This window comes from Apium graveolens, chromosome 6, assembly GCF_009905375.1.
Source record: "Apium graveolens cultivar Ventura chromosome 6, ASM990537v1, whole genome shotgun sequence".
Lineage (NCBI taxonomy): Eukaryota > Viridiplantae > Streptophyta > Magnoliopsida > Apiales > Apiaceae > Apium > Apium graveolens.
The window spans coordinates 286,604,585-286,676,673 of record NC_133652.1 but is presented as its reverse complement, the minus strand read 5'-3'; the positions used below and the strand labels follow the sequence as shown (position 1 = coordinate 286,676,673).

At 35.5% G+C, this 72,089-nt stretch overlaps 3 protein-coding genes, 5 non-coding genes and 2 pseudogenes across 10 annotated transcripts; 3 read left to right on the top strand and 7 right to left on the bottom strand.

The window, feature by feature from the left end:
• Positions 1 to 20,622: 20,622 nt before the first annotated feature.
• Positions 20,623 to 31,740, top strand: LOC141668069 (uncharacterized). 3 transcript variants are annotated; one of them, XM_074474758.1, is made up of 5 exons: positions 20,628 to 20,784; positions 21,838 to 21,932; positions 28,321 to 28,491; positions 28,717 to 28,884; positions 30,817 to 31,740. In XM_074474758.1, the coding sequence occupies exons 3-5, from the start codon at positions 28,435 to 28,437 to the stop codon at positions 31,462 to 31,464; spliced, it is 873 nt and encodes a 290-aa protein (XP_074330859.1). In that variant the 5' UTR covers positions 20,628 to 20,784; positions 21,838 to 21,932; positions 28,321 to 28,434; the 3' UTR covers positions 31,465 to 31,740. The 3 variants fall into 3 exon arrangements, with proteins under 3 accessions (XP_074330857.1, XP_074330859.1, XP_074330858.1); XM_074474757.1 differs by having other exon boundaries at positions 21,838 to 21,971; XM_074474756.1 differs by having other exon boundaries at positions 20,623 to 20,784; positions 21,838 to 28,491.
• A 3,705-nt stretch (positions 31,741 to 35,445) lies between these two features.
• On the bottom strand, positions 35,446 to 35,517 carry TRNAP-UGG (transfer RNA proline (anticodon UGG)). The gene has a single exon. It is a non-coding gene; the product is annotated as a tRNA-Pro (tRNA).
• Positions 35,518 to 36,002: 485 nt separating this feature from the next.
• TRNAP-UGG (transfer RNA proline (anticodon UGG)) lies at positions 36,003 to 36,074 on the bottom strand. The gene has a single exon. It is a non-coding gene; the product is annotated as a tRNA-Pro (tRNA).
• Positions 36,075 to 36,858: 784 nt separating this feature from the next.
• LOC141666162 (rust resistance kinase Lr10-like) lies at positions 36,859 to 44,738 on the bottom strand (annotated as a pseudogene).
• Positions 44,739 to 45,384: 646 nt separating this feature from the next.
• Positions 45,385 to 48,472, top strand: LOC141664201 (rust resistance kinase Lr10-like; annotated as a pseudogene).
• A 3,231-nt stretch (positions 48,473 to 51,703) lies between these two features.
• On the top strand, positions 51,704 to 53,018 carry LOC141666161 (rust resistance kinase Lr10-like). Its single transcript, XM_074472157.1, has 2 exons — positions 51,704 to 51,813; positions 51,998 to 53,018. Exons 1-2 carry the CDS (start codon positions 51,704 to 51,706, stop codon positions 53,016 to 53,018), a joined length of 1,131 nt encoding a protein of 376 aa, XP_074328258.1.
• Positions 53,019 to 54,430: 1,412 nt separating this feature from the next.
• TRNAP-UGG (transfer RNA proline (anticodon UGG)) lies at positions 54,431 to 54,502 on the bottom strand. The gene has a single exon. It is a non-coding gene; the product is annotated as a tRNA-Pro (tRNA).
• A 1,717-nt stretch (positions 54,503 to 56,219) lies between these two features.
• TRNAP-UGG (transfer RNA proline (anticodon UGG)) lies at positions 56,220 to 56,291 on the bottom strand. Its single transcript has one exon. It is a non-coding gene; the product is annotated as a tRNA-Pro (tRNA).
• A 92-nt stretch (positions 56,292 to 56,383) lies between these two features.
• Positions 56,384 to 56,455, bottom strand: TRNAP-CGG (transfer RNA proline (anticodon CGG)). Its single transcript has one exon. It is a non-coding gene; the product is annotated as a tRNA-Pro (tRNA).
• Positions 56,456 to 57,366: 911 nt separating this feature from the next.
• LOC141668063 (uncharacterized) lies at positions 57,367 to 59,637 on the bottom strand. The gene is made up of 3 exons (XM_074474751.1): positions 59,426 to 59,637; positions 58,881 to 59,109; positions 57,367 to 57,646 (listed from the first exon to the last, which is right to left on the bottom strand). The coding sequence occupies exons 1-3, from the start codon at positions 59,460 to 59,462 to the stop codon at positions 57,601 to 57,603; spliced, it is 312 nt and encodes a 103-aa protein (XP_074330852.1). The 5' UTR covers positions 59,463 to 59,637; the 3' UTR covers positions 57,367 to 57,600.
• Positions 59,638 to 72,089: the final 12,452 nt, after the last annotated feature.

Below are 72,089 nucleotides of genomic sequence, written 5' to 3'. Positions count from 1 at the left end.
AAGCTTGCAAAAAGGGCTTTTAATGATTTGTTAAATGCTGACAATAAGAAACAAGTGCTGAGACCCTTACAGATTCCTCAGTCAGTAAAACAGATCTTGGTAAATGCTGATCCACACACTTATAAAACTATCTATCCTGACGTTCAACCCACCAACTCATCACAACCAACATAACAACCATCAGAACATACCATCTCTCAACAACCTCAAACTCAACCTCAACCAACTCAACCCTCCATCAGGACATATTACAAATCAACACAGTCATCTCAACCTCAACCTTCAGCACATCCAATGAAAACTTCATCTTCAAAACCCAAGAGGACTAAGATAGTACCTCAGTCTCAACAGAAGAGAATGAGAATTATTCTGAGAGATGAGTCAGATGATGAGGAATAGGTTCCAATATCAGAACCTGTTATTGTAGAAGCTGAGAAGATCTCTTCTCAGAAAGATACTGAAACTGGGAGTTCTAGGCCCCTGAAAAGGCTTAGAAAGCTAAATTTTGATGATGAAGCTCCCAAAGTCTCTACTTCAGCAAAGAGACTTAAAAAGCAAAGAGTCAGGAGGGCTGTAAGTGAATCATCTCACTCTGAGGAAATCCTGGAAGCAGCAGCTAAATAAGGGGGTCAGGAATCTCTGATCCCAACACAACCTATAGTAATTGAATTACTTCCCACTACTGAATCAGACTTTACTCAAATTCAAAAATCTCCTATTCAAGAGCAAGAGGATATTCCAGAGCAAGTGCCTACACCTCCTGTGTCTCCAATTAATACTTCAGTACATGCTGATGACCCAGGTACGAGTGTTGAAATAGACATTCATAACTTGGTTGTGCCTGAGGTTCTCTACTTGGAAGCTCCGCCAACTCAACTCACTCCACCAACAACACCAATTTTGGATGCTGATTTCAATACATATATTCCATCAACACCAGTTCTGAATCTAGATAATGAAGATCAGATTTTAGGTGGGCATCAAAATTTGGATGTTGATCAAAACTTAGTTGCAGTTCAGAATTTAGAGGATGATGTTGAAACCTCTATAGCCTCACATACTGTTACTCTATCAGAGGATGCTGATACTGCAGGCTCTGTAAGTTCTGATGCTGACAATGCTGAAATTACTGGTGAAGCTGCTACAAATATAGATGCTGATGCAGCTGGTCCATCTGGACATGCACCTCAACAAGCTCCATGCAAAGCTGATCTAATCAAGAAGTTTGTTAGAGAGGATGCACCAGTACCTTGGAGTGAAACTCCTAGAGGAAAGGAGTGGACTAAGGAGTGGAACACAGTTACTTTTGTTCCTACTGAAAAAATTCTTGCTGAGCACCTGGCCAAAGCTGATGAAATGCTGATAAATGATGATTTCAAGGCACATCTGAGAGTTACTGTATTGAGTAATAGGCACCTTCAAGGTCAACACTCAATAACTCATGACAAGGTGAACAAAATTCAAGAATCACTGATCCAGCAAGATATGAATGTAAAATTGGAAAAGAATATATTTTTCAAGCCAGCAATTGACAGAATTGGGTATATTAAAAAGACTCAGGAGAAGCAACAAGCTCAGATTTCTGAAATTTTAAAGAATCAAGCTTCTCAGCAAACTCAACTCAATGAGATCCAATCCTCAGTGGAATTGCTTGTCTCTCTTCTTCTACCTGTTGATGCCAAAAAGAGGGAGAAAGTGATTAAGTCCAAATGCAAATCTATTCAATTACTGAAGGGTAAGGATGATGAAAATGATGACCAGGAAAACTCTGAAAAGGGTAGAGGTCATGGTCAAGGTAAAGGTTCTTCATCAAGGACAGCTGGAACTTCTATACAGAGATCAAGCTCTGATGCTGATAGAAGAATAAGCTCTGGTAAACAAGTTCTGACAAAGCCTGATGTTCCTGCACAGGGTGAAAGTCAAGAGTTTATGCAGAAACTGAAGCTTAAGGGGAAGGAAACAACTGTTTATTATCAAGACCCCAAGCTCCAGAAGCTGGATGAAGAAATTTCAAAGAGATTATTTCTTAAAGAAAATCCAGGAATGAACTTTGAAAGTCTAAAGGAAGAAGAAGCCAGACTTAGAGTAGAAAATGTCAAATTCAAGTCTGAAGCTTCTATTGTTGAAAAGAAACTTCCAAAGCCTAAGGGTATTGTGATTAAGGAAAAGACAAATTCTGAGGCAACAAAAGCCAAATTACAAGTGGAAGTAGATCCAAGATCTAAGGGCAAAGCAAAAATTGATGAACCTGTAAAGGTATACATGCCAATCATGGATGAAGAAATAATTGATGAAGAAGATACTAGTCTTACTCTGAAGAAGAAGAAGATTTCTCAATCAACCTCTGACATGGCTCAAGTTGTTCAGAGTCAAGATGTAGTAAGTTCTGATATAACAGTGAAGCAAGCAACCTCTAAAATAGCTCAAGTTGGCTTGATATCAGAAGATAAAGAAAAGGTAACCTCTGACATTGCTCATGTTAAACCTTCAAGGATGCTACTACCAGGATTCACCAAAGCTCAACAGACTCAACCTTTGATGACTACATCAAGTGGTTTTGAAGCAAGAGTTGTTCAAGGAAAGGAAGCAAGAGACAAATCAGGATTGGGTAGTTCTAAAGAGAAGAGAATACACAACACTACCAATGATCCAACTTCCTTAAGTGAACCAGGAGTATGTGCAACTCTTGAGAGATTGAATCAACTTGAATCTGTACAAATGGTTTACCATTCTGTTTTGAAAGAAGATGTCATATTATACTTTATGACAGATGGGAGGGTATTCCATATCAGGAAGAATGATATTCCATTGAAGTATTTTGAAAAACTGGAACATGTTCTATTTCTACTTCAAGTGAAAAACAGATCAACAGATGGTGCAGCAGGCTATTTAAAATCAAATATTCAAAGACAGAAGAGGTTTTACTCTGTAAAGTCTGACAGCCCATACTGTCCTAAGTACAGATCTCACAGTGGAGATATTATTGAAATGAAGCCTAATACCGTAAAAATCATCACTACATTTTCTGGTATTAAGGGACTTGAATTCAATCTAGAGTCTGATGAAGCCTATATAATCAGACTGGATCAGGATATAAGAAAAGCTAAAATAAATGATCTCAGGGCTGCTATCTTTCAAACTGGTGAAGATACAGTTGAACTGAAAAATGCTAAAAGGAGGATGGTTAATGAACTTGAATATGCTGAGAGAAAACTTTTGAAGAACTATCTCAGAACTGTTAGTGTAGGTGCCCTAGAGGCAATACATTATTCTTTTATAATCTTTATGTCAGTTGATCATTCAATAAATGTATTTATTATGACCTTAATTATTGCGATATTTTGTTAGCATAATAAATGTTCTTAGAATGATGATACAAATTGTATAGTTTAAGTACATGACTTGAACTTGAGATTATATAATATATCATATTCTTAAAGGTCCCTAGTCGAGTATTATTATATAGGACAATAATAATACATAGATAGACTAGTATGTTGTTTGACAAGATAGCCACATCTCATTGGTTATAAGTATGGGGATACTAAAGTCAATACATAGGTACATGTGAGAGTACATGGTACTGGACAGACCCACAGTGAGATTCTTCATGTTTAATAAAGTCATAAGAAAGACTCACAGTGATAAAGGTGTAACGATCCTTTGACTTGAAATCATTATATTTCTATACGAGGATTAATATACTTTGACTACATTAAAAGTTACTTTTGATCGGGTGATGATAAAAGTGGACATCGGGTATATCATGAGTCGTATGAGAAATATGAATAATAGATAAAGGATTTAACCCTCCTATAATTAGGAGAGATATTATTGACCTCTTGACTGAGTGAGATTATAAAAGCATGGCCATGCTCAAATAATGATTTGTCTCGATAATCTACTCATGGATCAAGTAAGCCCGGATTAAATGTTGAAGAGTATGACTAAATACATGCCTCGAGTTTAATCTATAATATGTATGGTTAAAGGGATTATATTACATGAAAAACATTAATCACGAAAGGTTTTATCTAATCACGATTTAATTATTGTTTAATTGGGTAACAATGATGTATTACTAGATACCGCTCATTATTTATAATTTTATTAGAGAATAAAATTATTGCCAATTAAATAATAGCCTATAGGGTCGCACAAATAGAGCACTTAATGGAATAGTTAATTTAAATTATGGATTTAAATTAATTGATGATTATTTGAATTTTATTATAATTAAGTAAGACTTAATTGAGATAATATAAATTCGAATTAAAAGGAATGTTTTTTGCCCATAATAATTAAGTATGACTTAGTTATTAATTAAATAATAGAAATTCATTTTTATTATTTAATCCAATACCTACTAGGGTTGGGCTTTGCTGTTATGGGCTTTTTAATCAGCTATTATAAATACATAATGATAGGTTAAAGAGGCTTGTACGTTTTTGAGAAAACCCTAGCAGCAAAGAGAGGCAGAGGCAATTCAGATCGTCAAGAAGGAGGCTAGTACATCCATTCCGTAGTCAAGTTCGTGAGACGTTCTTGAAGGTGCTCGTGTGGATACCATAGAGGTGTTTCTCCGAGAGGTAGACACAAAGCGTGATAGCTAGGATCTCCGTTGAGTTAGTGAAAGTTAAGCTCTTGAAAGGTATGATTCGTTATCTCCATAATCTGCCCATAATTATACATGGATCCTGTTTTTGGGTTTCGAATTTTTATTTTATTTACGTTTATCCGCTGCGTTTTATGCCTTCGAAACCTAACAAGAACAACTCCTGACATCAAAGAGATCAGAAATTGAAGCCAAGTCAAAGATCTACAACTGCTTAAATTCTGAAGGATATACAGACTGAAGCTGATATCAAACTTTAAGGATGGTAAAGCTACAAGAACTGTAAGTTGTAGTTATCTAGTCAAATTCTCATGCATTTGTACTTAATATTTTTGACATCATCAAATATCTGTTGAACTTGTATATTATGCCAATTTACAAGTTGGGGGAGATTGTTAGATATATTTGTGATGTCATGTCTAATGATGATTTGTGTTTAGTTTTTCAGATCTTAACTAACAGGACAAATCAGGACTTAACTGAAAATCAGTGCTTATACTGAAGTCAGGACTTAAGATATCAGAACTTAAGTTATCAGAACTTAAGTTATCAGATGATATTTATCAGGAGATAATATCAGGACTTAAGGAGACTTTCAGATAAGGAAGGCGACTGATTGAAAGGAAAGAAGATCAAGACAAACATAAGAAGAGATATGCATGGAGAAGAATTCTATGAAGAATAGAATACTTGGAAGAAAAGATAACTGATTGATATATATTAGAAAGCATAATCATATTCGATATCAGTTGGAACTTATCTTGTAAATGTGTGTCTATATAAACACAGCATAGGGTTTACACTATATGTGTTATCTTAATCGAAAATATTAATCTTTGTAACCCTAGCAGCTCTCGTGATAATTTGTTCATCACTGAGAGAGAACAGTTCTTTGTAACAGAGTTTATTGTGTTGAATAAAATATGTGTTCTGTTACTTGAGTTCTTATATTCGATTTGATTGTAGTAAAACACTGTATTCAACCCCCTTCTACAGTGTGTGTGACCTAACATAATAAGTATAAGAATATTACCTTGGTTCAAGTGGTTTGCAGGCTATTACCTGAGCCCGTGGGGTTTACTCAGTACGCACCCAAAGGATAGCGGCTGCGGGTTCCCTACGATAAAAAAAGAATATGTATCGAAAGTGTTTATTTTGTATATCGTATCGTATAGATTATCGTATTTTGTTACATGTGTATATGTTATTTGACCTTCTAGTTGGATTGATTGGTTTCTTGCTGGAATATATAGCTCATTACTTACAATTTCAGGTTTCGCCTAAAATTCCAGTTGGATAACATTGGAGTTTCGAGGACTTAGGATTGGATTGGATTGACTTTTGGACTTCCGTTAGCTGCGCTTTTGTAATAATCATCGTTGTGATTGACTTTTTGGATTAGTATTGTATTTTTGTATTAGTTTTGATTTAGAACTAATAGTTCGGAAGTGCGGGTTGTTACAATTATTTGTAAAATTTTGTTTTTTTAAAATAAAAGTAGACAGCCTATATTTTAATTTACAAAAAGAAAATTTATAAAATTATATATTTAACTAACCGATCAAAGGACATTGGAATGTGTGCAATAGTCAAAGTGACAAATAAAAAAATGTACCAGAATGATTAAAAATATTAGGGCATAAAATTCATTCCCAAAATATTTAAAAAATATAAAGTGTTAGATTTGTATTTATTAAATGAAATAAATCTTTACATTCACATCAAAAACTACAATTAAATTCTTTCATATTATCACATCAGTCATGTCACATCATTTAATAACAATTTTTTTATAACTTTTTGTGTGCCTTTATCATTCCTCTGAAACCACATTAATAACACCGTGAGAAAGGTGTTTGATAATTCTAAAAGCTGCTGTTCGGAAAAACGCTTTTGGTCTTAGCAAAAATATGTCCTCCCATGATTTTGGAAAAAACTGTTTTCAGCTTTTGCAAGAAGTATGTATCAGTTTCACCATCAAACCTTCTCAAAAATATTTTTTTATATATTGTATCTCAAAATATGCATAAATTAAAAAAAATTACCAAACAGTCATCTAATTTTCATGACATCATTTTTTTCACCGGCACTTTTTCTCACAGTACAACAGTTTTCAACGCCCCTCCCAAACGGAGCCTAAAGATGGATATTTTGGAACGGTACTAAAACCATATTAGTAACTAACTCCAAAAACTAATGTCAAAGTTTCTTTTATTTATTTATCAAATGTTTCACGATATTAAATTTAGCATTTAAATTTTCCAATATTATTTTTTTCATATGTGAAAACTTATTTTGCATTAATTTAAGAATTATAATTTTTTTTAAATAATTATATTTCATGTTTGTTTTGTTTAAACAAAATTATAATTCTCTGTAATATTCAGTTGAAAAGATATTATTTAAATCTTGCCTGTTTTTCTTTAAATTTCTAAATTTACTCATGAGGTCAAAACATTTGTTAGATATATTTGATAATGTCATGGCTAATATGTTTTATGTCTAGATTTCAGATCTTATTTGAACAGAACAAATCAGTACTTAACTGATCAGTACTTATACTGGACGACAGAACTTAAGGGATATCAGTACTTATGTTATCAGGAGATAAGCATCAGGAGATAGATATCAGAACTTAAGTGTTGAAGGACGATCAGATAAGGACAGTAGCTGATTAAAGTTAAGAAGATCAAGATAAACATAAGAAGAGATATGCATGAAGAAGGAATTCCGTGAAGAATGGAATACTTGGAATAGAAGATATCTGATTGATATATTTTAGGAAGCAGAATTATATTCCATATCAATTAGCGATTATCTTGTAACTGTGTAGTATATAAACACAGACATAGGGTTTACACTATAAGTGTTATCATTATCGAGAATATTATTTATTGTAACTCTAGCAGCTCTCGTGATATTTTGTTCATCACTGAGAGATAACAGTTCCAGATTGTAACAGAGTTTATTGTTTCAATAAAGTTTGTTTTCTGTTACATAAGTTCTTGAAGTTTGATTTGATTGTAATAAACACTGTATTCACCCCCTCTACAGTGAAAGTGTGACCTAACAAGTGGTATCAGAGCCTTCTGTTAACACACATACAGTTAAAGATCCAAACACAATCATGTCTGACACAGAAACTCCAACTAAGCCTACCAAAACTGAGGAATCATCAAAGACATCAACTCAGAGTCAATATGAGACTATCAGAGTTCCCATATTGAGACCATCTGAATATCCCATATGGAAGGTAAGGATGACCATGTTTCTGGAAGCAACAGATCCAGAATACCTTGACAGAATCAAGGAAGGGCCTCACAAACCTACCAAGCTCGCTGTTGTAGTTGCAGGTGAAGCAGCAAAGACCGTACCAAAGGAAAAGAGTGATTACACTGCTGAAGATATAGCATCTATTGCTAAGGATGCCAAGGTACAACACTTATTGCATAGTGCCATTGATAATGTAATGTCAAACAGGGTAATCAACTGCAAGACTGCTAAGGAGATATGGGATGCACTGGAGACAAGGTGTCAAGGAACTGAAACAGTTAAGAAGAACAGGAAGACAATACTCACTCAAGAGTATGAACACTTTGACTCTAGGACTAATGAGTCATTGACTGATGTATATGATAGATTTGTCAAACTCTTGAATGACTTGTCATTAGTAAATAAGGAGTATGATCTTGAAGATACAAACCTTAAATTCCTGTTAGCTCTTCCTGAATGTTGGGATTTGAAGGCAACAACAATAAGAGACAACTACAATCTTGATGAAACAACTCTTGATGAAATCTATGGAATGCTCAAGACTCATGAACTTGAGATGGAACAAAGAAGCAAGAGGAAAGGAGGAAAGTCAAGGACAGTTGCTCTCAAGGATGAAGAGGAATCCCTCAAACCACCTTCCTCAAAGAAAGACAAGGGTAAAGCTCTTATCATAAAGTCTGATACTGAGTCATCAAGTTCTGAGAGTGATGATGACTCAGATTCTGAAAGCTTGCCTGAAACTGATGCTGATGAGGAGATGATGAAGCTGTGTGCTCTTATGGTGAAAGGAATCACAAAGATTGCATACAGGAAGTTCAGGAAGGGAAAGAAGTTTTCCAGGAAAGGCATAAGTTCTGATAAGAAGAATTTCAGAAGATCTGAAGGAAGAGGAGGAAAGTCTGACAGAGGAGATTACGCTAATGTTAAATGTTATAATTATGGTGAGAAAGGCCACATATCTCCTGATTGCAAGAAGACCAAGAGTGACAAAGGCAAAGCTCTTGTCACAAAGCAGAAAAGCTGGACAGACACCTCAGACTCTGAAAGTGAGGAGAACTATGCATTGATGGCAAATGCTGATAAATCAAGTTCTGAGAGCAGTTCTGAAGCTGCTGAAACAAAGGTACCTCAGACTACTTATGCTTTTCATACTGATGATATTAATGAGTTGAGAAGATATCTTAAAACCGTGTTTGTTAGTTATAGAGATCAAACTTTAACATATGAAAGATTAACTTCTGAAAATCTTGCTTTTAGGAAAAGAAATGATTTCTTAGAAAAAGAGTTAGTCATGTTCCATCAAACTCAGCAAGATAGAGATGATGCTTTTTATGTTAGGGATGAAGTGCTAAAAATGAATGAATCTCTAAAAACTGAGTTAGAAAAGGAGAGAGAGATTATCAGAACTTGGACTAACTCTGGCAAAACAACTCAAAATTTGCTAAGTAGTGGAAACTGGAAAGAGGGCTTAGGTTATGGAGAAAATAAAAATGAAAAAGGAACTGTAGAAATTAAGCCTGTTGATAAGCAAAAGCCGAAGTTAAAACCTGTTAAGTTTGTAACTGAAAAATCTGAAAATGAGAAATCAAAAGTTAAAAAGGAATTAGCTTCTGACAAACTAAAACAGGAAAAGACAGCTGAAGTTAACATAGGCTTAATGACAAAGAAGCAGCTTAAGCATAAGCTGAAAGATGTTAAGAATGCAAACAAGGTAAAATCACCTAGGAAAAACAGGAATGGAAAGGAAGGTGTGAATAAAAGCAATAACTATAAATCTGTTCCTGATGCTCCTAGGAAAGCATGTCATAACTGTGGAAGTTCTAACCATCTGGCTTCTTTTTGCAGGAAAAATAAGAATATTAACTCCTTATCTTCAAAATCAGGAGTTAAGAGTCAGTCTGTTAGATACAATCCACAAAATCCTTGTTTTCATTGTGGTAGTTTATGGCATTCCATTTATACTTGTAAGGAATATCATAGTTTGTACTATGATTATTATCAAATAAAACCTTCTTTAAAGAAAGTTTCTGTTGTTCCTTCTAGTGTAAGTTCTGATTCAAAGTCTGGTAGTATAAGTTCTGATAAGAAAACTGTTAACATAAAATCTGATGCTAAATCCGCTGCAAATGTTAACAAACCTAAAAAGGCCAAAGGATCCAAGCAAGTCTGGGTCCTTAAAACTAATAATTAGTGGTCTTTTCGATTGCAGGGCAACAGGAAAAATATTTTAGTTCTGGACAGTGGATGTTCAGGACATATGACTGGAAATAAGGCCCTGCTATCAGACTTTGTGGAGAAAGCTGGCCCAAGTGTTTCTTATGGAGATGGCAACATTGGAAAAACTTTGGGATATGGCAATATCAATCTTGGGAATGTCATCATTAAAGATGTAGCTCTGGTCTCAGGACTTAAACACAACTTACTGAGTATAAGTCAAATCTGTGACAGAGGTTATCATGTTGATTTCTTTGCAGAACATTGTGAAATAGTTAGTAAATCTAAAGAAAAAATTGTTCTGAAGGGATTCAGGCGTGGTAACATTTATGAAGCTAAGCTTTCAACAAGTTCTGATGGTTCTGCAATCTGTTTAGTAAGTAGAGCCTCAACTGAAGAAAGCTGGAATTGGCACAAGAAACTCTCTCATTTAAACTTCAACAAGATAAATGAACTGATCAAGAAAGATCTTGTGAGAGGACTGCCAAAATCAGTGTTTGTTCCTGATGGTCTTTGTGACTCATGTCAGAAGGCTAAACAAAGAAAATCTTCGTTCAAGAGCAAGACTGAATCATCAATTCTTGAGCCTTATTATCTGCTTCATGTTGATCTATTTGGTCCAGTGAATGTCATGTCTATTGCAAAGAAGAAATATGCGTTGGTCATAGTAGATGAGTTCACCAGATACACATGGGTGTATTTCTTGCACACAAAAAGTGAAACTGCATCTATCCTGATTGATCATGTCAAACATCTGGATAAATTGATCAAAGATTCTGTGAAAATTTTGAGGAGTGATAATGGCACTGAATTCAAGAATCTGATAATGGAAGAGTTCTGCAAAAATCATGGACTAAAGCAGGAATTTTCTGCTCCTGGAACTCCACAGCAAAATGGAGTTGTTGAAAGGAAGAATAGAACTCTCATTGAAGCTACACGAATAATGCTTGAAGAAGCAAAGCTTCCAACCTATTTCTGGGCTGAAGCTGTGCAGACTGCTTGTTTTACTCAAAATGCAACACTCATTAACAAGCATGGAAAAACACCATATGAGATGGTGAAGAACAAGAAGCCAAATCTCAAATACTTTCATGTATTTGGATGTAAGTGTTTTGTTCTCAAGACTCATCCTGAACAGCTATCCAAGTTTGATCTAAAAGCTGATGAGGGAATCTTTGTTGGATATCCACTTTCTACAAAAGCCTTCAGAGTCTATAATTTGAGAACAAAAGTGGTCATGGAATCTATCAATGTCTCTTTTGATGACAAGAAGATCACTGGACTTGAAGATTGCATTGATCATGATCAGCTGAGATTTGAAAATGAAGATTCATATTCTGATACCTCAAGTCCTGACAGTCTAAGTCCTGATACTGTAAATTCTGATGGATTAAACTCTGATGTTATTGAAACTGTGGTGACTACGTCAAAGGAAGATGCACCAATGCAGGGGGAGCATACTCAAGATATTATCACATCTCAAGAAGCATCAGAACATACATCTGGCTCTTCAAATTCTGATTCGTCAAGTTCTGATAAGCCAAGTACTGACAGTACTGAAAATCTAAATACTGAAGGATCCAACTCAGAGAGCATAGTTTCAGGGGGAGCATCAGAAAATGAAACCGAAGACAGCATGAATCATGGGGGAGCATCCAGTTCTAGAGAAAATCTTCCATCTGCAAGCAATACAGGAAGAGTTGAATGAATTTGAAAGAAACAAAGTCTGGACCTTAGTGCCAAGACCTAAGAATAGATCGGTTGTTGGTACAAAGTGGGTATTCAGAAACAAAACTGACAGTGATGGCATAATTGTAAGGAACAAGGCAAGGCTGGTTGCAAAAGGATATTCTCAACAGGAGGGAATTGACTATGATGAAACATTTGCGCCAGTTGCTAGGTTAGAAGCCATAAGGATATTCATGGCTTATGCTGCTCACAAAAAGTTTACTGTCTTTCAAATGGATGTGAAAAGTGCTTTTCTCAATGGAGAATTGGAAGAGGAAGTATATGTTGAACAACCTCCAGGCTTTGTAGATTCCAAACATCCAGATTATGTCTACAGGCTTGATAAAGCACTTTATGGACTTAAGCAAGCTCCTAGAGCATGGTATGAGACTTTAGCTCAGTTTCTTCTGGAAAGTGGATTCAACAGAGAAACTATTGACAAAACACTGTTCTATCTCAACCATGGCAAGAACTTACTTTTGATCCAGATTTATGTTGATGATATTATTTTTGGGTCTCCAAATGACAAACTTTGCAAAAAGTTTGCCAAACTAATGCAGTCAAGATATCAGATGAGTATGATGGGAGAACTCAGTTATTTTCTGGGCCTTCAAGTCAAGCAGAGTGAAGAAGGAACTTTTATTTGTCAATCTAAGTACACCAGAAACTTGCTGAAGAAATTTGGAATGCAAGACTGTTCAAGTGCATCCACTCCCATGGCCACTGCAACAAAACTGGATAAGGATACTGGTAATTCAGTAGATATTACTGATTACAGAGGTATGATTGGCTCACTTCTCTATCTAACTGCTAGTAGACCAGATATCATGTTTGCTACCTGTCTTTGTGCAAGATTTCAAGCAGATCCAAGAGAACCTCACTTAACAGCTGTAAAAAGAATCTTTAAGTATCTTAAAGGAACAGCTGATCTAGGATTATGGTATCCTAGAGAATCAGATTTTAAATTAATAGGTTACTCAGATGCAGATTTTGCAGGTTGCAAAATTGACAGGAAAAGCACAAGTGGTAGCTGCCAATTTCTTGGAGGCAGGTTGGTTTCTTGGTATAGCAAGAAATAAAAGTCAATTTCCACATCAACTGCAGAAGCAGAGTATATTGCTGCAGGAAGCTGCTGTGCACAGATTCTCTGGATGAAGAATCAGTTACTGGATTATGGGTTAACATATTTCAAAATCCCTATTTACTGTGATAATCAAAGTGCTATTGCTATGACAGGTAATCCAGTTCAACACTCTATGACAAAGCAAATCAGCATCAGGTACCATTTCATCAGGGAACATGTGGATGAAGGTACAGTGAAATTGCATTTTGTTCCCACAGATCAACAAGTAGCAGATATCTTCACAAAACCACTGTGTGAAGCTACCTTTTCAAAATTGGTAAATGAACTTGGAATGATTTCAGGTTCTTTCTCTAAATCTGCTTAAACTTGTTCTATGTTATCAGACTTTATGATCAGTATTTACAGAATTAATCTATTTGTATATTCTGTGCATTAATTGATAAATGTCTTTAAGTACTGACTGTTGTCTGATATATGTTTCTAAACTCTGATAAGTGATATGTCTGTTTCAGTAACTATTCAATCCTATGAGGATAATTGTGCTAGATACTGACCTACTAGTCTTCAATAAACAAATGATCCCATGAAAGAAGTAATTATTTCTGTGGAAATCTTATGACACAAGCAAATTCTGATACTTGAGCTTAGTTTAGTTTACTTTATTCATCTTACTACTAAGTCCCAAATTAGAATAATGCTACTCATCTGTTTAAGTTCTGATTCTAGTAAAACTGCTGAATGTACTAAGTGCTGATAAACCTCACTTATCAAAAGAAGAAGAACAAGAATCAAAGAATAATATCAGGTACTCCTTTGAGATCTAGAGTAAAAATGTAAATGGGACGACCCAAGTGCATTGCTGGTATTAATAAATATGCATTAGAAAAGCAAAATATTTTTTCTTGGTGACTGTTCACACTCTATGATTACTGGAGAAATACTCTGATAATAGCATAAATTCTGATAAACAGTCGTGACTCACTTACACTGAGAAGCCACTGTAAAATAGAATTTCAAAAGATGCATAAAATTAGCACAAAAACAGTTGAGGTGGACTCATGCATGAACTCATTTATCAGTAGGTTTCAGGATAATGACAGCTCTTTAGCAAAATTTTAATTATGACTTATTTCTAAGATGTACTGAAGTAGATCAGACTTTACTCTTTATTATTTATTTAGCTTAATACACACACACATCACTCCATATGAATGATGAAATTTCTGTGGTGGTCTATGTTATTTTAGATAAACAGTCATTGTGTCATTTTTGCACAAATTCTGAGGACAAGTTCTAGTTACACGTTCTGATGATTAAGTTCTGACGTTCATAACTAAGAACTTGTATGAGTATTTACTAAGATAGATATTCCTTGTTCGAGTTAAGACATTATGTTCTGATGACTGTTAAGTTCTGGTATAGGTCTAAGTTCTGATTTTTCAGTCTAACCCTTTACTTGACTTATCTGTGAGTAAAATTTGGTAACAGTCTCAGATTAATTTCGAAATGTTGAAGTGGAAGATTAATAGTCTATGGTTAAAACATAATGGCACTCGTCCTTGAACAGTTCACTCTTGTTACATGTGCACATTCCTTTTCCAATGACTGTTATTCTTTTTCAAAGTCTAGGGAGACGAGGTAGAATTAATTCTACCTGTCAGCATTAAATATCTTTGCGTCTCTTGGCATTCTCTTGCCTATATACACAGCCACTTCACATTAGTCTTCTCATCACACTTGTATCACAAATTCAGTCTTGTTTTTCATTTACTATCACAAATGGCTGAATTTGGCTGGTTCTACAATTACGGTGATGAGACTGTGCATGTCTTTTTGAATGGAATTCCAACTCCCTACCCTATCACCAACATCCCTCACAATCTCTGGATTCAATTTCCAGAGGTTATCAAACGTGATCTGGTGGCCGTTCGAAGAGACCTTCACCTTCGTCGTATCCGTCAGCAAGAGCGAATCATTCGACTCGCTATCTTGTTTGTCGAAGATAGGAAGAGGAAGATGACTTAATCTCATCTTCTTCCTGTTCTTCTTCATCCTCAGCTTTGTCAGGCTTCTTAGCTAGGACTAAAGCTGTTGACGTTAGGATTAGAAGCTTAGGGAAAATCTTGTATTGATGTAATTTCTATTTCATATAAGTATTGACTTGATATATTAATGAAAACTATTTTTACTTCAAGATTTTGTCTCTGAGTTATTTTATCTTGTGTTGTTAAATCCTGCTTGATATTCTGATGACCATTTAAATTTTGTCTTTATTTAAGTTCTGATTCTTTGTCAGCACTTATTCATCGAAATTATCTCGGTCATTTTTAACATGATTCATTTTCAGAATATTAATGTTGCAGTGAAAAATAATTCAATCAGTGCTAACGGTTTCAATTTTGAATTAAAATTGTGTCTCTTGATAACTGAAATGGTTTTTCCTTGAAACAAGGCAACTGGGTAAGTAATCATTCCTGTTTTCTCGAGCCCAGTAACTATCCGTTATTACTGCATGTCTGACAGGTGTTCAACGGTAACATTTTTTTTCAGAGTATAAGAACAACAGAGAGAAGATTTCTTTAATCTTTTATTTTCTTTCTACTTTATCCCTCTTCAGAACCTGTGGTAAATGAAGCTGAGAAGGCAACTTCTCAGAAGGATTCTGCAATTGGGGGTTCTAGGCTTCTCAAGAGGCTTAGACGTATGACGGTTCCTGAAACTCCCAAGGAATCCAAATCAACAAGGAAGTACAAGAAACAGAGGGCACAAAGGCCAGTTTCAGATGATGAGGAGGAAGCAGCTAAGGAAGGGGATCAGGAATCTCTGATCTCACAAGACAAGGAATTTGCTCCAGTCACTTCTTCTCCATCAACTCCAACTCAGGAACCTGTATCTGACAAGGCTAATTCACCTTCTATGTCTCTTGTTGATCCAGGCACAAGTGCTGAAATTGATATTCAGAACCTGGTTGTGCCTGAAATATTTTTCTTAGAAGCTCCAACAGCAAATAATCCTTCCACAACACCTGTTACTGATGCTGTTCAAACTCCTGAGTTATCACTAACACCTTCTCTGCATCAAGATGCTGATGATCAGATTTTAGGTGAGCATCAGGATATGGCTGTTGATCAGAACTTAGTATCAGATCAGCAATTAGAGGATGTTGAAGCCTCCATTGCTACTCACACAGTTGTCTTATCAGAAGATACTGATTCTCTAAGTTCTGATGCTGCAAATGTTGGAGATACTGGTGAGGCTGCTACAACTGTAGATGCTGATGCAGCAGGTCCTTCAGGACATACTCCTCCACTGACTCTTCCTAAGTCTGAACTGGTAAAGGAGTTTGTTATCAGGGATGCACCAGTACCTTGGAGTGAAACTCCTGCAGGTCAGGAGTGGACTAAGGAATGGAACTCAGTTTCATGTGTTCCAAATGCTTTACATCTTGCTGAGCACTTGACTAAAGCTGATGAAATGTTACATTCTGATGATTTTAAAACCCAGCTTAGAGTCACTGCATTGAGTACTAAACATCTACAAGGTCTTCATTCCAACACTCATGCAGAGCTACACAAGATTCAGGAGAACTTTATCAAACAGGAACAAGTTTGGAAAATTGATAAGAAAAAGTTCTTTCAACCTACCATTGAGGGTTGCTTATATTGAGAAAACTCAAGAGAAGCAACAAGCTCAGATTGATCAAATTCTGACAAATCAAGCTTCTCAACAATCGCAACTTACTGAAATCCAGACCTCAGTGGAACTACTTATCTCTCTTTTATTACCTGCTGATGCCAAAAAGGGGGAGAAGGTAATTAAGTCCAAATGCAAAACCAACAAGTCACTGCAAGGAAATGATGATGGAAAAGATGACCAAGGAAACTCTGGAATGGGTAGTGGTCATAGTCAAGGTAGAAGGTTTACATCAAGACAAGCTAGTCACAGAACAAGTTCTGATACTGGGAAAAGAGTAAGTTCTGCTGCTGGTAAAAGGATAAGTTCTGATGAACTTCTAGATCTTGATGAGGAAATGTCAAGACAATTATTTCTTCAAGAAAATCCAGGGATGGACTTGGAAAGTTTAAAGGAAGAAGAAGCCAGACTTAAATCAGAGAAAGTCACATCTAAATCTGAAGCTTCTGGTAAAAAGTTACTTCCAAAACCTAAAGGCATTGTGATCAAAGAAAGGATACATACTGAAGAAACTTTGGCTAGATCACAACCACAGATAGATCCAAGATCCAAGGGTAAAGAAAAGGTTGGTGAACCTATCAAGCCTTATGTACCTCCTGAGGAAGAAGAAATTACTGATGGAAAAGATGATCTTGCTCTGACTTCAAGAAAAGTTCTTAAAACAACCTCTGACATGGCTCAAGTTGTTCAGAGTCAAGAAATTGTAAGTTCTGATATTCAGAAGAAGCAAGTAACCTCTGACAGTGCTCAAGTTAACTTGATATCAGAAAATAAATCTAAAACACTCCTACCAGGATTCACTAAAGCAAAACAGACTCAATCTTTGAAGACTACTCCAAGTGGTTTTGAAGCAAGAGTAGTTACTGGAAAGGAAGCTAGAGATAAAACTGGATTGGGAAGTGCTGATGAAAGAAGAGTACACAACACTACCGATGATCCAACTTCCTTGAGTGAACCAGGTATTGGAGCAACTCCTGAGAGATTGAATCAACTAGAATCTGTACAGATGGTTTACCATACCTACTTGAAAGAATACATCATGTTGTATTTCATGACAGATGGTAGGGTTTATCATATAAGACAAAATGCCATTCCTTTGAAGTATTTTGAAGAATTGGAGCATGTACTTTTCTTACTTCAAGTGGATGACAGAATAACAGAGACTGCTGCAAACTACTTAAAAGAACAGATTCAGAGACAGAAAAGGCTTTATTCTGTTAAGTCTGACAGCAGATATGTTCCAAAGTACAGAAATCACAATGGTGATATTGTTGATATGAAGCCTAATACTGCACAGATCAGAACATATCTTGGTATTAAGGGGCTTGAATTCAATCTAGAGTCTAACAAAGCTTATGTCATAAGACTAGATCGGGAGTTGAGAAAAGCAAAGATTAATGATCTCAGAGCTGCAATATTTCAAACTGGTGAAGATACTGCAGAGCTTAAAGATGTCAAACGGAGAATGATTGATGAACTCAGATATGCTGAGAAATGTTTGTTGAAGAATTATCTCAGAACAACTTCTGACATCAGAGAGATCAGAAAATGATGAAACCAAGTCAAAGATCTACAACTACTTAAATTCTGATGTGTATACAGACCAAAGTTGTTATCAGAAGTTGAATTGGTAAAAGCTTTAAGGACTGTAAGTTGTAGTTATCTTGTCTATTTCTCATGCATTTGTACTTAATGTTTTTGACATCATCAAATATCTGTTAAACTTGTATATTTTGCTAATTTACAAGTTGGGGGAGATTGTTAGATATATTTGATAATGTCATGGCTAATATGTTTTATGTTTAGATTTCAGATCTTATTTGAACAGAACAAATCAGTACTTAACTGATCAGTACTTATACTGGACGACAGAACTTAAGGGATATCAGTACTTATGTTATCAGGAGATAAGCATCAGGAGATAGATATCAGAACTTAAGTGTTGAAGGACGATCAGATAAGGACAGTAGCTGATTAAAGTTAAGAAGATCAAGATAAACATAAGAAGAGATATGCATGAAGAAGGAATTCCGTGAAGAATGGAATACTTGGAATAGAAGATATCTGATTGATATATTTTAGGAAGCAGAATTATATTCCATATCAATTAGCGATTATCTTGTAACTGTGTAGTATATAAACACAGACATAGGGTTTACACTATAAGTGTTATCATTATCGAGAATATTATTTATTGTAACTCTAGCAGCTCTCGTGATATTTTGTTCATCACTGAGAGATAACAGTTCCAGATTGTAACAGAGTTTATTGTTTCAATAAAGTTTGTTTTCTGTTACATAAGTTCTTGAAGTTTGATTTGATTGTAATAAACACTGTATTCACCCCCTCTACAGTGAAAGTGTGACCTAACAACATTAATATTTAATTATTTAAGAAACTAAGTGCTCGTTTGGTTGACAATAAAATACCCAAAAACTTAAAATATCCGGGAAATGTATTTTGATAGAGTTGTTTGGTTAACAAAAGTAAAGGAAATTAAATTTTCTTAGAAGATTAAATACCCATCAAACAGGGGAAGTTGCTCACCCATCTCCCCCTTGATAATTTACACTTCCCCTTGTGAGTAAGAGCAAATCTAACAATGTCCTATTAATTGCCTTATAAATATAATGAAATATACTGTCCTAGTGATTTTGAACAATGTTTTTGTAAATTAATTCCAACAAAGTGCCTTATTATTAAAATAATAATATATTTGAATTTTATTTAGAGGAAAAATAAATGATGAGAGGAGAGAAGTGTAAAAAAGGAGGGAAGTTTATTTTTTTATTAAAATAAATGATATAGGGCATGCACATTAGTGTGTGAAAAATATGGCATGTAATGGATGTCCTAGTGTTTTAAGACACCACTAGGATATTGTTGAATTGCTCAAATATGCCTCAAATTTTAGTTTAAGATAACATTATAGGACACTCTTGGACTTTGCTCTCAGTCTTTGCGGAGTAGTTGTTTAGTTTGACCTGTGCAAACTCGTATCAAGTCTAATGGGCATATTTTTGAACTAAAGGATGATCATGTTACAACATTTAATGTACCAAACAAACAACATTTCCTGCTTCCTAACTATTGTAATTTTCTAAGGAAATATAACTTTCATGGTAAATAATTTTTATTACAATCCAAAAAAGCACTAAGAGCAAGTCCAACAGCTCCCTTAAAAAGGCTCTTAACTCCAAATATAAGAAATATGATAAAAAATGTACTCCAACAGTGTCTTAGTGGTTCCTTATATCACTAAGATACATCACTCATGCCTTATCTTTAAGTTAACACAAGTCATCCCTTATTTCATTTTTATCAATAAAAAATTAATTTCTCTCTCTTTTTTTTAGTTCTTTTTCTTTCTTTTTTTTCATACCTCATTCATATTTATTATTATTTTAATTATAAGGAATGAAGATAAGGATCATTGTTGGAGTTCAAATTCAAAATCATGTCTTAAATCACTAAGAGTTAATATTTTATAATATTTATAAGGAACATGTTAAGAGACTGTTGGACTTGCTCTAAGGGGCTTACTCTCAAGTTTTTTAATGGCAAGAAAGTAAGTAATTAAAAGATAAAGTACTTTCATCTCATTTTTAAAAAGTAAAAGTTTTGAAATGAAAATTATCAAATTTACATTTATTAACACTTACTTTCGCTACTTTTAAAAATTCGGGAGCACAATTATGGAGGGAAGTAAAACTACTTTATTTATGCTTTACATGTTTTATTTCATTTTTAAAACTCAGGAGTAAATGATTTTACCGGCTCCCACCACATGCCTTCATCTATTTAATACATGAATCTCACAATTTACCCGCTTTTTATATATTATTTCCCATTTCTTAATCTTTGTTTTCAATCGTAAAAAAATAAAAAACATAAAAAGCGTAAAAATTTATAAATTTAAATTATTTTAGTTAATTCTTTTTTTAATAGTGGTAAACCTTACATACACAAACTATGCCAATCAAAATTACAAAATATTATAAATTTTTGAAATTATTGTGTACACATGGACAATCCGTCGACGGAAAAATTGAAAATAAATTAGAGTTTTAACCACTTCTACTTCCTCCCTAGTTTCCCCATGTCAGACGTACCGACGGAACCAGCCGCTGAAAAATATTTCCGGCAGTCCCCCCTGATTTCATATCCTACTATATAGGTACTGTGTATTTGCTCTGTTTTATCCTCTTAATTAGTTGCTTTATGTGTATGTTCCATGCTGTGTGTATAATAATAAACATATTTGTGCATATGATATTATCATGTCATGGAATCAATCAATATGTAATAACAATTTCCTAGATTTTATCTCCAAATTTAGAATTCAACTTGTACAACTCTTTGAATTCATTTTCTCGAAATTTTCGTGCTAAATTCTCTGTTGATCAGTTGTAATGATATAAATTTTCCTGCTAAATTATTATGAAGAATACAATGTTTTCTAAGAAGCTAAGACACATATGCGAGTTTGTAGTGTGACAAATATATATCATACTCCCTCCGTCCCAAAATACAAGTCCCTTGCGTACTTTAAGGTATATAAAAGTCATAGCTCCGCATACTTTTTTCTAAATTTTTTTTCTTCAATTAAAATTTGATATGTATAGTTTTTATACAGAAAAAAATTGAAAAATAATTTGTGGAGCTATCCTTTTTATTCACCTTAAAATACGTGTAAAAAGTCAAAAGGACTTGTATTTTGAGATGGAGGGAGTAATTTCTATTACCGGAACCTAGGAAGCAGGGATTCTAGGGTAATCTAACGAATCTCCGTATCTCCATGGACTTGTGTATCAGATACTTCCGTTACGGGGGTACATGGACACTCTCCAAATCTGAACTAATTGTTTTTTTTTATCATTTGTACAACAAAAGTAGACGATTTGATGTAAATTTGTGTATTAGATGTAATGAAGTTGATTATAGTTTATCATGATAAAGATCACAGGGGTGTAGACAGTTGTCCTCAGAATGTGTTGTATGCAGTTTTTAGTTTTGGGGAGTTGCTCACGTTGTCTCTTTATATTATTTCTCATTGTTATCTTTATGCTTTAGTTTGAATTTTTGCCAGCTTATATTATGTATTTTGCTTCAATTCGCGCATTAAGTCATTAGTTCTGTTATTGTTTTCTTTTTGATTCTTTAGGCTCCAGAAATTTTATAGTGTTATTATGCATTTTTTGTCATGATTTAAATTTAATTTTGACTGCAGGCTCCTGGTGTTTATCTAACATATCACTGTTCCGCTGTTGGATCCAGCGGCTGAGCAAGATTTTGACAACATATGTACCATGGTCATTAAGGGCGGTATGTTAGAATCCTTACTACCCTTGCTGGACAAAAGTGGTAAGTGTATAGTCTACTAATACTAGGTTAGTGATAATCTCATCTAACATATCACTTTTCTGAGCAAGATTATGATAACACATTACTAGCTACCGTGGTTATTAAGAGCCGTATCTTTGAATCCTTACTACCCTTGCTTAACAATGGTACGTGTATAATATACTATACTAGCTTAGTGATATGCGTTTACACGTGTATACTTTATTACTTTCAAATTTAACTTATAATGTATTATATAACTTCTAAAAGAACTTACAAAATTTACTTTACATTATAATTTCTATCATGTCATATATTATCGTATATTACTTACCCACATAATATCACAGAAATATGTGATACAAGTATACTACTATTTATGTCATATTATGTTTATAATACTGTTATGTATTATCTGATAAGATATGATGTGAATTTGTATCGTAGTTTTACTGTTAAGGGAGTGAAAGTTTTTATCATTGTTTTTAAAACTTTTATATCATTCAATTGTCTACGTACTATTTTATTTTTTTATAATTTTATAATGTTAAAACTTGCGGTTCCTTGACTTGTTAATACCTTTTCATGTCTATAGTGTACCTGAAAGAAAATATCGATAGTGTTGGACATATTTATATTGTTACATGTCCTCCCAAACTGAAATACTTTGTTATAATCTTAACCGTTCAGTGTCGGACTTCATCCAATAGGGGGTAAGTGGTCTGTTACATAAATTTTCCATGGCCAGGAACCGGACGCTTGATTAAATGTCTCAGGTGAAATGATATATGATTATCTTACCTTCCGCTGGTTGATTGAATAAATTTATGAATTTTAAAAGTGATTTCCAAAGTGTGCCCATATGCACATTTTGATACTTATACTTTTATATTTTTAATGCCTTTTCTTTTGAATTTATAATATTTTAATATTGTGTTATATTTAGTGTTATTTGAGAGTTTCACTTGAACCATACATCTTCATTCATATTTGTTTTTTGTGTGCTACCATATTATTATTCTATATCTGTTATCTTAGTGATATTATTAAAAAATAGGCCAAATCAAATTTATTAATTACTTCAAATTATTATCTTTGTCTTTTATATGAGCCGGACTTTAACCGTCGATAGAATGTGTTTTCGATTAATCATTTATCTTTCGTTTTAAATATTTTTCCTACTATGGCTGTCGAGAGTGACCACTCCTCTGAACAATTTCTTTCTTATAATTTTGTCAATTTCTACTTCTAATTTATTGGACTAAGGTGGGTTGGTCGTAGGGTATACCATTAAATTCTTTAATTAGGCTGGAACCTTTTGGAATGTATTTTAAGGAGAAGTTGTTAATGTTTGGTTGAGTTATGTGATTTAACTCTATTCATTGATTAGGTTCCTGAATTAGTATGCCTTTTTGTAATGTGACTCATATCTTTATCTTTATGATATTTCAAGTTTTGATCTTGTTGGTAAGTTGACTAGAATTTATTGCTCGAGACATTCAGTTAGGTGGGTTTTGAGAATCTTAAACCTTGTAGTATTTTATGTTGTGAAATGTGGGTCGATATTTGCGTCGCGTTGTCCCCAGTAGTTTGATCATTGATAGTTCCAACTCTATGTCCCTTTTTAGAATGTGTCCAGATGTTTCTTTTCCTGCTTAAAAAAGATGTTCGGGAATTTCATTATTGTGACTTATTTTTTTCTTTAATTACTAGAAAAGCTTAGCATAAACCGGTTCTTGAGCTGGATTTGAGTGACTCGGTGGTAATAATTCGAACCACCATTGTTGGTGCTATCCCTGTGTGATACATTATCTCGCTCGGATACTAATGATCTTATATCCTGATTGAATCGTTAAAAATGGCATTGTGGGCATTTAGTAAAAACTATTTTGGATTCTCTCCGGAGTGCTAAGAAACTCTTATGTTAAGTCTCGATGTTATATTCGAAGTTTCCATAGCTGAGAGTTCACTCTTGCTATGTGCATTTCTTGATCATTATCTCCTCCTTTCTATTATTGTATTGAGATTCACAAAAGCATTGTTTCCTTCGTCGGGCTTGTCTATCCAAAGATTGACTTTAGTGTGAATAGATTCTAAGAGCAAACGTAATTGCTTGGGTCCTAAGCCTTATTAAAAAAATAGTGCTGGAGCATCCGACGTTGTTTGTTTTTGGGAAATAGCTTGGATCCTAAAGCTTCCATGAGACCTTTGAGAGGTATTTAAAAACAGATTTGGGCGGGTATGCTCAAAACGGACATCACTCAGTTGTGCACATAAGGTTTCTTTTTCACTCGTTATAGTTTGGCAGTTATTTTTGACAGTGTTTCTAAAATGATTTTGAGCTTGTCTTTCTTGAAGTGAGGTTACACAAGGAAGTTGCTTCTTTTTGTTGATAAGTGGAAAGAAGATCTGTGGTTCGAAAACTTGCGGATTGTCCACCAAAACACAAAAAGGAGGCGTTTCTTTTAGTACCAATTGAGGGTTATGAACATCCACGAGTATTGAAAGGAATTTAGAAGAACCATTCTACTTTCGAGCATATCAATATTCAGATTATTACATTAAACCATAAAGGTTTTGTCAGGTTGAGGGTCAAACCCAACTAACCCGTACAGATAACAGTTCAAAACTCCAAATTCAAACTACAAGTCCTTGAAGTCTTGTATTTATAAAACACGTATATTAATTTATGACCTAATCTTTAGCAGAGAGCTGCTCATTTGTTAGTTCATGTATCTTTTAGGTTTTATGTTCCCAAAGTTATCTTATATGCCAAATCGTGGCTTTTGTTGCTAACTCATTCCATTAGCTGTCTCCAATCAGTGTGTCACATTGACTTGCCAACAACTCCACTACTCACCTCGTTCCTCTTTCTCCGCTTTAACACCTTGATTGTACAAATTTATTGTTTCTTTTATTTTAACTATTCTTTATTTCCAGAAGGTAATTTTTTCTTTCCAATTCTATTTCCCTGACTAATGAAAAATTCATCAAATTTCCTTTCTCATCTATTCAAATTGAAACTTTAAGTTTAAGGGAATAGGCAGATTGAAAAGAAAATTTATGAAAAAATCTAAACTACTCTAACAAATTTTATGCAATGCAAGATCTCAAAATAATTGCACATTCAGCAGACCTTGAATGTAATAGACCTTCTATCCAATCCTGCCTTCTTTATTGTTGTTTTTCAAGCTTATATGTAGTACTCCTTCTACGAAGCTTGGGTTAGTTTTTAATATCTTGTATTGCTGGTAGTTGCTTCTCGTGAGCGTGCTTTGCTTTTATTCTCAATCTTTTGTAGATTGACTATAGATAGTTCCTTGTGCTTCCTTATGAGGTCCTTTTGTATTCTCCAGTTTCTTTACATATTAGGCCATTTAGCAAAAAATAAAATAAAGGTAAGTAATTTAATATTGTGTTGCAAATTGTGAAGAATGTAACATATTGTAATTTGTTAGGCCATTATTGATAAAGTAATTGTATATTATTGTAAAAAAATTTGTTTGTAATTTATCATATTTATACCATAGAGGTGAATTTTAATTGCTGTAGTGCATACTACGAATCTTGTTAGATCTATTATAGTGAGAATAATGCAGTTAGGAACTTATAGACAAAAACATTATTCAAAACTATGATCATGAACCTGATAAGAGTTACGTCGTTTAAATATGTGATCATAGCAAACATATAACATAATAAGTACCACAACCAATCATTTGCTATAATATGAACATATATATTAGGAGACAAGAGCTGTGTGTAAGCTCAAAAAAAAATTAAGAACGAGGTTTATTAACTATCAAAAAAAAGAATGAGGTTTATTTTAAATTTAGGGGAAGTGAATAAATAAATAAATTCATATATTAATAAAAAAAATTAACATGTATACAAAATTTAGTAGATATTACTTTATATATTCATTGTGCCCAAGCATTTTTTTAAATTATTATCTTATGAATTTTGAAAAAAAAATACTTTAGCGGTTAGTATTTCAATCGAGGTATATTCTTCTTTATTATTCTTATGATAAATACAAATGTGCAGATAAAAAGAAAGTTAGTTTGCTTGCATTACGGATATTTTCAGTGACCACTAAAACTCTGTTTAGAAAGAAATTATACCCGAAATTGCTCCCATCTATCTAAAAAAACCCCAAAACCCATGAATGATTGGATTAGTTTTTAACGTATATGTTTTAATAAGAGTTTTTAACATCTTGCATTGTTGGTAATTGCTTCTTATGCACGCTTTGATTTTATTTTCAATATTTTCTAGATTGACCGTAGATAGCTTCTTCTGCTTCACAATGAGGTCCTTTGATATTCTCTAATTTCTTTATATATTATGCCTGCTTCACAATGAGGTCCTTTGATATTCTCTAATTTCTTTATATATTATGCTAGCAAGCAAAATTAAAATAAAAAAAGATGATGGAAAGTAATTTTAAATCGTGTTGTAAAATTTTAAGAATGTCATGTATTGTGACGTAATTTATGAATATTTTATTTAAAAAATTCATATATGTCTAATTTATCTTATTTGTTTAAGGTGGTAGAGATTTTTGATGTAAATAACAAAATATTACTTTATCGATAAAGTAAATAATATATTATTTTCCTGATAAAAAACAAAAAAACAATTTTAGAAATTCTTATATGTAAAAGTTATCATATCTATAACATAGAAGTTAATTTTAATTTGTTAAGTGCTAACTAGGAATATGTGTTAAATCTATTATAGTGAGAATAATGTAGTTATGAACTTGCTTAGAGAAGAAAAAAGTATTCAAAAATAATAATTATGAACAAGATGCGAGTTACGTGGTCTAAATGTGTCATCGAAGCAAACATATAACAAAATAAAAACCGCAACCAATCATTTCATTTAATAGGAACAAAATATATTAGGAGACAAGAGAGGTACATACTCTACAAAAAAAATTATATATGAGGTGTGTTTTGAATTTGGCGAGAACTGAAAAGAAAGAATATAGTTTCACATATTGTTAAGAAATTAATATTTTGTAATATTTATGTATACAAAGTTTAGTTGGTATTAATTTATATTTTCATTTGGCATAAGATTAGTATCAATAAGAATTATTATGTTATGAATTTCGTAAAAATATTACTTTATCTTATTGGTCTAAGTTGGGACGGAAAAATATATTCCTTAATCGAGGACTCGAGGTTGTTACTTTATCAGGGTAATTTCTTGTGCATTTGTTTTATGATAAGCAGAAAGTTCGTTTGCTTGAATTAAGGTTATTTTCGGAGCCACTAAAACTCTCTTCACAAAAAATTTATACCCAAAATTGCCCCCATCAATCGAGAAAACCCTAAAACCTTATATAATTGTGAATGAGCACAATTCCGCCGCTAGCCTGTAATTTGAGTATATTGTTGGGGAAAAAATGAACAATTTGAGGATTGGAAGTCAAGTTGAAGGAGAAGACCGGCTCAGCAGTTTGTCCGACGATGTAATTCATCGAATTCTTTCATTTTTAGGGACTCGCCTCGCTGTTCAAACAAGCATTTTATCAAAAAGATGGAAACATATCTGGACTACTCTACCTTTTCTTACTTTCGATGGGTACGACCAACTTTTCCCCCTTACTCATTATGGTATAATCAAATTTATTAACCATGTTTTGTCACACCGGAACCATGAACTAAATATATACTCTTTCAAGTTCTTTTCTTTATATTCGGTTCCTCAAAGTTTAATGAAAAATGTTATTGAGTACCCAATTTCGCACAATGTTCAAGATCTAGACTTTGACTTGACATTTCATCGCCATCGTACGTTCAAGCTGTCCTCCTTCAGCTCTAATTACATACAAAAACTCAGATTGGGTGTGTGTCTTGATTTCAGTAAATTAGGGGAGTCAGATGGTTGTTGGGATCTACCTGTTTTAGAAACTCTACACTTGGTATGCCCCACTTTCATGCCAAGTTACAATGTACCTCAAATTTGTTTGATCTGCTTGCCTGCTTTAACAACTCTGCACCTTGAGCGGTGCGATTTTCCCGAATCGGTACCAATGATTTTGCCTGGTTTAACGACTCTCAGTATGGCACGATGCAAATTGCCGGTACAAGTTTGGGATTTTCCATCTCTATTAAGTCTAGAACTGGATGATGTGATCTTTCCTCACAATATGACCGAATTGTTCTCTGCACTCGTCAGTTTACGGAATCTTACAATAATATTTCGAAAGAACTTCGTACAGAAGTACATTATATTTTGTACGCAATTAGTGAACCTCAAAATTAGTTTTAGTAAAAGTAATTTTATTACTTCTACCTGTAAAATTGAGGTTTGGGCACCGAAGCTCCGCGAAATATGCTGTGTTGGTATCTTTCAGGTAACATTGTTAATTGATGAGTTGGAGAAGGCAAATGTAAAGGTATTGGATACAACTGAATTCCACAATTTGACACTGTCAAGAAAGGAAGTGTTCTATCATCGCTTAAGAAGTATGTTTTGGGAACTTGGTAGTGCTAAGATTCTTACTATTGACTCGGCTACTTTGGAGGTAACTGTATATTTAAGTTTTGTGATGCTACAATCAGTATTTGTCTCCAACACTTACTATGTGGTTTCTGTTTGTGTGTTTAATATTACTTCTCTTTGGCTTTTCAAGTGATATGCTTCCAGAAAAATCATGTATAGCTCAAAGGGAACTGATGCAGAACTGATCTGTAATTGGTATTCACTTATGTATATGCTATATCGTAATTAATGTAAAATTATGTCCTAGGTACTTTCTGCACTGACCAGCATTTTCGAAGATGTAGCTTCTCCATTCTACAACTTGAAGTATGTGAAGCTGCCAAAAGAATACAAAGAATCTAGTATGTCTACTCACATGAGAAAGTTCTTACTTGGTGGTACTCCAGGAGCCACCATTGTCACAGGATTGCCTCAGGTGCGCATGAAATTTGTTCTCTTTGTACATAAAATGAAGCATTCTTTGTCTATTTCTAATAGGCTGATACAACACGTGCAGCATCTGGTAGTAAAACCAGAATATATCACATTCAAATCATAATTTTCATTGTAATTAGGGAATTCGAATATAAATCAATGCATTTGCGGGTACGGGCTGATGAGTTTCTGTTGTATTGCAAATTATTATTATTTATCTGGTATAATTCTCTTAAAAAAGATGTTCATAAAGTCAAATCAGCTGGTAAGTTTTATAGATTATAGGAGCTTTAAATTCCACATGATTGTGACATAGTCTGCTGTGCACTAGATTTCCTTATCTTTGCAGATTTAAGCTTTTGAATAATCAACCGTGATCTAGGAAGCACCGACACTGATACGGCGACATGGGATACGGGACACGGGGATTCGTCAATTATCAAAGTGTCCTGGATACGGGACACGGCAATAAAAAAGTAATAAAAATATAAAAAATATAATATTTGTATATGTCAAATATTGAACAACTTCTTTCATAATAATAATAGAGTTTCTTTCAAAATAAGTGATAAACTACTGTAAGATTTATTCTGCATTTTCATTCAAATGATCATCTTGTATTTTACCGGATAGAAAAATGAAGAGGGATGTTATAAAAGACAGAGAGACGTGAAATTAGGGTTAATATAAGATGGTTTGGGCTTTTTTTTATATGGGCCGAGTCGGTGGGCCGTGTCGGTCGCATGTCGAACCCGTGTCGGTCGCGTGTCGGTCGCTTTTTTCTGTCGACACGCCACATTGCGTGTCGAACACGTACTCAACCGTGTCGGTGCCGAGTCGCCGTGTCGGCCGTGTCCGGCACGCATATGGCAACCTTTTTGGAGTATCGGTGCTTCCTAGACCGTGATAGATGTTTGAGACCTAGACAGCCTAAGATCCCCTGATACTTCAAATTACATGTAAACATCAAAAAATTTAAATCTCATGAAGTGCCTAATTCACTTACCCATGAGTCTGGGTCCTCTGGGATATCATCACCCATCGAGTATGTTATTCTAATGACAAGATCAATAGCAAGGAGCGTAGTGAAATGGAGTCGCTTCCATTAGAGTGCATACGTAGTGACATAGTCTAAATCATGAAAATTGTGCATAGATGGCTATTCCTTAAGTTCTCCATAAAACTTCAAGGGTAGGGATATAAACCAAAGAACTTGGAAGACATCAAGACAATAAATGGAATTGATGGCTCTGGTGAGACAAAACCTGGTCGGTGAACTTGATAAAACCAAAGTGAGTTTAGAAGAAAAGTTGGTTGTAAACTCGTACCCAACAAAAGCTATAGAAGGGTATGTAGTTCAGATTTTCAGGAACTTCAACATATAAAAGGAATGCCTTCAATTGTCATGTTATTTGTAGTATATAAGACATGAATTGCTGAAATAACGACAATAGGAAGGACCATAAGCTTTGAGGTTGTTGGAATAAGTTTGGAGCATGGTTTGTCCACCATCCTGGCATATATAACATTCTTCTAATTATATTTGAAGCACTCTGTTAAATTCACCTGTTTATTTCGTTTTCGGCGTCAAATTTTGTTAGTGTCCAGTCCAGTCTCCAGTACAGTTTGAGAGGATATTAGCAGAAAATTGACATCATGCTGTATGATTTTTTTTTTCTGTTTCCTATATTTTGTAGTTGTTAATAGTTGCATGTATGAAAGATGCCCTCATGTTGTGTGTGATTTGGAATTTCGTCATGGCTTGAAATAAATAGGTTTAGGAAAATATCTGATGATTTTGTTGAGACATATCATATGATGACTGTATTAATTTTGTCTCCTGATTTTCGTTAGAAACTAGTACGATATAGATGAGAGATGTTTTTTTCATTCTGGCAGTGTATATATGACCTGGAATCTTTCTTTCTTGTAGAACAAAGAAAATTATCAAGAGGTGCATGTCTCTTCAACATCCCAAAAGGTGCCTGACGAACCCTTGACAACTCCAACTAAGGAGCTGGTTGATTCTCAAGGTATACATAGAAAGGTTTGTGTTGATAGGGTGCAAGTAGAGCATTTGGGGGAGAATTCTGTTGTAGACGCTGATAGAGTGAGACAAGCTGGTGCTCCAGTTGCAAGGAAAGGCTTCGATCAGGCGAGCTCTTTAAGAGGAAATAGTAACTTTTGGTCATGGCAGGGCCTTAAGATTAACACAGAGTTTGTAGGCCTACTTGATCTCATCGTGAAGAAGTATCCAGAGACCTTTGAGCACTTCAAAGCCAAAAGTGAGACGTTCCATACAATGAAGCTGAATGTGCTGTGCACCTCAGTGAATGAGTTTCTTAAAACCACAATGACTGAGTTCTGCACTGATACTATCACCGAGTACAAAGATGTATTTGCTGATTTGCAGAGGTGGGGATTCAACGTATATTGGCTGGTGAGCCATCTAAACTACATTGAACAGATCCGACTTTTACCGAATGAGGTCCATACAACTGAATTTCGTACTGAGGATGTCGATGTCGAGAGTAAATTACAAGAGCTGCAGAGTTATTGTTTGGAGAATATAAAGATTTAGAAAGCTTTTTGGGCTGACCCTAATTCCTTGCTATCAGGGCTCTTGGCTCCTGCTTCATGACTTGGTACTCAAGCAGGACTGGTGTTCTGTCTCCTGCAGTGTACTGGTGTTTGGTTGAGTTAAAACTTGTTAAAGTTCTTAAAGTTGACATAAGAATGTGCTACCATATCTTATTCCGAATTGTGTTTTTACTGTTAAAGAATTAGAACTTTGTCGTACATCTGGTGTTTTTGTTATAAATCCCCCTAATAAGTAGAACTTAATTTTTTTTTCTTATATACAGTTGGTGGTTTTAACCTTTATGGTTGAACAACTCAAAATGTATATTTTGAGTTTTTACTATTATAAATGTGACTGTAACTGTTAGAAACTACATATGATTCCTACAAATTGATGTTCCTAGTAGAGTCACCGGGAGGTGACAGATATGTTAGGAGGTAGAATTTAATATTTATCCAGTTACAATTTCCGTTACTCAGGACGGATAATTTATCCATACTGGACTGATCATTTATAAAATTATACATCTGTTTTTTTAGTTTAACACTCTTGCAGGATGTAATTGTGTTTTTGCAAGGCGTGATCTATTCTATTAGATTCTATTAGATGAAAAGGTTTGATCCAGGATATTGTGATATAGCATTTTCACACAGATTTGAGAAATTCTTGATGATCTTGAATTTATGAAGCGATTTTTGAAAGCCCCAACTCCTGTTTGATTTGCTTTCTTCAATAATCTTCCTCTTAGGAAGTATTTCTATCCTTTTGTTAGTTTTTATTTGTTTTTCTAAATCTACATTATCAGGATTTTCGGTTGGCTTTTTTTCTTGATTCAAACGAGATTTATTGGATTCGAAAGTAACTGTCTATCCTGTGGTTCCGACTATCAGATTTAAGTTTTTTTTTATTTCATTTGTTTCAGTTTGTTTTTTTTTCCGATTTTCAGCTTGTATTTTCAAGTTGCATTCTATTTTCGGTGAGAGGTTTGTTTTTCGATTATTGATTGTAAGCGGGGGTCTTGATTTATTGATGAAATTTTCTAAGAAATCACAGTTCTAGTCGATAACTCAGACGATAGCTCCATCGGGACATGATGAAGAGTAATTCAACGAAAATGCATGAAGTGCATACTTGTATTTGTATATGCATTATCTTTAAAATATCGTTTAACCGACTTTTTACGAGAACAACCGATTACAATTTACTGTTTGTCTGAATCGATCGTTAATATAGATGTCGTTTGATTTTTTATTATTAAATTAACACCTTTATTCTTAAAAAAGAATGAAAAAAATAATAATATTTTACATAAAGGGATATGAGAGCCCAAAAAATGAAATAAAAAACAAAGCATAATTATAATTAAATACTCCCTCCATCCGAATTTATCTGTCTTATTTGACATTTTGCGGTCAAATTGACCGAATTTTTACCAAAAATTTCACATAGTACGCTATCGAAAATATTTATAAAAATTATATCATTAGGAAGTATGTTTGATCTACTTTAATATGTATTTTCCAGTTTTTCAAAATAATAAAAAAATAAAGTTTTATTTACGGTTAAAGTTGAGTTAATTTGACCATTAAAAATCAAACAAGACAGATAAATTGAAAAAATGACCCTTAATGTCACAAATTAGGAATAAATTGCCCAAAATATTACAACAAAAAATAAAAGTCCTTTATATCACCTAGAAACGAAATATAAAAATACGTTTTTAACTTTAGTTACAAAGCAAAGCAGGTGCTGTACAACTGGAGCGAGGATGCACATGGGTTGGGTCCCACATGTAAAAGTTGTTACCGGGTTTGAAAGAAAACACAATATATACATGCGTTACCCGAAAACGCATCAAAAACATGCGTTCCTCTCTTTATCTTTTTAATAGAAAATAAATTTAATAATTGCGTTAATAGTAAAAACGTAAAATAAAATTGCGTTTCTGTAAACTCGCAACTAAATAATACGTTTTTCTGTGATAAAAGGGGTCATTTTTCGGGATTGTGAAATTTGAGACCATTTTATCTCAAATTATGATAAAAAAAGGTCAATACCCGATAAATTGGGACGGAAGGAGTATGTGATAAAGATAAAATAGCGTGATTCAACGGTCTTGACTCTTGAGGACGAGTATTCAATATCTCCCATCTTAATACTCAAAAGCTACTGTTAAGTTTTTTAGTTTGGCAATGATCATTCGATCCATACGCACGATCTAACCAGGGTGATGGCCAAAAATACTTTTTTTTAGAAAATGTAACAAGAATACCGGTTTTTTAAAGATATGGCCAAAAATACATTTCTAATACGTATTTTAAAAATGGGTAAGGTTATTACGCATTTGACAAATGAGTATTATTTAAAAAAAAACAAAAAAAAAATTAAAAAAAAGAGTAAAATATGATACGCATTACTGACATGCGTATCATGCATTGCAAAGTCATGATACGCATCTCACGAATGCGTATCCAAAATTAATTTTTTTAAATTTTTTTTGTAATTTTATTTTACACAAGTTACTCATTTCTAAAATGCGTATTAGTAATATCCAATTTTAAAATGCGTATTAGCTAGGTATTTTTGGCCAAACATTTCAAAAAATGGTATTCTTATCAAAAAATTTAAAAAAAAAGGTATTTTTGTCATTTTTTCATCAGACCATCATATATCCAATCACGCAGACTTAAACATGATCATGCATAGTATTTTCTCCTCAGAACAACTATAATAAAACTCGATTTTGACATGATCATGCAGTAGTACCTAACATGGACATAATTTTGACATGATCACGCAGTAGTCCCTAACATGAACATGCTCTTTTTTCATTACCTTCTTGTGATCCAAAATAACCTCGATATGCTACAAGAACTCTCCTGCATCATAGTGTAATTGTTCTTATTCTAAATGCAGATGTTAATACAGTTTTGAGATCTCAAAATCTTGGTACCACAAAAAATCATTCGATTTAAAGTGCCCCCGCTTATTATCCTTAATATTATATTCCAACTTCGATATGATGAAATCAAATCATATTGGGTATGAAAGATTTTGGTCAAACTATGACTTAATGAGTCCGGTTAACAAGAATCAGAATCTCAATCCGATGCATTAGTGTTTAGATCAATCCCATTCATTAGTGTTTGAATTAGTCATTATAGTGTATTCCTTCCATGGGATAAATACACTTTCTACTTTCTACCTCTTAGGTTTCCATATCATTCCGATTGCCATTAACCCCCATTCCCGTATCTTCATTGTTGCCAGAAGTTTTGTAGCTTTAGCTCGTCTACGTTGTACCTGAATTCAGACTCTGTCTATTAGATATCTCTTGAAGTAAAAGTTTTAAATGCCGCACAGAATTCTAAGTACTGCACAGCAGAACCCCCTTTAAGAAGTAAATCAACCTATCCATTTGGTTCCACCTCATTAAGAGTTTATGATAAATGGCTTCTAGAACCTGTTAAACTATAAAGTTTTATGTAATCAAAATGTGTTTCTTTAATCAATTTTGTTAATTTCACTTTTATTGACCAACACAATATTTGAGTTCTAGTGGTACATGTAATGGTCCGAGTTTGTTGAGTAAGCACTCGCTCTAATTCTTAAGTTGTTAGAGGATGGAACCGATTGGAACATATATATATATATATATTATATTTTAATACTCTCCCTCACTCAAAAAACTCATTGTTAGATCGAGGAAAGGATCATGTGCGCCCATCTTTGGGTATAAATTGCGTTATTGTCTCAGAAATTTTACCAGTGAGTGAGCTGTACTTGGCATTATTGTCTCTGATATCAGTAAGTCCTAATTCTCATTGTGAAGTTCTCACTATTCTAGTTTTGTCTTCTACAAAACTGCAAACTACTGGTAGTGAGTATTTTATCAGCATATAGTATTAAACAAATTGATTTCTGTCTCTCAAGCTTGTTCAGTTACTAACTACTTATTACAAAAAGGAGTACTAACAAAAGGGGGCATTCCGAGAATCGAACTCGGGACCTCTCGCACCCAAAGCGAGAATCATACCACTAGACCAAATGCCCTAGAATGGTAATGGAAAGCCAATCTAAGCATTATCTCACTTCATCTCTTAGCCAAGGACTAGTACAAAATTTTAGGAAATAATAAAATTAGTACATTTGAATTTATCCCTCATTTTATCATATACAAATAGCACTTCAAGGAGAGTAGCTTTCTCCAACAAGCATTCTGATATCAGAAACTTGCTACATTTTGTAATTAATGCTATCAGTGCTGCAGACTGTGTGGTTTCTGGTTTTTTCTCCAAAACCCGGACTCGAGGAGGGCCGAGTAAAGTGTCATATAATTCTAGATTTCGGACGCAATCTCCTTTCTATTTTATCACCAAAATTTGTTAACCAACTCCTTGAAAATGCCAATGGAAATTACTAGAATTGTTGCGTAAGTAGACTATTTTATCAGCATATAGTATTAAACAAATTGATTTCTGTCTCTCAAGCTTGTTCAGTTACTAACTACTTATTACAAAAAGGAGTACTAACAAAAGGGGGCATTCCGAGAATCGAACTCGGGACCTCTCGCACCCAAAGCGAGAATCATACCACTAGACCAAATGCCCTAGAATGGTAATGGAAAGCCAATCTAAGCATTATCTCACTTCATCTCTTAGCCAAGGACTAGTACAAAATTTTAGGAAATAATAAAATTAGTACATTTGAATTTATCCCTCATTTTATCATATACAAATAGCACTTCAAGGAGAGTAGCTTTCTCCAACAAGCATTCTGATATCAGAAACTTGCTACATTTTGTAATTAATGCTATCAGTGCTGCAGACTGTGTGGTTTCTGGTTTTTTCTCCAAAACCCGGACTCGAGGAGGGCCGAGTAAAGTGTCATATAATTCTAGATTTCGGACGCAATCTCCTTTCTATTTTATCACCAAAATTTGTTAACCAACTCCTTGAAAATGCCAATGGAAATTACTAGAATTGTTGCGTAAGTAGACTATTTTGTAAGCCTCGGAGTTGATTCATTTTTGTCTATTCTCCCTCAACTGCAGTTGCAGTAAATTTGCAGTAGACGAAATAAGAACACACCATATTTGTTTGATGGGAAACAAAAGGTTATGTGTTCAAATTTCACCTTTCTATATTTGCTTAACATATCCAGTAACAGGAGTTTTATAAGCTTGTAGTATTTCATTTTCGTACATTTAGATGCAAATAAAACTCTGTTCTCTCAGATAGCTAAAGGAAACTTTGTTCATCAAATTCACTAAAGACTTGATGACATTTTCATAATTCTCGATACATATTACATAGGTAATTTATAAGCTACTACAAATTTATTGTACTTGAAGATATAAATTATAACAATCTATGTATAGGTACATAATTTTACTCACTCGGATTCAGAAATTACTTCTAGATCATTAGCAAATGGCCTTACATTTGATAATCTGAAAGGATTAGGCGGCATAGTTGGGCATTCTTGTCTTTCTAGCATATTAATTACTTGTTTCATTGATGGTCTATCCACCGGAAGCCACCCTATGCACCATAGTCCCACAATTGTTAGTTTCTTTGCGATGTTTGAATCTTCTTCTTTCTCTATTTGGATTGCTACTTCTCCACCTTCCTCCAAACGATGAAATATCCATTCAGGAAAGTACGTTTCACTGGTGTTTTCCGCTGCATTATTGTCCCTTGCTCCCACCATTTCAAGCAATAACATTCCAAAACTATAAACATCTGATTTGGACGACACCTTACCAAAATTCCTAGAATATACTTCTGGTGCAATATAGCCGATAGTTCCTCTAGCCATAGTCATAGACACAATGCTCTGGTCCTTGGAACATAGCTTGGCCAGACCAAAGTCAGATATTTTGGGATTGAAATTTTGGTCTAACAAGATATTATGAGGCTTGATGTCAAAATGGAGGATCTGATGGGCGCACCCTTGGTGAAGATATTCGATTCCTTTAGCTATGCCTAGAGTGACTCTTGCAATTTCTCCCAACCAAGGAAATTGTTTTGGTTATTTTTGGATGAGTATGTGAACTTTTCTAGAGAACTATTTGGTTGGAACTCGTAAACAAGAGCTCGATAGCAGCCATCCGTGCAGTACCCCACCAAACGAACCACATTAACATGGTAGATTCGCCCTATAGTACCCACTTCATTGATGAACTCTTCCCCTTTAGCTTTCGGATCACTGTTGAGGACGTTAACTGCCACAAAAAAGTCATTGGTGATTTGGCCCTTGTAGACTGATCCATAACCTCCTTGTCCTAATTTTTCACTAAACTGACTAGTGATCTTCTTAATATCAGCATAGGAGTATCTTGTTGGTTTCATCGCTTTGTAATCCGTCAGAAACATTTCAATTCTCAGTTTGTCATATTTCTTTTGCCTATATGTTCTGATTACATAATACAGTAATATAACTAGAAACAGCACAAGAAGAGTGGCGCCTGGAATTATATCTGCAATAGGCTTAATTGAACCATGACGCTGACCTGTACTACATCAGAGTAGCGTAAATTAGTTTCTCTGGTATGATAGAGGGTAGGAATATCACGATATGAAATTTCGTAGCATGCATCATTAGATATAGAGTTAAGAGTCCAATAAGAGTTGCGATGAAAGTACCTTTAGATAAACAAATAGTATTATTCTTCATCAGCTTACAGTATTCCCCCTTAGCCTCACATTTGCTACAATTTGGAGTTGACCAACTTATGGCAGTGGACCAACCAGCAAGAAGAGAAAATGGGAGAGAAGAATTAAAAATCTTTGTACATGAAGCTATGGATGGTCGACCAGTACTTGTGTCGTCCTGGAAATATTGAACTGGGAAAGTTTGTCCGCCAAGAGAAGTGACAAATGTAGACTCACCAATGACACCTGAGGGACAGCTGACAAATGTAGTATTTGATTCATAATAACTTCTTCCCTCGTAACGATAAGGAACTACTGCATATGGTGACAACTATTGGAAAAATATGGGTATATAGGTAAGTCATATTTTTGAGCATTATGACTAAAAGATGTGTGAGATATGATGATATTCTCTTAATAATGGAAATTATTATTTTCCATTAAAATTTGGCTCAAATATTATGGCATAAATTAATTTGATTTTGTTTCAGATTAATTGATATGGTGTATGTCTTGATATATTTAATCTGATTCTGTTTCTGATTATTTATGGAATAGATTAGCTTGCAAGTATTACACTGATTCCATAATTAATGATATTTAATTATGGAAAAGAGTAGCGCACAAGTCTATCTACACCTATATAAACACTTCTAAGGCGTTAGGGTTAGACACACCAAAAACATATTCGCCTTTAAACACAAAACTCTCTCTCTCTCTCGGTGATAGTTTCGTACCCGTTCAAGCTCGCTGAAGGTGCTCGTTATCCGTAACGCCGCCGCTACCTCGTTTTATCCTGGGAGGCTATCGACTCACACATACGGTGAGAGGCGAAATAGCTTTAAGGAGACAGTTTCAACTGGACTCGAGGATCTCTCTTCTGTTTATATCTTTTCTTCCTCCGTTTGATTTCGTTTACTCACGCACGCATTTGTTTGATTATATGTATTAATCGCAGATTGTATTCACAATCTTAAAGCTATTTATTTTATATACATCTGTGACTGATACATCTGTATCTACTTGTTTTGTTGAGTAACAGATCGATGGAGAACCAAACTGTGAACGATTCGATGAACATGACGGCTGATCCCAACGCACAGATCACTGGATCTGATGGGGTTCACCAGCAGCCGATTAACCCTAACGCACGGATCGTACGATCTGATGGGGGTCAAACGCCTGTTGAACATGTGCCTTCGGGACATGTGCCTGTGGGACACACTGTCATTGGACAGTTTAGTGTTCCTCTTGGACAGATATCAGCAGGATTCACTCCTTCGATCATACCTGCGGTGCCTACTGGTGTGCATACACCTGTAGTACAGACGCACGTACCATCTGTTCCACCTGTGGTGCCTGCTTCACCTGTTATGCCAACTATGCCTGCTGCACATGCTGAAAAACCTGAGAAGTTCAACGGAACGAACTTCAAACGTTGGCAACAAAAGATGCACTTTTATCTGACCACGTTGCATATGGATCGCTTCCTTAAGGAAGAACCACCGTTGCTCACTGCTGAGAGTAACATGCAGACTGTGTATGTTGCTGATGCTTGGAAGCACTTCGACTACATCTGTCAGAACTATGTGTTAAATTGTTTGTCTGACTCGTTGTATAACGTATACAGCGCGAAGCCAACAACTAAGGTCTTATGGGAGTCACTTGACCATAAGTATAAAACCGAGGACGCTGGGGCAAAGAAGTGGATTGTTGGCCGCTTTCTTGATTATAAGATGGCAGACTCTAAGACTGTGGTCAGTCAGGTGCAGGAACTGCAGGTGATCATTCATGACATTCATGCTGAGGGAATGGTCATAAGTGAGTCTTTCCAAGTTGCTGCTGTTATTGAAAAGCTTCCACCTGGATGTAAAGATTTCAAGAACTACCTTAAGCACAAGCGAAAGGAGATGTCTATGGAGGATCTTATTGTTAGACTTCGTATTGAAGAAGACAACAGAGGGTCCGAGAAGAAAGTTAATGTTGCCACTGAGAAGGCAAACATGGTGGAGCATGCTCAAAGCTCCAAGCCCAAGAAGACTAATTCTAGTAAAGGGGCAAAGCTGGCACCCAAAGGAGGGATTTCGAAGTCGAAATTTCAGGGAAAGTGCTACAACTGTGATAAAGTTGGTCATAGGTCTTCTGACTACAAGAAGCCCAAGAAGCCCAACAAGAAGAAAGAAGCAAACATGGTAGAGAATATCTCCAAGGATATGGGTGATATAGACCTCTGTGCTACGGTCTCTGTAGTGAACCTGGTCGGTTCTAATCCACGTGAATGGTGGATTGATACTGGTGCTACTAGGCATGTTTGCTCAGGCAAGGCGATTTTCTCTAGCCTCAAAGCTTCTGATGCTGGTGAGAAGCTCTACATGGGGAATTCAGCAACTTCTACCATTGAGGGTGAAGGCACGGTGATCCTGAAGATGACCTCTGGAAAGAATCTGACTTTGAAGAATGTACTTTATGTGTCTGATATTCGCAAGAACCTTGTGTCTGGTTCTCTGTTGAGTAAGCATGGCTTTCGCATTGTAATAGAGTCAGATAAAGTAATTTTGTCTAAGAGTGGTATGTTTGTAGGCAAGGGTTATTTAACCGATGGGCTTTTTAAGCTCAATGTAATGTCCGTTAAGGACGATAATGAAATGAAGAATTCTTCTGCTTACTTGCTTGAGTCTCCTAATTTATGGCATGCTAGATTAGGACATGTAAATTATGATACTTTACGACGTTTAAGTGCAAAAGAATACATACCTAAACTTACTATCAATTCAAAACATAAGTGTGAGACTTGTGTTGAGGCAAAATTAACGAGATCATCATTTAAACGTGTGGAAAGGAACACCAAAGTGCTAGACCTAATACATAGCGACATATGTGATTTAAAATTCGCTCCAACAAGAGGAGGAAACAAGTATTTTATTACATTCATTGATGATTGTACAAAATACTGCTATGTATATTTGTTGAAAAGCAAAGACGAAGCTATAGATAAATTTAAAATCTATAAGGAAGAAGTTGAGACATAACAGACTGAGAAAATCAAAGCGATACGAAGTGATCGTGGAGGTGAATATGTTGAACCATTTGGAGAATTCTGTTCACAACATGGTATAATCCATGAGGTCACTGCACCATACTCCCCTCAGTCAAATGGTGTGGCTGAAAGGAAGAATCGCACTCTGAAAGAAATGATGAATGCGATGTTGTTAAGCTCTGGGCTTCCACAATCGATGTGGGGAGAAGCCATCCTAAGCGCAAATAATATTTTAAATATTACGATGCGCAAGAATAAGGATGTAAGTCCTTATGAAATGTGGAAGAAAAAGAAACCAAGTTACCAACACCTGAAAGTGTGGGGGTGCCTTGCAAAAGTACTGATCCCTACACCGAAGAAGGTGAAGATAGATCCTAAGACTGTGGATTGTATCTTCATCGGATATCCTCCACACAACACTGCATATCGGTTTCTTGTTCATTAATCCAAGATTCCTGATATTCAAAAGAATACCATTATGGAATCAAGGAATGCCTCATTCTTTGAGACGATGTTTCCCTGTAATTCAGGAAACCAACAACCTACGACGTCTAAACGATCTCATGAGTCTGTAGATGACGATAATGAGAGTGACGAAAGTGAAGACGAAAATGTGGGGGTAGTGAGAAGGAGCAAAAGACAACGAACGGAGAAATCCTATGGGTCTGATTTTATGACCTATTTGCTCGAAGAAGGTGACCCAAAAACTTATAAGGAGGCGGTTACCTCACCTGATGGGCCTATGTGGAAAGAGGCCATCAAGAATGAAGTTGATTCAATTATGCAAAATCATACTTGGGAATTAGTGGACTTGCCAACTGGTTGCAAACCATTAGGTAGCAAGTGGGTTTTCAAGAAGAAGTTGAAAACTGATGGCACTATTGATAAGTATAAGGCCAGACTTGTGATTAAAGGATACAAGCAACAAAAAGGCCTTGATTATTTTGATACATATTCTCCTGTAATGAGAATAACGTCCATAAGGATGATGTTTGCTATTGCTGCAATGCGTAATCTAACTGTACATCAAATGGATGTGAAAATAGCCTTCCTAAATGGGGACATAGATGAGGAAATCTATATGGAACAACCCGAAGGGTTTGTTGTCCCAGGACAAGAAAGGAAAGTTTGTAGATTGGTGAAATCATTGTATGATTTGAAACAAGCGCCTATGAAATGGCATGAAAAATTTGATGAGGTCGTGCTGGCCAATGTCTTCAAAATCAATGAATGTGATAGCTGTGCCTATTACAAGGATAACGAGAATAACTATGTCAAGGAGAATGACAATGGCTATGTCATGATGACGCTATATGTAGATGATCTACTTATTGCCGGAAGCAATGATAAAGTGATCAAATCTACCAAGGACATGTTGAAATCAAGATTCGACATGAAAGACATGGGACTAGCAAATGTAATTCTGGGAATTCAAATTTCTAGAACATCAGAGGGTCTCGCATTAAGTCAACCACATTATGTTGACAAGATCCTTGAGAAGTTTCTTAAGGATGACTTTGAGAAAGCTAGGACACCTGTGGTTTGCACCTATCCAAGAACAAAGGTGTAGCTGTTTCCCAATTGGAATACTCGAGAATAATTGGTAGTCTGATGTACCTCATGAGTTGTACAAGACCAGACATTGCATACTCAATTAGCAAGTTGAGTAGGTTTACGAGTAATCCGGGAGCTGATCACTGGAAAGCGATCATAAGGGTACTAAGGTACTTGAGGGGAACTCGAGATTATGGACTGCACTATGGCAGATACCCAGCAGTATTAGAAGGATATACTGACGCAAATTGGATATCTAGCTAAAAAGCACTTAAGTCTACGAGCGGCTATGTGTTTACATTAGCTGGAGCGACAATATCATGGAAATCCTCAAAACAAACGGTGATAACTCATTCCACGATGGAAGCTGAGTTTGTGGCACTAGATAAATGCGCCGAAGAGGCTGAATATCTACGTCAGTTTCTGGAGGATATTCCAAGATGGCCAAAGCCTGTAACTGCAATAGGGATTCATTGTGATAGTCAATCCGCTATTGGCAGAGCGCAGAGCACGATGTATAATGGAAAGTCTCGTCATATACGACGATGACACAGTTCCATTAGACAATTGATCTCAACCGGAATTATCACTATTGACTATATACCGTCAAAAGATAATATCGCGGATCCACTAACCAAAGGGTTATCAAGAGAAGTGGTTGAGAAATCATCGAGAGGGATGGGCCTTAAGCCTATTGCTTAACGGCATCATGGTGGACACCCAACCATTGCTGACTGGAGATCCCAAGAACTTGGTTCAATGGGACAACTAAATCATGATGACCAAATCACTGTGGGGGTAACCCCTGACCTGTTCCTATGATGAGGAAACAGTGAGACCCGTAAGTTACGAGGTTAAGCTTTGAGCTTTTAATGATCTTTGATGAATACATGGAGCTCAGGAGTGAACGCATGGAATTCAGTTGAGTAAACGCGGGTTACTCTATAAGATAAAGATCACCTATGTGGGAGAGAAGTGAGGCCGCTTCAAAGGAGAATTGCGAGGCACAATTCTTTAGAAACTTCTGCAGAACCAGGACGATGTTCCATGGCCAAAATGGACATACTCATGAGAGCTGAACGAGTCGGAAAAGATATAGTGATAAGTATATCATCGTTTACACAAACGGTTGAACAGTTCAAGGACAAGCACGTCTACTGTCTACCAGTAAAGTCGGTATGCTTACTCGAGCGAAGGTTCAATGAGCATTCTCTACCTATCGTATGCTATATCTGATCGAAGAAACTATCACCAAGTCAAACTCCGTGTCTGTCTGTCTGTCTGGTGTGTGCTACTAAGATCACCAATCTCACCCATGTGGGGGATTGTTGGAAAAATATGGGTATAAGTCCCATATTAGTAAGTCATATTTTTGAGCATTATGACTAAAAGATGTGTGAGATATGATGATATTCTCTTAATAATGGAAATTATTATTTTCCATTAGAATTTAGCTCAAATATTATGGCATAAAACATATTCGCCTTTAAACACAAAACTCTCTTTCTCTCGGTGATAGTTTCGTACCCGTTCAAGCTCGCTGAAGGTGCTTGTTATCCGTAACGCCGCCGCTACCTCGTTTTATCCTGGGAGGCTATCGACTCGCACATACGGTGAGAGACGAAATAGTTTTAAGGAGACAGTTTCAACTGGACTCAAGGATCTCTCTTCTAAGGAGAAAGATTTTTGGTCAAGTACCGGGAAGGACCAAGATCAAGCACTATCTCTTGAGATGTGTAGTTGATGGAATTAACAGCTGCCTCTGTTGAAAGGAAGAGCTGGATTCCTTGCAGGGATGTGTTTGCCAGGTATTGAAACTCCAGAAAAGTTACTTGTGCATGACAAGAAACTCGAAATCCAGGATGGCCACAGTGCTCAGGCTGCTGGTCTTTAACCTGAAACGGAAACCGGATTTCTGGGCCATGATGGGAGCATCTAGTGATCCTGCACTCCTCATCTACAGCTTCTATTTTTGTTGCAAGCACTAGTATTATCAAGGCAAGATTAGCAAATAACTGGACACCCATGGATTAATTAGCAAGTCCACAAATCCTTGAGAGTATCTTCTTATAAATTATTTCTTCAGGTGACTAATGCTTTTAACAACAGCCAAGATTTTATAAATTTAGCTAATGATAATGAAACTTTTTACTCTTAATTAAATTAGAAGTTTGATTATTCTTGACGGGGCTATATAAGAATTTATAAGTTTAGCTATTAATCACGGCCTTTTACTTTTAAATTAAAAGTTCAATTATAATTTGACGGGATTATAACCTTGCTCGTTATATCCATTTAAAAGTTTTATCATTGTTTGACGGAGTTATGACGTGTCTCGCGATATCCAGTGAAGTTACGTACATCCTAAAGTTAGTGTGACAATCCCTAATAAATTTTTAGCTGAGTCAACGAGTCTTTCATTTTTCATTATTGAGTTAAGCCAACAAGTCTTTGATTTGAAGCAAGTCTTTCTTTTATATAGGCAAGTCGACGAGTCTTTGATTTGAAAAGTATTTTTAAGGCGGCTCAACAAGTCTTTGATTGTTGTGCAGGACACTGTAGGGGTGGACGAAGAATTAAGTAGATTTAAATTAGGTACTCCCTCCATTCCACAATAGTACTCATTTTCGAGAGAATTTTTTTTTCCCAATATACTTGTCCTTGAAATATGTAAAACAATTAACGAGGATGGAGTAAGAGACTACATTCATACATTTATGAGGGGTATAAGTGAAAATACATCATCAAATTACTGCTTTCTTAATATGAGTAAATTTTTCAAAAGAGACTTGTATGGTGGGACAGAAGGAGTACGCCATAAAGTTAGTGCAAGTGCAGATATCCCCAATGAATTTTTTGTAATTATCGAAGATCTTACTGAAGTTTATTGGCTAAGATAGTTTGTACTGAAACGTCGATCCAGGTATAAGTGTAGTCACAACCATCTGGCTGAGAAAGAAGAATATGGGCAGGAGGAGATTGTCCTTTGCAGCTCTAGACTCCACAAATCTTTCATTAGTATTCGCATTCATAATATATTCCTTGTTAAGCTTGCCATGCTGCAAAGCTGCCTCTCCTTCTTCTTGCGGAAATATTCAAAACATAAGCTGTCCTTTTACACTGAAAGGTGATCATCAGAAATGCAATGCTTCTTTCTTCACTTATGAGCTGTCTTGCATCAATAATCGTACTACTCTATATTTGCTTCCTGATAGGCACTTATATTATGTTGAGAGCATTAGCTATGGCAATTTTTCGATTAGAGTTGTTGATCCTGGACTGCAGAGGGATAATCATTCTTCTCTCCCCATTCATTCCATAGGAGATTATGAATTATCGAGGCAAGGATCACAAGAGCCCTTGAGTGAGCTAAATCAACCTGTTACAATGATAGAATGTCCTTCTCCAGTTATTTCTACCCGATACATCAATATTACTTCGCCAAATTCTTCTTCCTCTGCTTTAGTATTTGGAAGGAAATTAGTTTATTCTTATGCCTACGTAGTAACCGGATCTCTAGACATATCAGAACTGGAAGATGATTGCAGGATCAACAAGGTGGCTTGGGTCTCACTCCGCTCCCCTTTTAGTAAGGTCTTCAATAATTTTTCTGAAATTCACAGCGCGATGGTTTATGGATTTGAACTCCCCTGGAGTTACTTCTACTGCTTAAAGTGTGAAGCTGCTTTCAATGAAAATTTCTTTTGCTATACTTATGAACTGGATCATCGTAGTTGGGTTTGTGAAACACAACAGAGAAACTCACAGGATTGCAACCCTCTACATTTAAGCTCATACCATCTTTCGATTTCATGTGAGTACAAATCTTGGCCCTTTCGTGTACTTGGAAATACAAGACTTAGACATGCTTATATGAATAATTTACAATAACTATAGTTACTAACTGAGATATTCATGAACTATGTAGGCACAGGCCATAACTTGCATGTCATAGCCGAGACTTTGAGAAGTGAGTTTTCCAGTCTTTGCTTAACTAAGACATTTTAAGTGATATCTATGTGTTGAATCTGTTCTTCTGTTTGTTGCCTTTCAGGCAAAGAGACTCAAGAAGTATTTGGTAAGATAGTTCTCTTTCATTTTCTTTCTCTCTCAACTCAAAGTTTTAGGAATTATAGAACTCAAATTATAAATCACTGACCACAAGCATTTCACAGTGTAGAACAATCTGTTTTTGTAGAATTATATTTGAATCTACATATACTTGAGCATATTGGATTGTGCAAGTGTAACTGAGCACTGCAGGTGAAGAAGATATAAAAGAAATTCAATTTATAAAAGCATCACTAGTATTTGTATTTGTATACATCTTTAAAGGCATTACAAGGTCTGCTTTGTATTTTTTAATGCTAACTTATCTTTGAATTGTCTGTTTCTTTGGTTTTTGCCTTGAAACATGGTTAAATTGCAGAAATAATATTCGCTGCAAGATTTTCATTAGGAATACCATTTTTGCTCGCTTTGTTGGTTTACAGAGCTAGGAGAAGGCATCTATCAATGTACGACACCATTGAAGATTTTCTTCAATCACAAAACAACTTGATGCCAATAAGATATGCATACTCTGACATCAGGAAGATCACCAATAATTTTAGAGATAAAGTGGGTGAAGGAGCTTTTGGCACTGTGTACAAAGGAAAGCTTCGTAGTGGTCATTTAGTAGCAGTAAAGATACTAGGTAAGTCTAAAGCTACTGGTCAAGAATTCATCAATGAAGTTGCTACAAGCGGAAGGATTCATCATGTCAGTGTGGTGGAACTCATTGGTTTTTGTTTCGAAGGTCCAAAACGTGCTCTAATTTATGAGTTCATGCCTAATGGATCTTTAGAGAAATACATTTTCCGTAAAGAAGGAACAGAAGAAGAAATTGTTTCCTTAAGTTGGGAAAAGCAAGTGGAATCGACTACTTACATCGAGGTTGTGACATTCAAATTTTGCATTTCGACATCAAGCCTCGCAACATTCTTCTTGATAAGAATTTCAATCCAGTCATTTCAGATTTTGGACTTGCAAAATCATATGCCACCGATGATAGCATTGTAACGCTAACTGCAGCAAGAGGAACAATGGGCTACATGGCTCCCGAGATGTTTTACAAAAATATTGGTGGAATTTCTTATAAAGCAGATGTTTATAGTTTTGGAATGTTGCTGATGGAAATGGCTGGCCGAAGGAAAAATTTAAATCCATTTGTGGATCATGTTAGCCAAATTCATTTCCCGTCATGGGTATACGACCAATTCAGTGAGGGAAAGGAGCTGGAGATTGAAGATGTAACAGAGGAGGAAAGGAAGTTGGTAAAGAAAATGATAATAGTAGCATTATGGTGTATACAAATGAAGCCTACAGAGCGACCTTCGATGAATAAAGTTATTGAGATGCTAGAAGGAAATGTTGAACAATTGGTCATGCCCCCTAAGCCTTTTCTTTATCCACAACAAGAGGATCCAGCTGAGATAGACAACATAATTCATTCTTCCTCCAATTTACTGCAAGCTGAGGAGTGAATGCTCAAGTGTTATATTTTCCGTAAATATGGTTTTTGAACCTTAGTGTAATATACTAATACAAGAACTGCCTTTATAAGCTTGTAGTGCATACTGTGCATGTCTTCAAATAAATTCCTGTATTCGACATTGTTTCAACTGTGTTGTTAGACCTTTAATCAGGAGTCAGGAATACCATTATGGACCGTAGGGAACCTGGATTTCATTTGAAATTATGGATTTGATCAAATAACATGTTTGGGAATTTATTTTGGTCTGGTGGTACCATCGCTGACAGTAGTTGAGGATTCGAATATTGTCAGATACAAGGTGGGGTTGTGAGCGTGTTCAATTAGCAAAAGAAATGAAACACTTCGTAATATACATAGGTCGTAATATACGTTTTAATTGGATGTTTATAGCTTCAGCCTTGATTGGTTTTAATTTTATCTATCCTTCAATTTGTAACATACATCTAGATGCAAATAGAACTCTGTTCTCTGCTGGATACTGATATCAGGCTTTCAGCTGAAATTACATCATTAAAAGTTGTTGAACAACAGCTTCTACTAAACAAGTTCAGAGCTCTCTGCAGTACCAGATATCAAATGAAGTTCTGAATCAACATAAAATTTACAGGGAATTATAACTAGACAAGGGGCATGTAGGATAAGAGTGGCTTGCTGTCAATTTCATTAGTAAAATATTGTTCACAAATAGACTTGATGACATCTTCATAATACTCAATATTCACAAGTACTTATAAGCTATAAAATTTATTGGATTTCAAGGTATTAATTTTTACAATCTATATGTAGTTATGTAATTTTAGTCACTCAGATTCAGAAATGACTTCTAGATCATTTGCAAATGGCCTTACATTTGATGATTTGAAAGGATTTGGCGGCATTGTTGGGCAGTCTTGTCTTTCTAGCATATTAATAACTTGTTTCATTGAAGGTCTGTCCACAGGATGCCACCCTATGCACCATAGTCCAACAACTGTCAGTTTTTTGCGATGTTTGAATCTTCTTCTTTCTCTATTCGGATTGCTACTTCTCCACCTTCCAAACGATGGAAAATCCATTCGGGAAAGTATGTCTCACTAATGTTTTCCACTGCATTATTGTCTCTTGCTCCCACCATTTCAAGCAATAACATTCCAAAACTATAAACATCTGATTTTGATGACACTTTCCCAAAATTCGTAGAAAATACTTCTGGTGCAATATAGCCGATGGTCCCCCTAGCCATAGTCATAGACACAATGCTCTGGTCCCTGGAACACAACTTGGCCAAACCAAAATCAGATATTTTAGGATTAAAGTTTTGGTCCAACAAGATATTATGAGGTTTGATGTCAAAATGCAGGATCTGCTGAGCGCACTCTTAGTGAAGATATTCAATTCCTTTAGCAATGCCTAGAGCAATTTCTTGCATCTTCTCCCAACCAAGGAAATTGTTCTGGTGAATTTTACCGCTGTATGTGAACTTTTCTAGAGAATGATTAGGTTGGAACTCATAAACAAGAGCTCGATTGCAGCCATCAGCACAGAATCCCACCAAGCGAACAATTTTAACATGATAGATTCGCCCTATAGTGCCCACTTCATTTATAAAGTCTTCCCCATTAGTCTTCCTAATCTATCACAAAACTGACTTGTGATTCTCTTAATATCGGCATAGGAGTATCTTGTCGGTTTCATGGCTTTGTAATCCGCCAAAAACATTTTAATTTTTTGTTCATCATATTTCTTTTGTCTAGGAGGACAAGCACAAAAAGAGTAGCACCTGGAATTATGACCGCCATGGGTTTAATTGAAACGTGACGTCAACCTGTTAATACATAGAAGAGTAGCATACATGATTTACATCGGTTATACCTCATTATGTGAAAGTAGGCAGGTGATTAACAAATCCAATTAATATTGTAATTAATATACCTTTTTGTAAACATGCAATATTGTTATCAGCTGTTCCAATGTTACTGCTAGTACTATTCTTTAACAGCTTACAGTACTTCCCCTTGGCTTCACATATTTTACAATTTGGTGTTGACCAGTCCATGATAATTCGACCTTTGTAGAGAAGATCAACTGGGAGAGAAGAATTAAATAATTTGGCACAGGAGGTTACGGATGGAGTAGTGGATGTGAGGTCATCGGAATAGTAGACTGGGAAAGCTTGTTTGCTAAGGGAAGTGAGCATTACAGGTGAAAGGAAATCTACAACTCTCGAGGAACAACTGAAAAATGTTACATTATCATAACATAGTCCTCCAAGGGGATGAGCTATTGCTGCGGGCAATAAATTTGACTTAGAAACAAGTTTCAGATTGTTGGCAGATTGGGAAAGATCAAGTCCTATCTTTTGAGACTTGTAACTAATCGAAAAATAGGTACCTCTTTAGACAAGAAAAACTGGTTTTTTGGAGGGAATTATTTACAAGGTCTTCTAAGTGAAGCAAAGTTTTTCCTTCATGACAAGAAACTCGGAAACCTGGGTAGCCACAGTGCTCAGGCTGCTGGTCTATGAGCCAAAATGGGAACCGAATTTCTGGGGCATGCTTAGAGCATCTCTTCATCCCACACTCCTCACCTGCAACTTCTGATTTTGCCGCTACTATTGTTATTATTGTGAGCAGTAGTAGTACCCAGGAAAGATAAACATATACTTTGAAACCCATGGAGTAAATTAGGCCTTCCAAAATTTTAAAACGTGAATCATTTCAGAATGAAAGGCCAGAGTTTCATTACAATAAAACATAACACATTTCTGAAAAAAAAATTCTCTGCCTAATTTTATGTTAAGTTAGAAGAATATGGATTGGAAAACAATGCCTTCTGTATTCATATTCATCTTTACAGTTTTATCATTTATAAGCTCATCTTGCTCTTCTTCTTGCGGTGATATCCAAAACATAAGCTCTCCTTTTACACTGAAAGGTGATCACCAGAAATGTGACTTTCTTCAGCTATGAGCTGCCTCGTATCAATAATCATACCATCTTTTATTTGCTTCCAGATAAGCCCTACAATGTTTAGAGTATTGATTATGATAAACTTTCGGTTAGGATTACTGATCCAGACCTTCAAAAGAATAGCTCTTTCTCTCTTCTGTTTCCTTCGTTTGCAGAAACCGACTTGCCCTTAATTAGAAAAAACCCTTTGAGTTTGCTCAATCAGCCTATTGAATTGATAGAATGTCCATCTCCAGTAATTTCTACCCGATACATCAATATTACTTCACTAAATTCTTCTTTTTCAGCTTCAGTATTAGGGGAGTATTATGCTTATTCTTATGGTTATGTAGTGGTTGGATATATACCTTTATCAGAGATGGATTACTATTGCAGGATTAGCAAGGTCGCTTGGATCTCACAACAGTCTCCTTTTACTAACATCTTTTCTAATCTCTCAGAAATTCGCAATGCAATTAATTATGGATTTGAAATCCCTTGGAGTTACTTCTACTGCCTAAAGTGCGACATGGCTATTTCTGGAACAGGCTCTTGTGATACTTTCAATAAAGATCAACATCTTTGGACTTTTGGAAACTATAAGCGCTGCAACCTTGGTCATCTTTCAATTTCGTGCAAGTAAAAAACTTGTTCCTGTCAGTTGCAACTCGTATATTTGATTTCAATGACAAGGTGACATTTGGAGACATTTTGTTATTATGATTTTAAGGAGTACCTCACACATGATAAGACATAATTTTTGTATATAATTTACAAACAAATGACATACTGACTAAGAGTTGCATTTGCACGAACCATGCAGGTGTTGGCCATTTCTTCAAGCACAAAACAACTTGATGCCTATAAGATATGCGTACTCAGATATCAAAAAGATCACCAATAATTTTAGAGATAAGCTTGATGAAGGAGCTTTTGACACTGTGTTTAAAGGAAAATTTCGTAGTGGTCATTTAGTAGCAGTTAAGATACTGGGCAAGTCTAAGGCTACTGGTCAAGAATTCAAATATGAAGTTGCTACAAGTGGAAGGATTAATCATGTTAATGTGGTGGAACTCATTGTTTTTTGTTTCGAAGGTCCAAAACGTGCTCTAGTTTATAAGTTCATGCCTAATGGATCTTTGGAGAAGTATATTTTCCGAAAAGAAGGAACAGAAGAAGAAATTATTTCCTTGAGTTGGGAGAAGTATGAAATTTCCCTCAAGGTAGCAAGTGGAATTGACTATTTACATGGAGGCTGTGACATTCAGATTTTGCATTTCGACATCAAGCCTCACAACATTCTTCTTGATAAGAATTTCAATCCAGTCATTTCTGATTTTGGACTTGCAAAATCATATGCCACAGATGACAGCATTGTAACTCTTACTGCACCAAGAGGAACGATTGGCTACATGGCTCCCGAGATGTTCTACAAAAACATTGGTAGAATTTCTTATAAAGCAGATGTTTATAGTTTTGGAATGTTGCTTACAGAAATGGCTGGCCGAAGTAAAAATTTGAATCCATTTGTGGATCATATTGGCCAAATTCACTTTCCGTCATGGGTATATGAACAATATAGTGAAGAAAAAGAGCCTGAGATTGAAGATGCAACAGAGGAAGAAAGGAAGTTGGTAAAGAAAATGATAACAGTAGCATTATGGTGTATACAAATGAAGCCTAGTGAGCGTCCTTCAATGAACAGAGTTATTGAAATGCTAGAAGGAGATATTGACCACTTGGTAATGCCTCCTAAACCTTTTCTTTATCCACCAGAAGAGGATCCTGCTAAGGGAAACAACTCAACTCACTCTTCCCTCAACTTACTGCCAGCTGAGGAATGAATGTTTTACTCAAGTTTTAATTCTTTGTCATATATAGGGTTTTGGAACCTTAGTGTAACATACTTGTGTACAAAATCTGCCTTTATAAGCTTGCAGTGCATCTATGAATGTTTTCAGGTAAATACCTGTTTTCTACATTGTATTCAACTGCGCTTTTAGTCTTGAATCAGGAGCAGTGAATATCATCTATTAATATATATTGTTTTTCATAGACTCAATGCTCTGGTCTTAGAACACAACTTGGCCTAACCAATATCAAATTATCATTGGCATTGAAATTTTGGTCCAAGAAGATCTTGTGAGGATTATTAAGGATTTGTACTTTTATAAAGCTAAGACACTTGTTTTGTCTACTGTATTACTAAAACTGTCAGTTTTAACAGGTACTGTGCTACATCTGCATTGTTTTTCTTGAAGCCAGATTTCAGGAATACCATTGATAATATTAAAAAAATGTTGGATTGATATTTTTTTTACTTTTCTTTAAACAAAAAGGAGAAAAGGGAGGGGGGGGTTTAGTAGTCCTCAGGGAAAAAGGTTCTTGAACACAGAACAATCCTCATTTCATCACAATTCACAGTCTTTTATACTCTAAAGATCCTAACCTGTAACGATCCTAGTGTCCTTCCCTATTAACGCCATTAACATTCTAAACTTTGACAATTCCTGTATCGTCCATGGGATAATCATCAGTTTTTAATGATAAAGGGGAGCGACGAGTAGCAGTGAAAGATGGCAGAGGGTGCGATTTAGTTTGTGGTGAAACATTTAGCAATGTAAGAGAACTAGGGGCTCTTCGTCTAGCTACATTTTCTCTACCTTTATTTACTATCTATATCAGAAACATCCTCACCAAGGAAAACATAGTTCCTCATTGATGTAAACAATCCATATTCATGCAACAATTTAAAGTTTATTCATTATACGTAGATAATATCCCTATCAGTTTCATGTATTTTCTCTAGTAAAATGTAGTTTTTTATTTACCTGGGCAACTAATGCGAAAAGCAGCACAGTTACATAGCCACAGGCCGACAGAAGATTTGAAGTACCACAGTGACAACGTCTTTCATGTCTCAGTCTACCAAAACTGTCCAAACGAATAACAACAAACCAATCAATTCTTCCAACACCTTCAAAATTATTAAGTAGAACATAGTATATCGTCGATATTAGTAAGTTATCACTGGCAAATAAAAAGTTATCTACTTGGAAGTATTGTTCTCAAACTCCCCAACTTGTGCTGCAGAGTCCATAAGGTACCTTAATTGAATGAATCTGTGCGTCAAACCACTTCAGAACCAGACTTGGAAAAGCTGAGTTCTCAATGTTAATGCATGGATTTTGCTTCTGCTCTAAACCACCCAAGGACCAAACTAAGCAGCTAAGGAAGGCGTGGTAAAAAGGACTAGGGGGCATTCCGAGAATCGAACTCGGGACCTCTCGCACCCAAAGCGAGAATCATACCACTAGACCAAATGCCCTTTAGTGGAAAAATTCACTTCCCGTCGTGGGTATACGACCAATAAAGTGAAGGAAAAGAGCTTCATATTGAAGGTGTAGCAGAGGAAGAAAGGAAGTTGGTAAAGAAAATGATAATAGTAGCATTATGGTGCATACAAATGAAGCCTACTGAGCGTCCTTCAAAGAACTGGTATAAAAGCTTTGTCATATATAGGTTTTCAAACCTTAGTGTAACAAACTAATATAAAAGCTGCCTTAATAAGCTAGTAGCGCATCTGTGCATGTTTTCAGGTGAATTCCCGTATTCTACATTGCATTCAACTGCGCTGTTAGTCTTGAATCAGGGAGCAGGGAATACCACTTATTAATATATTGTTTTTCTAAATTACGTGTCTGTGGCATTGGATTGTTCTCATAGACTCAATTCTCTGGTCCTCGGAAGACAACTTGGCCAAACCGATATCAAATTATCATTGGTATTATAATTTTGGTCCAGAAAGATATTAAAATACATAAAAATGGATATGCTAGGGGTAGGCCAATTTCCTGCATTTTCTCCGACCAGAAGATATTTTTGTGATTTGAGCAGAGTATTTGAAGTTTTTAAGAGAACTTTTACGGATATGTAGTTGTATAAACCTGAGAACATTTCTTATGCCTAATGTACTTCTAAAATTTGAACTTTTTACAGGTTCTTTGCTACATCTGTATTGTTATTCTTGAAGCAGATTTCAGGAATACCACTGATAATTATCAGATAAATGTGTGTTCCAGTAATTTTATTTTTTAATGTCATATTTTACTTTATTTTTAACTGTCAAGTACTAATACACTCACACTCATATTGCTTCTCAATTCTCCCTACCGTCCACTCTCCTCTTTCACAGGCACAAAAGAAATCGAGAAGTAGTCCTCGACGAAAAATGCTTTTGAACACATCACAATCCTCATTCATCACATTCTTTGAAACTCTAAAGATCCTATCCTATTATGATCCCAGGGTCCTTCCCCTATTTACGCCATTAACATTCTAAACTTTGACGTCCATGGGACAATCTTCAGTTTTTAATGATATAGGGAGGCCACGAGTAGCAGTGAAACATGGCAGATGGTGTGATTTAGTTTGTGATGAAACATTTAGCAATGTAAGCGCAGAACTAGCGGCGCTTCATCTAGCTATGTTTTTCTTTACCTTTATTTACTACATATCAGGAACATCCTCCCTAGGGGAAAACATACTTTCTCATTGATGTAATCAATCCGTATTCATACAACAATTTAGAATAATTTTATAATATCTAGATAATCTGCCTAATCAATTTTAGGTATTTTCTCGAGTAAAAATGTAGTTTGTTTATGTACCTGCGCAACCAATGCAAATAGCAGAACAGTTACACAACCACAGGCCTTCAGAAGATTCGAACAACCACAGTGACAACCTCTTCCATGTTTCAGTCTACTTAAACCTTTTCAAACCAATTCAACATAATAACAAGAAACCGATCAATTTCTCCAACACTTTCAAGATTAATCAGCACAGCATGATATATAGCATTGATATAAATAACAACACTTTATAAGTTCATAGAATTTGCAAAGCAAATGCACACAAGATTCTTCATAAGTCCTAGAATTAGCATTCCAGAAAATCATAATGCAACAGAATTTAATGTGTATTCGGTGTACAAAACCCACTAATTATAACTACAAACCTCATCAAAATCGCAAATTACCGATGGGGCATTCCGAGAATCGAACTCGGGACCTCTCGCACCCAAAGCGAGAATCATACCACTAGACCAAATGCCCTATAGTGGTCAAATTATCGCCTTTTCTTATTAGTCCATGAAATACAGGTTGCCTCATGTTTTTCAGGAATAAAAAAGAAAAAAAAATAGAAAGGGGCATTCCGAGAATCGAACTCGGGACCTCTCGCACCCGAAGCAAGAATCATACCACTAGACCAAATGCCCAATTGTGTCTTGATTTTCTTAACTGATTTTTATTCTTGGATAATTTAATTTTTTTTTTTGTAACTAATTTGTTCTTGAACCATATATTCTGAAGTTCTGTGTGATGTGGGATCTATAGTCTCCATTAGAGCCAAGTTATTACGTGTTAAGGGTTAAAGCCCTTACAGGAGCTCGATAAATTGAGTTTACAAGTTTAAATTACCTAATTAATTTCCCACAGTATTTCTTCGAGATATTATAGATTTTACGTGATCATAGTCGAAATTTCAAACTACTGTTGCCTTCTCTATGTATCAGATAGTTCTAGATACTTGACATTTTTCACGTAATATCAAATTAAAGAGATGGTGAACAATGTAAAACTATCTGGATCATGGTCAGGTATGTCTTAGATCAAAGTCATGTATGTCATCTGGGTCTGTAAGGCGACGATGATCTATTTTGATCAACTCCAAATAGATCACCATTCTCGATATCAACCAAACAAATTCAACTCATTCATAATATAACACACTCGTCGTACTTTAAGCTCATCCATCAACATAAAATGGATCTAGCAAACAAATCAATGGCATCATAGGTTAAAACTACAAACTAAAGCAAAGCTGGCAAAGGCTCAGCACTACATTTGGTACAAAAAACCTTTTAAAAAAAGCCTAAAACTAACTCTAACAGGGCTCCACTTGATATCAAGGAAGCCAACATCTGTTTCATATTCATAGTGTTACTCATTAAAGCTAACAAACAAGGCACATGGTGTTGTATCCTTAGCACAACAGCAGCAAGGATCCGCTTTGGACAAAAAAGTACTGCATAAAAAATTGTTGGCAAGAAAAGAAAAGCTTATACCTAAAAAATCGGCTTTCTTAACGAGAAGCATCAATTAATTCACATTCTTAAGATCACACAACTTAATAAGAATACTGGAAATTGCAGCAAGTGTACTTCCATGTTACAAAAACAGTAACCTTTGAACATTTACAATCCTATATCAATCCAAGGGATACCAACACAAGAAAAATCACCGAGATACATTTTCAAAATCTTAGTCCAAATTATTTTTCAAAATAAATGTCGAGCAGAGAGGACCCTGCCACAAGAACAAATTCAGCAATCAATTGAGGATTATTCATTGTAGATTCTCATCAAAAGAAGGCGTCCAGGAGACAGCAACAGCAAAGGGCGGCCAAACTGCATAATAGTTCAGAAGGTTAATTAGAATAAAATACAATCTTTATTTAATGGCAGATGCGAATAAAATATCAACAGGTACAACTATTAAATATTCCAAAAGGTCCTTGTCATGAACTGAAGAACCTTTGGTACAGAAGTCAAAATCACTAAATATGTTTTGGTTGTTGTAACAAACAATGCACCAGAAGTAAAACAATATTTTTTTACAAAGGTTTGAATCAAACAACATACAGTATTTAACACAGTACAATAAAGTTTCGTTTATACCTAGGTAAAACATAGTTTTACTCAATTTTAACATACAGGTTTAGCCGAACTGGTTTCTAATCTAATCTATTTAATGAGACTTTAGGAGCAGTGTGTAAGCTTGAGACTACAATAATACTTGCACTTCTGCAAAATCTTGAAATACAACACTAAAAGTCGTGTTTAACCTCTTCATACTATAACTTCTTAAAATTACAAGATACTAGTGCAATAAAATATCAAAAAGAGGAAGCACAAATTTCCAAACATACATTCTTTTTCTTTTAACTCTAATTATAAATTTGTAAGTATATGAGACCTTTTCTTAATCAAAATGTATAACATTAAAAAAATCCCTTTCAATTAATTGTTGAGGTTTAACCCTATCTGTTATCCAAGGGTGCCTTTTCAAGTATTTCCACAATAACCCAAAATACAGAAAATCATAAACAAATCAAACACACAATTCTTGGGTGTATATCTCCATCTTGGATATGGAGGATAAATTAAACGCAAACCCCCTAAGAGTGTCTATGTACAAAACATAAGCATATGACACCAAACACCAACAGCATTATTAACAATTTCAGAGTAAAGTACAGTATTAGAATATTAATAATATTCGATGACAACAAGTGGTACTACAATAAAACAGCAGTCAACTAAAAGACTCCACATTCAGTCTCTATATAATAATCACAACTAGTTGCACACCATGGTTAACTAAATAAAAACAAATTAGCAATCATAACCAGCACAGAAGCATATTCTCAACACAAAATTACCAAACTACCCCTGATCACACAAAACACAAGGGCAATCTTGTCAGTCAAAAACATTGATCTAACACATTCTACTTCCCAACCCAGATCTCATCCCTAATCAACCCAAACATTCACAAAGCACACATTCATAAACACACATATACAGATAAAGGAGTATAAACAATGTCAAAAACTCAAGAAGTCGAAAAGTAGGAAAGTACCATCCTTCCAGACAGCCACTGCTGGAATTCTGCTGTTGTTGATGCTGAGGTGGAGGAGGAGCATACTGAGGAGGATACCCTTGTTGCGGATACCCTTGGGGGGGATACCCTTGTGGCGGATACCCCGGTTGGGGATACCCTTGTGGAGGGTACCCTGGTTGAGGATACCCTTGTGGAGGATACCCTGTTGGTGGATAAGCATCTTTAGGCTGATCTTGTGGTGGATAACCTATACATACACATACACACAATCATCAAAATCACCAAATCATCAATATCATCAAAATTATCAAAATTAAACAAACCCCATTACAATTCACCACATGAATTACATAAATACATATACATACATACAATCATCAAAATTATCAAAATCATCAAGATTATCAAAATCTAAACAAAACCCATTACAATTAAACACATGGATTACATAAATTCAAATCAAGATTCAAGAAATACAGCAAAATCAAGAAAACCCAGATCACATATTATGTAAAAAACATAAAACATGTAAGTATATATTCAAGAATTGAGAATGGGGGTACCTTGAGTAGGAGGATTGCCAACAGGAGGGTAACTCATGGTGTTTTGTTGTTGAAAAATCTGTGTATGTGTGTTTAGTTGTGAGTTTTGTATGTGTATATATATGGGGTAGGTAGGGTGGTTTGTAGCCGAGTAGGATTAGAAAAGGAATTAGTTGTATCCAACTCAGCAGGGTGTTATTTAGGAATTGCCTAGCATCTTCGCATTCCAACAAATTTTATTTTTGGGCTGTAAATTGGTTTTAAGAATTTTTCGTCAATGCAATGGTTTTCAAGTTTTTTCCATGTAACCCCGTCCGTACCCAAAATAGATTTTCGTAACATAAACTACATACAACTTGAATCATTCCTCTCAGAAAGATGCATAGAAAGATGCTTTGATGGGAAATGGTAACAGAGATTATTTGGTGAGCCAGAGGAGACCCTTGAGAGCAAGAATAAGAAGAAATTTATATTTAGTGTTCTTTTTCATTTATAAGATGTGCTAAATTGTGTCATGTCATGTAATTTTACCCATGAAACGCAATTATATATTTGATAAACAACAAAGAAAATGCTCCGAGTACTTCAAAAGTATGACCCCATACAAGAGCACCATTTCTCTATTATATTATCATCTTTCTGTAGAACATATGTTTACATTTAGTGTTCTTTTCCATTCATAAGATATGCTAAATTGTGTCATGTCATGTAAATTTACCCGGGAAACGCCATTATATATTTGATAAACAATGAAGAAAATGCTCCGAGTACTTCAAAAGTATGACCCCATACAAGACCACCATTTCTCTATTATAAGAATATTTGGTTAAAAAAAATCATATAACCTTTATCCAGAAAAATCTTTTCATGGATAACTTATTTATTTTCTTCTAAATACCACATGTAAACTTTCGAAAACAGATTCTATAGTGGCAAAAATTGTTGAAATATATGTTATTATTACAAATTAACATAAAGGCATGTCAACTTTTGATAATTATGAAATACATGTGATGAGTATGTAAAAATATTTGAATATGAACAAAATTACTCATTATTCCTTACATACAGAAACCACAACAATTAGAGTTAAAGTAATAATAACTAGTGCAATTTAGAACATGCTCCTGTGCATTGCACCGTTATAAAACTAGTCATATTAAAGTAATGAATAAAACACGCACATGTTTTCCTCCATGGCAGTTACATCTTTTTTGAATCTCTACTGGCAGTTACATGCCCACCAAACAAAACCCAATATTTCTTCAACCTTTTTCGTTTAGTTTCAATAGATTAATAGTTCTATTTCTTATCTCAGTTCATATCTTTATGAATTGGCCATAATTTCATGTCTTTATGGATCGGTCATTACGTTAGATAATGAAGAGAGCAACTACAAAATCATTTTTTACGATAAAAGAGATAGACGACATCTTCAAAATACACACCATGTAAAACAAGAACTAGGTTGATGATGATATATTCGGCGTGGGTATGGGCTTCCATTTGCAAGTATTGGACTTCACCAAAAATTTGCATAAGTTTTGGAATGTGACATAGGCGTGGTTGATTGGAATAGCGGTTGTCGTTCACAGTGTAGCACGAAAAGACTAATGATTTGGTTTTGGACGCGCGATGACTAAATTTGTTTGACGACTGTTTTCTTTCGATGGTCATCATATTCTAAGGGATCAAGGAAATAGCGACGCATTGCTGAACGTGATTTTCAGCCCGTGTTGACGAGAACGGTATTATTCATGAACCTCATTTTCAGCCCGTGTTGACGAGAATAGTTATGTCTAGGTATCTGAGAAATGTTAAATATATTTGGAATTAGGTAAGTCCTATGTAAATAATGTCATAGGCTCAGGTTTGTCTCGATCACTATGTTAGATATATTTGATAATGTCATGGCTAATATGTTTTATGTTTAGATTTCAGATCTTATTTGAACAGGATAAATCAGTACTTAACTGTTGATCAGTACTTATACTGGAAGTCAGGACTTAAGAGATATCAGTACTTATGTTATCAGGAGATAAGCATCAGGAGATAGATATCAGAACTTAAGTGCTGAAGAACGATCAGATAAGGACAGTAGCTGATTGAAGTTAAGAAGATCAAGATAAACATAAGAAGAGATATGCATGAAGAAGGAATTCCGTGAAGAATGGAATACTTGGAATAGAAGATATCTGATTGATATATATTAGGAAGCAGAATTATATTCCATATCAATTAGCGATTATCTTGTAACTGTGTAGTATATAAACACAGATATAGGGTTTACACTATAAGTGTTATCATTATCGAGAATATTATTTACTGTAACCCTAGCAGCTCTCGTGATATTTTGTTCATCACTGAGAGATAACAGTTCCAGATTGTAACAGAGTTTATTGTTTAAATAAAGTTTGTTTTCTGTTACATAAGTTCTTGAAGTTTGATTTGATTGTAATAAACACTGTATTCACCCCCTCTACAGTGAAAGTGTGACCTAACAAGTGGTATCAGAGCCTTCTGTTAACACACATACAGTTAAAGATCCAAACACAATCATGTCTGACACAGAAACTCCAACTAAGCCTACCAAAACTGAGGAATCATCAAAGACATCAACTCAGAGTCGATATGAGACTATCAGAGTTCCCATATTGAGACCATCTGAATATCCCATATGGAAGGTAAGGATGACCATGTTTCTGGAAGCAACAGATCCAGAATACCTTGATAGAATCAAGGAAGGGCCTCACAAACCTACCAAGCTCGCTGTTGTAGTTGCAGGTGAAGCAGCAAAGACCGTACCAAAGGAAAAGAGTGATTACACTGCTGAAGATATAGCATCTATTGCTAAGGATGCCAAGGTACGACACTTATTGCATAGTGCCATTGATAATGTAATGTCAAACAGGGTAATCAACTGCAAGGCTGCTAAGGAGATATGGGATGCACTGGAGACAAGGTGTCAAGGAACTGAAACAGTTAAGAAGAACAGGAAGACAATACTCACTCAAGAGTATGAACACTTTGACTCTAGGACTAATGAGTCATTGACTGATGTATATGATAGATTTGTCAAACTCTTGAATGACTTGTCATTGGTTAATAAGGAGTATGATCTTGAAGATACAAACCTTAAATTCCTGTTAGCTCTTCCTGAATGTTGGGATTTGAAGGCAACAACAATAAGAGACAACTACAATCTTGATGAAACAACTCTTGATGAAATCTATGGAATGCTCAAGACTCATGAACTTGAGATGGAACAAAGAAGCAAGAGGAAAGGAGGAAAGTCAAGGAAAGTTGCTCTCAAGGCTGAAGAGGAATCCCCCAAACCACCTTCCTCAAAGAAAGACAAGGGTAAAGCTCTTATCATAAAGTCTGATACTGAGTCATCAAGTTCTGAGAGTGATGATGACTCAGATTCTGAAAGCTTGCCTGAAACTGATGCTGATGAGGAGATGATGAAGCTGTGTGCTCTTATGGTGAAAGGAATCACAAAGATTGCATACAGGAAGTTCAGGAAGGGAAATAAGTTTTCCAGGAAAGGCATAAGTTCTGATAAGAAGAATTTCAGAAGATCTGAAGGAAGAGGAGGAAAGTCTGACAGAGGAGATTACGCTAATGTTAAATGTTATAATTGTGGTGAGAAAGGCCACATATCTCCTGATTGCAAGAAGACCAAGAGTGACAAAGGCAAAGCTCTTGTCACAAAGCAGAAAAGCTGGACAGACACCTCAGACTCTGAAAGTGAGGAGAACTATGCATTGATGGCAAATGCTGATAAATCAAGTTCTGAGAGCAGTTCTGAAGCTGCTGAAACAAAGGTACCTCAGACTACTTATGCTTTTCATACTGATGATATTAATGAGTTGAGAAGATATCTTAAAACCATGTTTGTTAGTTATAGAGATCAAACTTTAACATGTGAAAGATTAACTTCTGAAAATCTTGCTTTTAGGAAAAGAAATGATTTCTTAGAAAAAGAGTTAGTCATGTTCCATCAAACTCAGCAGGATAGAGATGATGCTTTTTATGTTAGGGATGAAGTGCTAAAAATGAATGAATCTCTAAAAACTGAGTTAGAAAAGGAGAGAGAGATTATCAGAACTTGGACTAACTCTGGCAAAACAACTCAAAATTTGCTAAGCAGTGGAAACTGGAAAGAGGGCTTAGGTTATGGAGAAAATAAAAATGAAAAAGGAACTGTAGAAATTAAGCCTGTTGATAAGCAAAAGCCGAAGTTAAAACCTGTTAAGTTTGTAACTGAAAAATCTGAAAATGAGAAATCAGAAGTTAAAAAGGAATTAGCTTCTGACAAACTAAAACAGGAAAAGACAGCTGAAGTTAACATAGGCTTAATGACAAAGAAGCAGCTTAAGCATAAGCTGAAAGATGTTAAGAATGTAAACAAGGTAAAATCACCTAGGAAAAACAGGAATGGAAAGGAAGGTGTGAATAAAAGCAATAACTATAAATCTGTTCCTGATGCTCCTAGGAAAGCGTGTCATAACTGTGGAAGTTCTAACCATCTGGCTTCTTTTTGCAGGAAGAATAAGAATATTAACTCCTTATCTACAAAATCAGGAGTTAAGAGTCAGTCTGTTAGATACAAACCACAAAATCCTTGTTTTCATTGTGGTAGTTTATGGCATTCCATTTATACTTGTAAGGAATATCATAGTTTGTACTATGATTATTATCAAATAAAACCTTCTTTAAAGAAAGTTTCTGTTGTTCCTTCTAGTGTAAGTTCTGATTCAAAGTCTGGTAGTATAAGTTCTGATAAGAAAACTGTTAACATAAAATCTGATGCTAAATCCGCTGCAAATGTTAACAAACCTAAAAAGGCCAAAGGATCCAAGCAAGTCTGGGTCCTTAAAACTAATAATTAGTGGTCTTTTTGATTGCAGGGCAACAGGAAAAATATTTTAGTTCTGGACAGTGGATGTTCAGGACATATGACTGGAAATAAGGCCCTGCTATCAGACTTTGTGGAGAAAGCTGGCCCAAGTGTTTCTTATGGAGATGGCAACATTGGAAAAACTTTGGGATATGGCAATATCAATCTTGGGAATGTCATCATTAAAGATGTAGCTCTGGTCTCAGGACTTAAACACAACTTACTGAGTATAAGTCAAATCTGTGACAGAGGTTATCATGTTGATTTCTTTGCAGAACATTGTGAAATAGTTAGTAAATCTAAAGAAAAAATTGTTCTGAAGGGATTCAGGCGTGGTAACATTTATGAAGCTAAGCTTTCAACAAGTTCTGATGGTTCTGCAATCTGTTTAGTAAGTAGAGCCTCAACTGAAGAAAGCTGGAATTGGCACAAGAAACTCTCTCATTTAAACTTCAACAAGATAAATGAACTGATCAAGAAAGATCTTGTGAGAGGACTGCCAAAATCAGTGTTTGTTCCTGATGGTCTTTGTGACTCATGTCAGAAGGCTAAACAAAGAAAATCTTCGTTCAAGAGCAAGACTGAATCATCAATTCTTGAGCCTTATTATCTGCTTCATGTTGATCTATTTGGTCCAGTGAATGTCATGTCTATTGCAAAGAAGAAATATGCGTTGGTCATAGTAGATGAGTTCACCAGATACACATGGGTGTATTTCTTGCACACAAAAAGTGAAACTGCATCTATCCTGATTGATCATGTCAAACATCTGGATAAATTGATCAAAGATTCTGTGAAAATTTTGAGGAGTGATAATGGCACTGAATTCAAGAATCTGATAATGGAAGAGTTCTGCAAAAATCATGGAATAAAACAGGAATTTTCTGCTCCTGGAACTCCACAGCAAAATGGAGTTGTTGAAAGGAAGAATAGAACTCTCATTGAAGCTGCACGAACAATGCTTGAAGAAGCAAAGCTTCCAACCTATTTCTGGGCTGAAGCTGTGCAGACTGCTTGTTTTACTCAAAATGCAACACTCATTAACAAGCATGGAAAAACACCATATGAGATGGTGAAGAACAAGAAGCCAAATCTTAAATACTTTCATGTATTTGGATGTAAGTGTTTTGTTCTCAAGACTCATCCTGAACAGCTATCCAAGTTTGATCTAAAAGCTGATGAGGGAATCTTTGTTGGATATCCACTTTCTACAAAAGCCTTCAGAGTCTATAATTTGAGAACAAAAGTGGTCATGGAATCTATCAATGTCTCTTTTGATGACAAGAAGATCACTGGACTTGAAGATTGCATTGATCATGATCAGCTGAGATTTGAAAATGAAGATTCATATTCTGATACCTCAAGTCCTGACAGTCTAAGTCCTGATACTGTAAATTCTGATGGATTAAACTCTGATGTTATTGAAACTGTGGTGACTACGTCAAAGGAAGATGCACCAATGCAGGGGGAGCATACTCAAGATATTATCACATCTCAAGAAGCATCAGAACATACATCTGGCTCTTCAAATTCTGATTCGTCAAGTTCTGATAAGCCAAGTACTGAAAATCTAAATACTGAAGGATCCAACTCAGAGAGCATAGTTTCAGGGGGAGCATCAGAAAATGAAACCGAAGACATCATGAATCATGGGGGAGCATCCAGTTCTCGAGAAAATCTTCCATCTGCAAGGAAGTGGACAAAATTACATACACCTGATTTGATAATTGGAAATCCTGAGGCAGGTGTCAGAACTAGAACAGGTACTTCGAATGAATGTCTTTACAATTCTTTTCTCTCTCAGTCTGAGCCAAAGAAAGTGGAAGAAGCTCTTCAAGATGCTGATTGGGTGCAAGCAATGCAGGAAGAGTTGAATGAATTTGAAAGAAACAAAGTCTGGACCTTAGTGCCAAGACCTAAGAATAGATCGGTTGTTGGTACAAAGTGGGTATTCAGAAACAAAACTGACAGTGATGGCATAATTATAAGGAACAAGGCAAGGCTGGTTGCAAAAGGATATTCTCAACAGGAGGGAATTGACTATGATGAAACATTTGCGCCAGTTGCTAGGTTAGAAGCCATAAGGATATTCATGGCTTATGCTGCTCACAAAAAGTTTACTGTCTTTCAAATGGATGTGAAAAGTGCTTTTCTCAATGGAGAATTGGAAGAGGAAGTATATGTTGAACAACCTCCAGGCTTTGTAGATTCCAAACATCCAGATTATGTCTACAGGCTTGATAAAGCACTTTATGGACTTAAGCAAGCTCCTAGAGCATGGTATGAGACTTTAGCTCAGTTTCTTCTGGAAAGTGGATTCAACAGAGGAACTATTGACAAAACACTGTTCTATCTCAACCATGGCAAGGACTTACTTTTGATTCAGATTTATGTTGATGATATTATTTTTGGGTCTCCAAATGACAAACTTTGCAAAAAGTTTGCCAACCTAATGCAGTCAAGATATCAGATGAGTATGATGGGAGAACTTAGTTATTTTCTGGGCCTTCAAGTCAAGCAGAGTGAAGAAGGAACTTTTATTTGTCAATCTAAGTACACCAGAAACTTGCTGAAGAAATTTGGAATGCAAGACTGTTCAAGTGCATCCACTCCCATGGCCACTGCAACAAAACTGGATAAGGATACTGGTAATTCAGTAGATATTACTGATTACAGAGGTATGATTGGCTCACTTCTCTATCTAACTGCTAGTAGACCAGATATCATGTTTGCTACCTGTCTTTGTGCAAGATTTCAAGCAGATCCAAGAGAACCTCACTTAACAGCTGTAAAAAGAATCTTTAAGTATCTTAAAGGAACAGCTGATCTAGGATTATGGTATCCTAGAGAATCAGATTTTAAATTAATAGGTTACTTAGATGCAGAGTTTGCAGGTTGTAAAATTGACAGGAAAAGCACAAGTGGAAGCTGCCAATTTCTTGGAGGCAGGTTGGTTTCTTGGTATAGCAAGAAACAAAAGTCAATTTCCACATCAACTGCAGAAGCAGAGTATATTGCTGCAGGAAGCTGCTGTGCACAGATTCTCTGGATGAAGAATCAGTTACTGGATTATGGGTTAACATATTTCAAAATTCCTATTTACTGTGATAATCAAAGTGCTATTGCTATGACAGGTAATCCAGTTCAACACTCTATGACAAAGCACATCAGCATCAGGTACCATTTCATCAGGGAACATGTGGATGAAGGTACAGTGGAATTGTATTTTGTTCCCACAGATCAACAAGTAGCAGATATCTTCACAAAACCACTGTGTGAAGCTACCTTTACAAAATTGGTAAATAAACTTGGAATGATTTCAGGTTCTTTCTCTAAATCTGCTTAAACTTGTTTTATGTTATCAGACTTTATGATCAGTATTTACAGAATTAATCTCTTTGTATATTCTGTGCATTAATTGATAAATGTCTTTAAGTACTGACTGTTGTCTGATATATGTTTCTAAACTCTGATAAGTGATATGTCTGTTTCAGTAACTATTCAATCCTATGAGGATAACTGTGCTAGATACTGACCTACTAGTCTTCAATAAACAAATGATTCCATGGAAGAAGTAATTATTTCAGTGGAAATCTTATGACACTAGCAAATTCTGATAATTGAGCTTAGTTAAGTTCACTTTGTATATCTTATTACTAAGTCACAAATTAGAATAATGCTACTCATCTGTTAAGTTCTGATACTAGTAAAACTGCTGAATGCACTAAGTGCTGATAGACCTCTCTTATCAAAAGAAAAAGCAAAAAAAAAAATTTAAGAGTAAAATCAGGTACTCCTTTGAGATCTAGAGTAAAAATGTGAAAGGGACGACCCAAGTGCATTGCTGGTATTAAGTAAATATGCATTAGAAAAGCAAAATATTTTCTTGGTGACTTTTCACACTCTATGATTACTGGAGAAATACTCTGATAATAGCATAAATTCTGATAAGCAGTCGTGACTCACTTACACTGAGAAGCCACTGTAAAAGAGAATTTTAAAGATGCATAAAATTAGCACAAAAACAGTTGAGGTGGACTCATGCATGAACTCATTTATCAGTAGGTTTCAGGATAATGACAGCTCTTTAGCAAAATTTTAATTATGACTTATTTCTAAGATGTACTGAAGTGGATCAGACTTTACTCTTTGTCTGTTATTTAGCTTAATGCACACACTAATCACTCCATCTGAATGATGAAAATTTCTGTGGTGGTCTATGTTATTTTAGATAAACAGTCATTGTGTCATTTTTGCACAAATTCTGAGGACAAGTTCTAGTTACACGTTCTGATGATTAAGTTCTGACGTTCATAACTAAGAACTTGTATGAGTATTTACTAAGATGAGCATTCCTTTTTCGAGTTAAGAAATTATGTTCTGATGACTGTTAAGTTCTGGTATAGGTCTAAGTTCTGATTTCTCAGTCTAATCCTTTACTTGGCTTATCTTTGAATGAAATTTAATAACAGTCTCAGTTTGTACTCGCATATGTTGAAGTGGAAGATTAATAGTCACTATAATTAGGATTAATGGTTTTGTACTTGAACAGTCCACTGTTTCTTGTGTCTTGTGCGGTCTAGACCATGATTCCTCTTTCCAATGACTGTTATTCTTTTTCAAAGTCTAGGGAGACGAGGTAGAATTAATTCTACCTGTCAGCATTAAATATCTTTACGTCTCTTGGCATTCTCTTGCCTATATACACAGCCACTTCACATTAGTCTTCTCATCACACTTGTATCACAAATTCAGTCTTGTTTTTCATTTACTATCACAAATGGCTGAATTTGGCTGGTTCCACAATTATGGTGATGAGACTGTGCATGTCTTTTTGAATGGAATTCCAACTCCCTACCCTATCACCAACATCCCTCACAATCTCTGGATTCAATTTCCAGAGGTTATCAAACGTGATCTGGTGGCCGTTCGAAGAGACCTTCACCTTCGTCGTATCCGTCAGCAAGAGCGAATCATTCGACTCGCTATCTTGTTTGTCGAAGATAGGAAGAGGAAGATGACTTAATCTCGTCTTCTTCCTGTTCTTCTTCATCCTCAGCTTTGTCAGGCTTCTTAGCTAGGACTAAAGCTGTTGACGTTAGGATTAGAAGCTTAGGGAAAATCTTGTATTGATGTAATTTCTATTTCATATATGTATTGACTTGATATATTAATGAAAACTGTTTTTACTTCAAGATTTTGTCTCTGAGTTATTTTATCTTGTGTTGTTAAATCCTGCTTGATATTCTGATGACCTTTTAAATTTTGTCTTTATTTAAGTTCTGATTCTTTGTCAGCACTTATTCATCGAAATTATCTCGGTCATTTTTAACATGATTCATTTTCAGAATATTAATGTTGCAGTGAAAAATAATTCAATCAGTGCTAACGGTTTCAATTTTGAATTAAAACTGTGTCTCTTGATAACTGAAATGGTTTTTCCTTGAAACAAGGCAACTGGGTAAGTAATCATTCCTGTTTTCTCGAGCCCAGTAACTATCCGTTATTACTGCATGTCTGACAGGTGTTCAACGGTAACATTTTTTTTCCAGAGTATAAGAACAACAGAGAGAAGATTTCTTTAATCTTTTATTTTCTTTATACTTTATCTCTCTTCTTACTTTTACTCTCTTTCTCATTCTTTCTCACGTTGGTTTTTCATACAGACATTATCTCAAACACCTAACAGGCATACTTGAATTTCAATATTTTTTTTCACATGGCACCAAAGGATTTAATCATTGATGGAGCAAAGTTTGTTCCAAACAACTATGCTGCAATTCTTGATCATGCTGAAGCTCCATCTGAATTGCATTTTGTGCAAGATCTTCTTGCACATAGTGAGGTTGGGTACGCCTTAACTCAGCCTGAATTATTTTCAAGTCAACAAGTTCTGCGGTTCTGGAGGACTGAAGTTTTTGATGATGGTGGTAAACGAGGAACTCCCAGTATTATCTTCCAAGTGGGTGATTCATCCTATGTAGTCACTCCTGGTACAGTACGAAGAGCATTACATCTTCCAGAAGATTGTACCTTCTCTATACCAGAGGAATCAGAACTTCGGGGGTTAATGACTGATTTGGGATATGAAAAGAGTCTGACGAAACTTGGACAGTTGAAACGGGCTAATATCAGAAGAGAATGGAGTTTCTTCTTCGATTGCATCACCAAGGCTTTTGGCAACAAGTGTTCAAATTTTGATGCCATCCCAATTCTGAGTCAGCACATCGGGCATGCTATTATCCATCAAACTCATTTTGATTTTGCAACTGGAATAATTGGTTTTATTGGGGATAGGATGACAGAGGATCGAGATGTTGTTTATTTTGCTAGATTCTGTCAACTTATTTATACGTATTGTACTGCTGAACCCCAGTTAGTCAGCACTCAAACCCCACCTTTTAAGGTTGCAAAAAGATACTTTAACGACCTGATAAATGCTGACACAAAGAAATCAATGGTGAGACAATTACAGATTCCTCAGTCTGTGAAACAGATTCTGGTAAATGCTGATCCTGCTACTTACAAATCTGTTTACTCAAATGTTCAACCAACTCACCATAACCACAATCCATCAACCTCAGTACCTACCTCTCATTCTACTCAACCTACCCTCAGAACTTATCTCAAATCCTATCTCTCCACTTCACAGACTGCTCAACCTTCTTCTTCAGCACCTACTGTGAAGCCTACATCCTCTAAACCAAAGAGAACAAAGACTGTTCCTCAAACATCTCAGAAGAGGAAGAGGATCACCTTGAGAGATGACTCAGATTCTGAGGAACCGATTCCCTCTTCAGAACCTGTGGTAAATGAAGCTGAGAAGGCAACTTCTCAGACGGATTCTGCAATTGGGGGTTCTAGGCTTCTCAAGAGGCTTAGACGAATGACGGTTCCTGAAACTCCCAAGGAATCCAAATCAACAAGGAAGTACAAGAAACAGAGGGCACAAAGGCCAGTTTCAGATGATGAGGAGGAAGCAGCTAAGGAAGGGGATCAGGAATCTCTGATCTCACAAGACAAGGAATTTGCTCCAGTCACTTCTTCTCCATCAACTCCATCTCAGGAACCTGTATCTGACAAGGCTAATTCACCTTCTATGTCTCTTGTTGATCCAGGCACAAGTGCTGAAATTGATATTCAGAACCTGGTTGTGCCTGAAATACTTTTCTTAGAAGCTCCAACAGCAAATAATCCTTCCACAACACCTGTTACTGATGCTGTTCAAACTCCTGAGTTATCACTAACACCTTCTCTGCATCAAGATGCTGATGATCAGATTTTAGGTGAGCATCAGGATATGGCTGTTGATCAGAACTTAGTATCAGATCAGCAATTAGAGGATGTTGAAGCCTCCATTGCTACTCACACAGTTGTCTTATCAGAAGATACTGATTCTCTAAGTTCTGATGCTGCAAATGTTGGAGATACTGGTGAGGCTGCTACAACTGTAGATGCTGATGAAGCAGGTCCTTCAGGACATACTCCTCCACTGACTCTTCCTAAGTCTGAACTGGTAAAGGAGTTTGTTATCAGGGATGCACCAGTACCTTGGAGTGAAACTCCTGCAGGTCAGGAGTGGACTAAGGAATGGAACTCAGTTTCATGTGTTCCAAATGCTTTACATCTTGCTGAGCACTTGACTAAAGCTGATGAAATGTTACATTCTGATGATTTTAAAACCCAGCTTAGAGTCACTGCATTGAGTACTAAACATCTACAAGGTCTTCATTCCAACACTCATGCAGAGCTACACAAGATTCAGGAGAACTTTATCAAACA

Coding starts and splice junctions, on each gene's coding strand:
- LOC141668069 (XM_074474756.1), top strand. CDS start 27,367: ATGAACAATTTGAGGATTGGAAGTCAAGTTGAAGGAGAAGACCGGCTC. Junction 28,492..28,716: donor TTGACTCGGCTACTTTGGAG/GTAACTGTATAT, acceptor ATTATGTCCTAG/GTACTTTCTGCACTGACCAG. Junction 28,885..30,816: donor TTGTCACAGGATTGCCTCAG/GTGCGCATGAAA, acceptor TCTTTCTTGTAG/AACAAAGAAAATTATCAAGA.
- LOC141666161 (XM_074472157.1), top strand. CDS start 51,704: ATGGCTATTTCTGGAACAGGCTCTTGTGATACTTTCAATAAAGATCAA. Junction 51,814..51,997: donor CATCTTTCAATTTCGTGCAA/GTAAAAAACTTG, acceptor CGAACCATGCAG/GTGTTGGCCATTTCTTCAAG.
- LOC141668063 (XM_074474751.1), bottom strand. CDS start 59,462: ATGAGTTACCCTCCTGTTGGCAATCCTCCTACTCAAG. Junction 59,110..59,425: donor TGGCAATCCTCCTACTCAAG/GTACCCCCATTC, acceptor GTGTATGTATAG/GTTATCCACCACAAGATCAG. Junction 57,647..58,880: donor AGTGGCTGTCTGGAAGGATG/GTACTTTCCTAC, acceptor ACTATTATGCAG/TTTGGCCGCCCTTTGCTGTT.